General features: G+C 43.2%; 5 protein-coding genes across 7 annotated transcripts in view; 2 read left to right on the plus strand and 3 right to left on the minus strand.

Annotated features, from left to right (window-relative positions):
- The window catches only part of LOC107386787 (uncharacterized), a 203252-nt gene extending 193592 nt beyond the window's left edge, over positions 1-9660 (minus strand). Inside the window, exons 1-2 of the mRNA XM_054739797.2 lie at positions 9573-9660; positions 5700-5864 (exon numbers count right to left, since the gene is read on the minus strand). The gene's annotated coding sequence lies outside the window, so the exon portion shown is untranslated. The remainder of the gene's footprint in view (positions 1-5699; positions 5865-9572) is intronic.
- On the plus strand, positions 4062-9684 carry th2 (tyrosine hydroxylase 2). The gene is made up of 12 exons (XM_015961378.3): positions 4062-4452; positions 4971-5145; positions 5250-5338; positions 5422-5489; positions 5560-5610; positions 5687-5832; positions 7038-7173; positions 7251-7320; positions 7399-7455; positions 7575-7670; positions 7745-7878; positions 9519-9684. Exons 1-12 carry the CDS (start codon positions 4228-4230, stop codon positions 9682-9684), a joined length of 1413 nt encoding a protein of 470 aa, XP_015816864.1. The 5' UTR covers positions 4062-4227.
- A 7285-nt stretch (positions 9685-16969) lies between these two features.
- nup37 (nucleoporin 37) lies at positions 16970-37812 on the minus strand. Of its 3 annotated transcripts, none has more exons than XM_070547348.1 (10): positions 37692-37812; positions 36278-36475; positions 36076-36197; positions 26604-26676; positions 26326-26420; positions 20445-20535; positions 18557-18741; positions 18440-18490; positions 18310-18373; positions 16970-17155 (listed from the first exon to the last, which is right to left on the minus strand). In XM_070547348.1, the coding sequence occupies exons 1-10, from the start codon at positions 37749-37751 to the stop codon at positions 17042-17044; spliced, it is 1053 nt and encodes a 350-aa protein (XP_070403449.1). In that variant the 5' UTR covers positions 37752-37812; the 3' UTR covers positions 16970-17041. The 3 variants fall into 3 exon arrangements, with proteins under 3 accessions (XP_070403449.1, XP_015816853.1, XP_054595775.1); XM_015961367.2 differs by having other exon boundaries at positions 18280-18373; XM_054739800.2 differs by lacking the exon at positions 37692-37812 and adding an exon at positions 37450-37666 and having other exon boundaries at positions 18280-18373.
- Positions 37813-37999: 187 nt separating this feature from the next.
- parpbp (PARP1 binding protein) lies at positions 38000-59219 on the plus strand. The gene is made up of 11 exons (XM_015961355.3): positions 38000-38079; positions 38397-38552; positions 38840-39076; positions 39179-39283; positions 41098-41268; positions 41382-41536; positions 42732-42915; positions 43006-43187; positions 49962-50043; positions 57878-58064; positions 58511-59219. Exons 2-11 carry the CDS (start codon positions 38403-38405, stop codon positions 58816-58818), a joined length of 1761 nt encoding a protein of 586 aa, XP_015816841.3. The 5' UTR covers positions 38000-38079; positions 38397-38402; the 3' UTR covers positions 58819-59219.
- Positions 59220-63351: 4132 nt separating this feature from the next.
- pmch (pro-melanin-concentrating hormone) lies at positions 63352-65134 on the minus strand. The gene is made up of 3 exons (XM_070554050.1): positions 64817-65134; positions 63627-63756; positions 63352-63496 (listed from the first exon to the last, which is right to left on the minus strand). Exons 1-3 carry the CDS (start codon positions 65060-65062, stop codon positions 63453-63455), a joined length of 420 nt encoding a protein of 139 aa, XP_070410151.1. The 5' UTR covers positions 65063-65134; the 3' UTR covers positions 63352-63452.
- Positions 65135-70638: the final 5504 nt, after the last annotated feature.

The following is a 70638-nucleotide window of genomic DNA, read 5'->3' on the forward strand; positions in this document are numbered from 1 at the left end:
CCAGCAAAAGGAGACCCAAGTCGAAAGGTAACGTTTGAGAAGAAGCCCTCTGTGTTGGAGCGTCTCAGTAATGCGTGGAGAACTACATCGCATTAGTAGAGTTGTGGAGATAAAGTAAAACATGCTGCTTTAGCCACTGGCTAGCGCATGAGCGCTGGAGCGTGTTGGGCGAGACGGTAGGCTGCAGGAAGAGAGACTTGAGTAGAAGGACTTTAGAACGGACACGTTGGGACCGGGTCGGGAGTTCTGGTACTAACACGTTGGGACCGGGTCGGGAGCTCTGGTACAAGGAAAATATGAATGAACACCTTGAGGTGAGTTTGGGAGTCAGAGACTCTAATCGGAGGCTGGCGTCCAGCTACTAGCGTCCAGCTCAGTGGCCTAGTGGTAGAGTGTCCGCCCTGAGACTGGGAGATCAGGGTTCGACTCCTGGTCGGGTCATACCAAAGACTTTGAAAGAATGGAACCCAATGCCTCCCTGCTTGACACTCAGCATTAAGGGGTTGGATTGGGGGGTTAAACCACCAAATGGTTCCCGAGCGCGGCTGTGTCTGCAGCTCACCGCTCCCCCAGGGGATGGGTCAAATGCGGAGGACAAATTTCGCACACACATCAGTGTGTGTGACAACTAATGGGACTTTAGCGGGCGGGGGTCTGGACATATGCAGCTTCCTTGTGTTGGACATGATGAAGAACTGACAAAATTTATGTGTCTTTTGAGTTAGTTGTTTTTTATTCAAACTAACAAGTACAGCAACGTGTAGCTATTGTTTTCTATTTCTTAGTTGAATAATGGGCCATTCCCATCTGTACCGGGTCGGCCCGGGCCGGGTAGCCCCAGTCGGCCCCAGCCTGGCACGGTTGATTCCACACATCCTTGTCTTAAGCCCATGTGGGCTGATTCTACCCACCAATCAGAGGCTTGCTCTAATGGAAGGTGTGAATTTGCTGTCAGCAGTGGGTGTGTTGGCCCTGGTCGGCCTGAAGCAGACCCCCTCGAGAAGAGGGCTGAGAATGAGCCTTGGTTGGCCCGGAAAAATACCAGGCCACCCAGATATGTAAACAACCTAAGCTACCCGGCCTGGGCCGACCCGGTACAGATGGGAATGGCCCATTAGCAGACTCCATGCTTCCAGGATGCACTGCTGCCCTCTGCTGGTTCTTTCAGGTTACAGTCATAGTCCAAACGGGTAACGCGGAGCTCGTACGTCCCTAAACAGCTACTGTATTTTAAGATGGTGGATGACCATGGAGCGTCGAACACAGTTTATGTATATAAAAATGTATAATTTCAAGTAAAAACGGGTAAAAATATCACACACTGGGCCTTTAACGTAAAACCTTTAAAAAGTCTGAAGCAAAAGTCTATCATTATTAAAATGCTGTCAATAGCCAGCTAACCTAACCCGCTAGGACCACAAGAGGCCCACGGGTCGCACTTTAGACACCCCTGATTTGAAGGAAGTAAAAGTTGACATTAAAGTAAGTTTCTGAGATAACCCAAAGGGTTCAAATAAAGGCATCTGGACTTCTTTGGTTTCTTGAAGATGTTTCTCTTCTCATCCAAGAAGCTTTGTCAGTTCTGACTGGAACATGAGAGTAAAGCTTATAAGCTGTAGCTGTCTATTGTTTAACGTGCAGAAACTGCTCCGAGGACCCCTCTTCTCTACCCCCTGATGAGTTGTTAGCTTCTATTGAGAAGGAGTTGTGTTGATTAGATGCAGGAAGGTGTGACCTAGACTGAAACAGCTTAGGAATGAGATTCAAAGTTGCATTATAGGTACTGGAAAGGTGAAAATCTAAGCCCCCCACCCCTATTTAAAGTAAGTTTTTCACGTTTGATATAACGTATTTTCCGGACTATAAGTCGCACTTTTTTTCATAGTCTGGCTGGTCCTGCGACTTATATACCAAATTATGTATACCGCGCTGCTGCGGGCCGGCTCCAGACCAGGAATAAGCTCCTCTGCCCCGCCATCACCTGCTGGAGCCTGTGGCGAGCTGCTGCGGGCTGGCTGGTTCCAACCCAGGAATGAGCTCCCCTGTCCCGCTGGGATGGTTTCAAACACCGCCACCACCTGCTGCAGCCTGTGGCGGGGTGCTGCGGGCCGGCTCCGGCCCAGGAATGAGCTCTCCCCGCCTGCTGGGAGGGCTTGAAACACCGCCGTCCTCTGCTGGAGACCATGGTGCGCTGCTGCGTTGCGTTGTTTATTCTGTTATTGTTACCAGTACTTGTCTTGCAATGTGAAACGCTTGTTCTCAGATTTTGTAAGAAAAAGAATAAAATTCCCCCCCAAATTGCGACTTATAGCCCAGTGCAACTTATATATGTTTTTTCTTCTTCATTATACGTTTTATGGCTGGTGCGACTTATACTCCAGAGCAACTTTTACTCTGGAAAATACGGTAGTTAGCTTCCTTTACTCCTCTCTCAAACCATCTATCTTCTCTGTCCAGAATGTGTACTTTGTTTTCTTCAAAGGTGTGTCCCTTGTCCTTCAGGTGTAGGTGAACTGCAGAGTCTTGAGCTGAAGAGGTGGCTCTCCTGTAGAGATCTGGACAGTCCTCACTACACTGGACTGCATAAACAACGCCATTAAGCTTCTTTGTGTGTGTTTTGTCTTTTGGATGGACCAGTTTCTGTCTGAGGGTGTTGTTGGGTTTAAAGTTCACCGGGATGTTGTGTTTGGAGAAGATTCTTTTAAGTTTCTCTGAGACTCCTGCCACGTATGGGAGGATGGTGCCTTTCTACCTGTCGTCCTTTTCTTTGCTGCTTTGGATGCTTTTCCAGACTTCTTTATAGACTTCACAAAGGCCCAGTTAGGGTATCTGCAGTTTTCTTCCTTTTGCTTTCCTTCAGTCTTGAATGTGAGTCTAATGTAGCCAGAAGGCTGCTCTTGAGGCAGCAGAGAAGAAGATTTGAGGTTCTCTTTGAAAGAGACGAGGATCAGAAAGAGACCATCAGCTCATGCTGGTTGTTTTGAGTCAGACTGAGGTGGTTTGGACATGTCCAGATGAGACGTAGAAGGATGTGGAGTTTGGAGCCACCAGGGATAGGTTGGTTTAAACAACAGACCCATCCTCTGCTCCCAGCAGATGTTTGAGTGGCAGACCCAAACGGTACCATGGGTCATACGTACCACACAAGGCAGACCAGCACATTTATCTTATTTATACCAACGACTTTGTGAAAACACATTTTAGTATTTTTGCCATCTGTCCTGTAATTTGTGTTAATATGATGCTTTCATGGGATGTTGGGCCATCTGATGTTTAACTTGACCTTAAAGAGCAAGTCACCCCTTACAAGAAGCGTACTTCACTCCCACTTCATGTTTGAAAAATACAACAAATGCAGTTGCCTAGCAGACCGAGAGAGTGGAGCCACTAACAAATACACACACTCACAACATTGTGACATCATAATTTACCAGTTACATCATAGCGTACCTCTTAGCCAATAGCGGTGGCAGATTTAAATTCAAATGCAGTGAAGAGTTTTTACCTGACAACGGCACAACACTGACAGTTTCAGGCAGAAAATTTAAATTTGAACTAAAATGCACTGAGGTGCAAAACTATTGACTACACGTGTCTGCAGCACGATTAGACACGCATTTATATAGTATATCAGAAAAAAAATTGTTGGTTTGGGGGTGACTTGCTCTTTAAATGTTTTCACCTCTAATAAATTTAAAACCAGTTTTTTTTCTAAAGCACAAGACTTCATGTTTTTCCTCATTTACGCTGATCCTGCGCTTTGCCTTGCAAAATATCATTTTGTTTAGCTCTGACAACTTTTCTGAACACGAACACTGTTGGAGTCTAAATGACAAACCCAATTCAACAATGACTGGTCAACATCTGTGCACAAAGACAACCCTGATCTTTTCATTTAGGAGTTGATGGTAAACTCTATCATTCTTTAACATCTTCAGTCCCATAAACATGATATTTTCATGGCAGGATGATTTATTACGGTCGTGTTTGCAGCTTGATTTCGTTTCTCCTTTAATAACCGTGACCACGTAACATTTGTGTAACAGAACCATTTGGAGTCCCATAAATGGAAGAGAAACCGTGACGCACAACAGGTCCCCAAAAAAGCCCAACTCCTGTGCTGCACCTACGCAGCTCCTCTCCATTTAAACCCATCTGGAGGAGGGGGTGAAGGACCACAACCTGCCTGCTCCGGTCAGCGTTCAGCCTGCGGCAGCGAGCGGCCAGATGAAGACGGACGGAGCCACGCAGACGTTCAGCGGCAGGAAGCAGAGCCTGATAGAGGATGCTCGCAGGGAGCGAAGCGGCGGTCCGGCGTGCTCCTCGGGACCGACCAGGATTGGAGACGAGTGTGTGTTCCAGGAGAAGGATGGAAGAGTCACCATAAATGTTCTGTTTGCCCTCAGCAATGAGAAAAACTCTGGGTTCTTCCAAACAGGGAAAATATTTGAGGTGAGAAATAAAAAAGAAATTATCAAACAATATTTAGTTTTACATCTTTACAAACTAATGTATTAAATTCATTAGTAAACCGACCGTTTTGATAGCTTTATAGTGAAATTTGTGCTAATTTTAGATACATTTCATTAAAATCCCAAAAGGTTGTTAGAACATTCCATTTTTTTAATAGGAAAAATAAAAAGAATATTCCATCTTTTAGGAAATGATTAAACTATAATACAACCTTAAAATGTATGTAAAATTCTTTTAAACATTTTTAATCAAACGCTAAAAAATATTTTTTGATTATTTTAACCCAGCTTGGTGTATTAAGATCAAATCTCACACTATAAATGTCTAATATCATAAATATTATGATTTTGACTTCTAATAAAAGAAAAGACTCACCCAGCCGAAGTTTGGACCAAAACATCCGTAAAACCCTCAGAATGTAAAAAAGCACTGACTCTTAGCCTCGGCGAGAGATTTCATCAAATGTTGTAAATTTGTCTTTGATCTTGGTTTTTCAGACGTTTGAAGCGAAACTTCTTCACATAGAAAGCCGGATGAGGAAGAAGTCCAAAGATGACCTGCCTGAGCTGGAGTTCTTCATGAGGTGTGAAGTTCAGAGGGCTGATCTGGACGTGTTCATCAGCTCGCTGAAGCGGGTGGCTGGTGATGTTCGCTCCATGCCCGAGGAAAAGCGTACGGACCTGATTTTATTCCCGTCGTGTTAAATGGGATGGCAGCTTGTGTGTGAATGTGGTTTTCATCACAAAAGCACTAATTAGGCTCTGTCTGCATCACAGTTCCCTGGTTTCCCCGACGAATGAAAGACCTCGACAGATGCAACATGTTGATAACCAAATTTGATCCCGACTTGGACCACGATCATCCCGTGAGTCTTCAAAAAACTAAAAAAAACTGTATTTAAATGTAAAAATTAACCTTGTTTCTAGTAACTTAACATCTTTTCTCCAGGGATACGACGACTCTGAATACAGAAAAAGACGCGCTGAAATCTCTGAGCTTGCCTTCACATACAAACAGTGAGTTTCGGCTCAGAATAATCACATTTTTACTCAAATAATTTCTCCTAAACAGTTTCTTCTGCTGCAGAGGTGACCCACTGCCCACAGTGGAGTACACAGCAGAGGAGATTTCAACATGGTGAGAATAAGCTGCATGGGTGCAGGTGGTTTAAGAGGACAGAAGAGGTGATGTGTTGGTGTGATCCTGTGGACAGGAGGCAGATTTACCAGCAGCTGAGGAGCATTTATCCCACCTCGGCCTGCAGCCAGTTCCTGGACAGCCTGCAGCAGCTGGAGGACGAGTGTGGTTATGGAGAGGCTCGAATCCCCCAGCTCAGAGACGTCTCCGCCTTCCTAAAAGGTAACAAACCTTCCGTACCGTTCAGGCAACTCCTGCAACAAGAAATAAACAAAACAACAAGTCATTTTTATTTAGAAATGTAGGTACTGAAAAGTAAAACATGCTAATTCCTCTTTAAAAACATTAGTGTGGAGTTAAAGAGCAAGTCACCCCTACATCAACATTTTTTTCTGATATACTATATAAATGTGTGTCTAATCGTGCTGCAGGCACATTTAGTCAGTAGTTTTGCACTTTAGTTAAAATTTTAATTTTCTGCCTTAAACTGGCAGTGTTGTGCCGTTGTCAGGTAAAAACTCTGCACTGCATTTGAATTTAAATCTGCCATCGCTATTGGCTAAGAGCTACCCTAGAATGTTAGCTGGTACCATATGATGTCACAATGTCGTCGTGAGCCTGTGTGTGTGTGTGTGTGTGTATTTGTTATCAGCTTCACCCTCTCGGTCTGCTAGGCAACAGCATTTGTTGCATTTTTCAAACAGGAAGTGGGAGTGGAGTAAGACTCTGGTAGGGGGTGACTTGCTCTTTAAAATTTCAAATGAAGGCTGCATAAAACATCCAAAAAGAAAAAAAAATACAAAAATCCAGGAGTACTTTAATGACGACACTTAAAAGATGACATCTCTCGTGAAGTGTCTCGCTTGTGCTGTAACAGGTGCGTACTCGGGTCACATGACTTGAATCAGATGATTTTAGACAAACTGATGAGATGACACCAGAATTAACACGACTGACTCATGACTTCACTTGGACCTGAGCCTGGTGACGACGTGTGACCTGGTATCTCGGGATGAACACTAAAACATACAGCCTTTTTTCTGATGAAGTTCCACTGTGTCTGCAGCTTTTTAAACCTTTTAGGAAGTTTTCATCGTTCATGAGAACATTTTCATATTGATCTGTAACTGATTTGGTCAAAGGACTCATCCGTGAATTACGATTCAAAATGAACTCGACTCCAGACTTGCATGACGTGGGATTTGGCTTGACCTTTGCTCCTGGAATATTCCTTCATAAACTAGAAAAGGTTGAAAAAATAAATAAATAAATAAAAACAAGAAATGAAAAATTAAAGAAACTCAATTTTGCATCTTTCCTCAAAAACAAAAGCTCCTCAAAATAAATAAATATGAACTGATGAAGACAGAAGACGTCCGCAGGTTTAGTGTTTTACCCTAAACTGTTTCCATTTTCATGGTGTCCAGAGAAAACTGGTTTCCAGCTGCGTCCCGCCGCCGGCCTGCTGTCGGCCAGGGACTTCCTCGCCAGCTTGGCCTTCAGGGTGTTCCAGTGCACACAGTACATCCGTCACTCGTCGTCGCCCATGCACTCCCCCGAGCCGTGAGTCTGTTTTCATCCCAGCACCATCTCCTTTATTCCTACATTAGTTGTTCTGACACTTGGATCTGATCTGACAGCGACTGCTGCCACGAACTGCTCGGCCACATTCCCATGCTGGCAGATAAAGAGTTTGCACAGTTTTCTCAGGTGATAGTCACGCTTGGTTTTTCGTTTGGTGCCATTGTGATGAATCCCACTTAAACGTACCACTTTCTTTGCAACCAGGAGATTGGACTTGCCTCACTGGGTGCATCAGATGATGACATTGAGAAACTCTCAACGGTAAACAATTCATGGGCTCTCACTGCCACCTAGTGGCGAAAGTGAACAACAGCAGCTTGCCCTTGATTCCTGAAGTCTTCAGACTTTTTTTTTTTTTTTTTACTGTTTTTCTTCTGCAGCTATACTGGTTCACGGTGGAGTTTGGCCTCTGTAAGCAGAACGGAGAGGTGAAAGCTTACGGCGCCGGACTCCTCTCCTCCTACGGAGAACTGGTTGTGAGTGAGCTCTTTAACTTCACACAGAAATGTTTGTGTTTCATCGAGGCGCTGACAGACTGTCATCTCTCCAGTACGCCCTGTCCAACAAACCAGAGCACAAGCCTTTCAACCCTGAGGAGACGGCGGTGCAGCCGTACCAGGACCAGACCTACCAGCCGGTTTACTTTGTGTCTGAAAGCTTCGAGGAAGCAAAGCTGAAGCTGAGGTAATAAAGTGGCTTTAATCCCATCTGAAATAAAAATGGACTTTGAATCTAATGTTTAAAACGCATGAGAGATTTTTGGTTCATACCTGAATAGAAACACCCAACAGTGACATTTGCATAGAAAATACAGAATTTTCAACAACTTAAACTACAAAATGTCTTTAATTGTGTGCAAACCTAACTAAATATGTATCATTAAGCTAAAGTAGCATCTTTTGGCAGAAAAACAATTCATGCGCATTTTTAAATAAAATAAATTCTGGTTAAAATGTTGGATCACTCTAGCCTGGCAAGTCAGAATAAATAAATATAGCAAGAATTTGGTCTAGCTCACTAGGCTAGGATCCCTCAGTGTTTTCCTGCATGCAGCTAAACTTTTAAATCCCTCCACGTTGCAACAATGCTCTGACTTAATCATGTCAAAACTGCCCTTTTATATATCTGATTATTCTTATTTCATGTTTAACAACAACTAGCTGCTTTTTTCAGTCAGCAATGTGTTGGATTTTTGTTCATCTTTTTGACTTTTACATCTCTGCACCAACATTAACTAAATATGGAGATGTATGAACATATCTGTACACCACGATAATGTGATATTTCTTGTTCTAATACTGAACTGATCGTTAGAAGCACTGTATTTGGCTTTTGTTGAGAATTTCCACCAACATTTTAATGCATTTCTTTTCTGTGGTGCAATTCAAACTCCGCCCCATAGGTGGCAGCAGTTTTACGACCTTTATTCTGACAAAAAGACATCCTCTGAAGACACCGGGGGTGTTTCTCAATGTCAAGGCGCCTTGCGAGGCGATGTCTTGCGAGGCCAGGCGTCTAGCTTACGAGGACACGGTCCTTCCTTGGTCAAAGAAAACGTTTCAGTGGAACAGACTTGCATCACGTGACCGCGGCTTACACGGCGATCACGCGACACGGGAGATAACGTTATATTTTATATGTATAAGTTTCAATATAAATATATAGTGAGCCATTTACTTTTTAAATTGTGTATATGTTTATGAAATTAAATATATAAGTGAGTTACTACCCGCTAGCCACCGAAGCTGCAACTACTAAGCAGCTAACTAACCATAGCTAGCTTCTTTGGATCTAAAAATAACATTTTAATTAGTTGACTTACTTTTAAATATGAATTTGTCCCTGAAGTAGCTGCCGGCTTCTGATCCGCCGTCTTTTTGAAAATACCGCGCTGTATTCTGGGTAATTATGACCAAGGCTAGGCTACAAGACACCTCCCGTGTATCCTTACTCAGCTAGCTTAACGGCTAACAAACGGAGAACACACGCCTCGGTAGAACATGAACATTGGAACATGTCTTGGCGGTTCCTGATGACGTATCTCCTAGGCAACCGGGGCGGGGCCAAGACATCAAGACGAGGTTCCTCGGCATTGAGAAACACCCCGGATGTGTCTCGGAAGTGTTTGGCCTCAGTTTTCCAATTAAATTCAATCTTAAAAAATGCAAATAACAATAGGCTTTTAGTTTCACCATATATCGTATCGTCTCCCTTGTTTTGTGATATCTCTTAACACTTGTGAAAACTCCTGCCAATCTTTTTTTTTAATACTGGTACATCATTAAGAAGCAGTGATCCACATCATCATAACTTTCTTTCAACAGGAAATACTCTGCAAACATCAAGCGTCCCTTTGCAGTTCGCTACGACCCCTTTACCTGCAGCATGGAGGTTCTGGACCACCCCAGCAAGGTCCAGAGAGCTCTGAGTCAGATGAGACAGGACCTGAAGACTCTTCAAAACGCTTTGGAGAAGCTCAGCTCGTCCTAAAACCTGGACCGGAGCTTCTGCAGCAATCAGAGAAGAAGAGACCGACTGGCCTTAGAACAGATCCATCAACAGGAACTCTCACTGCTTCTACTTGTGTTTAAAGAGTGAAATAAAAGTTTATTTTCATGAAAATATGTCCTCAAAAATTGGATTATTTACTCGAAAGTGGAGTGGAAGGAAAAGTAGCTGAGAAAAAGGAGAGAACCACAACAATACACGACTTGTCGACCATTTACTAGCCTCTAATTCCAAACCAACTGTTTTCATTAGAAAAATTCTTGGAAGCCATTTGTCTTCGTGTGTTATTAAGCAGAGGGAAGGAGCTAATTATGAATGATTTAAGTATCACGTTGCCTTTCTGTTGGATAAGGTCAGAGCCAACAGTGAGGCCCAGAACATTAATGGGACCAGGTCACCGAGACCTCGCAGTCAACCACGGCGCGGCCCACAGGGCTGCACTGCTGACAGATGCTCTTTTGGCTTTCCTTTCTCCTCCTGCGTGCAAACAGAGAAGTTCTCAGGTTTTCCTTTTTCCAGAATTTTGATCTCCACACAGGCGACAATGCGTATCAGAACCATACATGTCAAAGCTTTCCCTCAAGAAGACAAATGGTCTCCATCTGCTGGATTCATGAAGCAACAGCATTATTGAGATGGTGGCTGGCAAAGCCTCCCTTCCCATAAATCCACAGCACAGTAAATCAAGCCTCCCTGGGAAAGCCCGAGTTTGATGGAAGAACACCTTGCCCTTTTGAATATGAATGCTCTTTAAAGCCACAGTTCTTCCACGAAACCATGTTTCTTGGATCCACAGCATTTTAAACAAAAGCCGGTTGCTGCAGCAACCGGACGACCGCAACAGGGATTCGGCTGGATTCTGGTGCCTTGCACGCTGGCTGCAAACCGTAAAACGTTGCATCCTCCCAGGAAAAGCGTCAGAACAGAAACATCTTTAATCTGGCCTGCTTGTCTCATCTGGACTGGAGACAAAGTCATGAGGTTCACTTTGACCTCAGACCTGTGAATGAATCTCGTCTTCGGTTTTTCCTTTAAATCAATCATGAAGGCAGAGTTTTAACGTGGCAAAGAAATGATGAAATTACAGCTTTTAAAAGAACATTTGTTCCGCTGCTCTGTTTTGTAAGAAAAAGACTGAAAAATGCTCCGTATGCACTGAATGCTCTTGGGTTTGCAAACAAAAAAAAACTTCAGGAATGAATTACATTTGTTTTTCAAACCAATGTGAGATTTTAACATTTTTTAAAACAAACGTTTTACCACAACAAATCTGGGTGTTGATTAGCTTTTAGACTCTCAAGCAGGCGTGTCCAAAGTGTGGCCCGGGGGCCATGTTGTGGCCCTTGAGTGACTTTGTGAGGCCTTCAATCTCATTTTAGAATGGTAGAATTTTGTCTCTCCAGCAGATTATTCATGTAAATCAACACTTGTTTCTAGTGTGAAGGTAATTTTGAGCAGTACAAATAACTCATTCGCTGCCAGCGTTTTTCACCGTTTGTACTGTTTTTTAAGTCACAGAACGTTGCACGGTAGGATGATGTTGACACCAAAACAACCAAAACAAAGCGGAGGCTCACCTCTTACATCAGGAAGAATCCGCGCGTTTCCAGCGTTATCCGTTCTTTCATAATCCGTTGTTGAAATGTGATCGGCAGAAGCTTTTCCGGTTCGCGCCTCACTGTTTTTTACAGCAGCGGCCCAAAACGATCTCCTAACACATGGATGCTCTGCTTCCTGATCACGTGACGTGTGACGTACGCGGATGAAGATCGGCTTTAGAGGTGAGATGATTGTTCTCACGGTGCGGGGGCTCGTCCGACGCCCACACTGTAAAAAAATGCTAATGACAACTTAAGTCATCATTGGTAGTGAACGAGTTAATGCCAGAATATTACAAGTTTTGCATTTTTAAATTAAACTTCTTGTTCACTGAGAAAACGTGTATCACTCGTTTTTATGGAAACACGATCAATCGGTCGCCATGAGTTACATGTGCGAGCTGAACACGTATTAGCGGAGAGGAAATAGATGGAGAAACAGTCGGGTCAGAAAAAGCTAGTCGCTAATACGTCTCATTTTTCGTGGCCCCGCCCACCTTCACTCATGACTACAGAAGGCTGTGTTAATTTTGCAGCTAGGGGAGAGCAGAGCTCGTCTCGGCTGGTAGAAGCTAACTATTAGCAACAGCAACTCCACAACATGGCAGAACTTGTTCAAGCAGCTGTTATTTGTTGAGATAAAACATCAATGTCACATTTTTACCGAAGAAAGAAGAGCAAATGAAGGCAGTGAAGGAGTTGTGTTGCTGTCCATTAGGCCATACTTTTGCTTATGTTTATGTATTTAGCAGACGCTTTTGTCCAAAGCGACTTACAAGGGATAATCGGCATGTTGCCCTTGAGGCTAACAACAACAACAACAACAACAACCAATTTCCAGTCAGTCGTAGGTGGCAGTGAGGCAGCATGAAGAATCATGGAGAGGAGGGAACAAGGAGTGGACAGTAGAGAGGGGGGACGGGTGCAGGGAGGGTGCTAGACTAGAAGATGCTCTCTGAAGAGCAGGGTCTTCAGGAGTTTCTTGAATGTCGAAAAGGAAGCCCCTGTTCTGGTAGTGCTTGGCAGGTCATTCCACATTTGCAACGATGCATGCCCCCCCAAAATAAAACTGCGTCCATGCTAGAGACCACAGCAGACTTACTGAAAAAACGAGTACCTGTGACCTTTAAGTAAATTACATTTTGTGGCCCGTGAGGACTTACTATGAAGATTTTGGCCCTTGACTTTGGACACCCCTCTTATTCATTTGTAGCCTAGTGAACTAGAACAAATTCTTGTTTTGAAAAGTTTGGTCTAGGAACGCTCCACTGGAACCTCTGCAGCCCCTAACAGCATTCTGGCTGGCCAATCACAGCTCTCTAGAGGGGTTTCAAACACAAAGAGCTGCGATTGGTCCATAATGGTGGGCCAATCATAGTGCTCTATCTGCTTAGTGAACAAATCACAGAGCTTTATCCGCTTTGTGGGCCAATCAGGGCACTCTATATGCCTGGTGGGTGGGATGATGCAACAGAGTGAAACAAGATGGCGACAGCTCGTTTGAAACGGCTTTTACATCCATGTTGGACTACTAGAACTTGGGCTTCATCAGAATCAGGAGCAGATAGATATATTTAAATGCTTTTATTTTTTTTTTAGATAAAATGATGCGTTTTCTCCTTCTTCAACTGCGGACCGCCTCATTTACCGATAGCTGTTGCGGTGAGTATGTCACATTCATTGTCCAGTAGCATGCGGAGATCCTTTGAAAGACAACGGTAGAACCCGCCCCACAACCGAGAGCCGTCAATGGAGCGTTGCCAGACTAAATAATACATTTATTTAGTCTGGCTTGCCAGGCTAATTAATTTTCTCTTTCCCTTACATAATGTTTTAATCATTTTTTTTTTCATTTTAAACATTTTTAACACCTTTTTTATACTTTAATTGTTTGTTTAGTGTGATTTGTATCTTCAGAGGCGCTATATAAAAAGATCTTTCTTTCTAAAGGTTATCAGGCGTTTTAGCAGCAAAGAGTCATTGGGTGCTAACAGATTTTGTTCAATCTTGCTATATTGCATGGAATAGTTATTTTCAGGACGACCACAATGACTCCAGCTGCATCTCAAAACATTCTAAATTAGTTTTGGTGTGAACAGCGGTCGGTAAGGTACAATTCCCAGCTCCTGTCATTATGCAGACACATCTGCAGCTAAAACTGAACTGTTAGACATTTTAAGCTAAGATGACCAAATGAATAAATAAATAAATAAAAAGAAAACTGAGTTCAGACTGAACAAGAACAATGGAAAGTAAAAACCCACAGAAAGGTCCGACTGTATAGACTCTGGGCAGCAGGCACAACAGGATCCAGGTCATAAATTGAAAAATACTTTTAAATAATAAAACAATTCTATTCAGAATAAATAAAAAATGTCACATCAAAGTGTACGACTGTTTCGATGATCAGCAAACTTGACCAAAAAGCTGCGATGCTGCACTTCTTCTTGGCTACTGTTTTCCTCTCTAGAGCAACATTAATCCCTTCATTCTGGGAACGCTTCGCTAACAAATCTGAGGTGAGATTAAATCAAAAGCCAGCTTCAAAGAGCCTAAGCTCTGCCTTTGTTTCCTTTAAAACGAGGCTCCTCGTTACTTTTGTTTGCCCTCTTATTGCTGAGCCTGGGATTAAAATTGGCAGGGCTGCAGAAAAATTATTTTATGGGGAAGAGATTAGCAGAAAGTTGATGTTCTAAGGCAGTCTGAGATCGCTTTCATCCATTTCACAGTTGATCAGCGCACACACCGACAAGAGGGATCACACTGCTTCACTGAGGTCAGATGATGTTCTTCCAGGAAAGAGGTGAGGTTGTTTGATCAAAAGGGATTAGACAGACACCGTTCTTACTGTTCACCAACAGATGGAGGCAGTGAGTCACAGGATTTAATCACCCACTTCTGACTCAAATTTCAACTGGTGATTCCCTCCAAGGCTGGTGTGACAGACCAACATGAACATGGCAACCTGCTGATCTGACACTGTAAAGGCACTAGTGGTGGATGGTGCTGACAAGAAATGAATGATGCTGAAGACCAGGTTCATGATCGTTACACTACTTTTCAGATGAGTGAAGCACAGAAGCAGCTCTTAAACTGAGCTGGTTTAGAAAGCTGATAGTGTGTGTTCTCAACACACGACGCTACCTTATTGTTTTACCGGAGGTCATTTAAATGGAGTGGATCACTAATATGTTGTACTAAAATACCACCAATTCAGCATTTTACCTCATTAGTCTATGCGGGGGGAAAAAGTTACGAATTTCTGTCGTGGAACTTTAAAAACTATCTTCTAAACCTCTAAAATATTAATTCCACAACATGGTTCTTTTCTAGGATTATTTACTGGGATTAACAGCTTTAGCAGCTAGCACGTGGGGCGCAACTGGAAATGATGTGTAGAAAACCAAAGTAGAAAATTTCGAAAGATTTAGTGAAAAGGTCATAGAGTTTTATCATGTCACCTAAAACCTTTTATTTACGATTAGCTTAAACTGCATTAGAAGCTAGCTATAGTACTCCCGGCGCAGCTTTAAATATGTTGTAGAAATGTTACAAACATGTTTTTAACACCTTACCTGTTGAAACCACCTCTGAACTTTGTTCCTGACAATTATTTGTTCTTCGCAGGGCTGCTAAAACCTTTGACTGTCTTCAAACGCTCTCATATCTACGCGACTGTACGCACTCCCCTAGCTACAGCGTTCCGTTTTAATGGGGGAGAGGGAGCGCTGACGCCCTCTAGTGGTGAAAAGCTTAAACTAAACTGACTGGTTCAGATATTTTACCCTCCTTTTCTCAGAAAAGTTGAAAAAATATCGTAATGTTTTTATGTCCTCTTGTGAATATCAACAAGGAATATAATGGGGAGAACGAGGAGAATACACCTATAAAGTTACCAAACTTAGAACACGTCCTGTAAATGGCCTGTATTTGGTATAGCGCCTTCTAGAGTCCTAGAACCCCCCAAGGTGCTTTACAACACAATCAGTCATTCACCCATTCACACACACATTCACACACTGGTGGGGATGAGCTACAATATAGCCACAGCTGCCCTGGGGCGCACGGACAGAGGCGAAGCTGCCGAGCACTGGCGCCACCGGTCCCTCCGACCACCACCAGCAGGCAACGTGTCTTGCCCAAGGACACAACAACAGCGACAGACTGAGCGGGATTCGAACCAGCAAAATTATAATTTTTAAATTAAAGGCCAAATGGTCTTCACTTTTACAAACTAATTAAACACAAACTAAAATATATTTCAATTATGTGTTTAATATGATTAAATCAACGAGCAGCTAGCTTGATGCTAATAACATCAGACCATACGCCCTCTGGCGGCCGCAGGTCGAAGCTACATCCACTGTAGACAAAGGGATTTCCCTCTACATTTAAGTAATTAACTGGCAATAAAAAATAAATATATTTAGTTACAGCATACGTTTGTTGTTTATAACCAAACAAGTCAGATATAAAACTATTAATTATCAGTTCAAAGACCTATAAATACTTTTACATTAAAACAATCACAGCTTTCCTTGAAGAGTAATTTTTGTTTTAAACAGGAAAAGCACTTATATGTATTTGGATTTCACAATTAATGTATAAACTACCCAAATTAATAAAATAAAAACCTAAAACAAATTTGATCCAAAAAAAATACTGAAAGTGATCAAATGTTTGATCAACAGCTGACTTAAATTGATTAACTTGTTTAATCAGATAAATGAGACATTCAAATTAAATGCAATGTATTATAATTATACGTTTTAGAGGGCAAAATTGAAGATAAGTAAACTGTAACAACTACAACTTAAAATAACAAATGAAGGTAAAAGAAAAACATTTCCAAATCATTCTTAATAATAAAGTTTTAGTAACCTCCAAATAGATAATGGATATTTGTTAGAGCAGTATAACGCAAAAACAGACAATATTTAACTCCAAATGTAGGATTAGCTAAATGTATTTCTGTACGATCATGTCACCTGTATGTTATAAACACACTAATTTAAAAGTCATTATGTGACATATCTGCACTACAGGGAAAATAAATGTTTTTTTACACGTTTTATCCATTTATTTAATATATTTTTTAGGATGTTAGATGATGACAGAAGCGCAAAATGACTAGCCTTTGTTAACCAACAGCAAACACGCTGCTTAGAACAATTCAAACGGCCAGAACTTTATTACGGTTTAGTGAAACGCTGTTTTATAAACTTTTAGTTTCACAAATCGTTTTTTTTTTAAGTTATTAGCAAGTTTACTTATCGGCGGCTAGTGGCACTTTTGGTGAAAGATGGCAACACCTCCCATAAAAGAATCGTGACAATCCTTGCAGATTAGGATGATAAGACGTTTCTTTTTTTTTTTTTTTGTTTAACATTTTTCATATCTGGACTCGTGTGATTCCTCTGTGGAGAAATAATTCACTACAGACCAGTAAATTTGAAGTGGAAGTTGGAACGACACTTGCACCCTGTAGCAGCGGACCCCAATACGTTTCAAATCTCTCTCACACACACACACACCCTGGTAAACAAATGGGACACTGTCCTGAGTAAAAATACAGTCACAGAGAGAGTTGTGGTTGGAATTGTCCATCTTGATCAGCAGGTGACAGAAATGTTCTAAAACAAGCTTCCATCAAAACCCAAACAAAGCTGTAAACATTCAGAAAAATACTTTTAATCGACAATTTCGGCAAAACACAAAGAGAACATGCATGCAGGACACAACTACATCTCAGTCATCCAGAAGCTAAGTTTCCTGTCACCCCCGACCACACAGAGCGGCAACGCCCGGTGCCAGCTGAGGCCCGATCCGATTGTGGACGATCCAATCACCACGGGCTGCAACGACACGAGACATGCTTGTGAGCTTCATGAAACTGAAACGGGTCAGGATCTGAACTGTGAGAAGACTAGGGTTGTCACGGTAACCGCTGTAGCGGTAAACCCCGGTAATAAAGTTGACAAGAATAATAACTGTCTTGTTTTTAAAAAAAAACTATATTATCTCGGTGGATTACCGTGGCTGCGGTGTAGGCGCGGTGACCCTTACCAGCCACCGTATCATCTGCTGAAGTTGCCGGCGGCACATGCGCACTTTGTTGTTTACAACCAAAACTTTCCTGAAGCTAAAGCTGAAATAATGACCAAAGGAGGAGACGGCAGCGCTCAGGACATTTATTATCCCTCAAAGAAGACAAAGTGGGAAGTACGGGCATTTTTGGGATATTTGAAGAATGCCGAGGGACAGCTGATAGAAGACGGCTATCCTGTTTGCAGCACGTGCAGAAAAAGTGTCTGTGAAAGGCAGCAACGCTTCAAATCTCATGACACATCTGCGTGACCATCACCCACAACTCTACAGTCAACGCAAGGCAAGCTAACGTTAGCGTTTTAGCTAAAATGCGTGATCCGAGGATTTGGGGTGAGGGAGAATGCAGCGAGTCGCTATATAAAGCAGCCGCAGCGCTGCTACCTGCATATAAACCGTGTCGCGGACACCCCCATGTTGAAATGACGCTATGCATTACGGGGCTCCCACGAGGGACACAAACCGAGGACAATATTTTCCTGATATAGGGTTTATTACTCAAGTAAGGGTAAAAAAGTATCTGATTAGAAGTCTACTTGAGTACTGAGTATCATCTGGTCTAATATTTTTAGAATGATGACATCAAACAGACATAAAATAAGAAGTTATGGGCAAATATTGGTATTTTAAAGACTAAAGCGGAAAAATGTAAACAAATAAACAACATAATTACAAAATAACACATTTTAGGCAAAAATTTAGACACAAACCGAGGACAATATTTCCTGACATACAGGGTTTATTTAGCTGTCTGAAAATGTAACACGTTTAACAAAAATACCACGATAATAACGAAAACCGTGATAATTTTGGTCACAATAACCGCGAGGTTAAATTTTCACACCGTGACAGCCCTAGAGAAGACTGCACCCACCTGAGGGTGGCCAAGATGGTGGATGAATACCTGCGTGTTGATTTTACCAGGAAGGCCGGTGGTTGCAAAGAGGTTCTCATTAGCAAGAGACCACCTTGAGAAAAGAGTGCATTTTTAACAACTGTTTAAGAAAACAGAAACAGAACGTTTATAGACTTACTTGAATAGTCGGGCTTTGTCTTTGTGGGCTGGCCGTTTCTCTTGAGGGTAACTGCAAACAACAACACATGAGGGGATGTATTCCACAACACGCATCAAGCAGCAAACCGCCTCTAACCTGGAGCGCGTTATGTCCCAGACGAGCCAGTCGGTGCCTGCCACGCCGCCGACTTTGATCGTGTTGGTGAGGCACCAGTCGGCAGACATCAGCGGTCCACAGTGTCCAGAGTCCAGTGACAGGATGGCCTGCTGGGTGACCAGGTCATAAAATCGAATCGTCCCCTTCTTCTCTGCCACCATTAACTGATGAAGATATGCCATCAGAACACAAAACTCTGGTGAATGGAAGCACTGAGTGGTGGAAACACATCAGGAACAACTTATAGAGAAGTAATGATCCGCTGGTCCTCTAAGAAGCGGTGCCATAATGAAAATAGATGAGTATGACAATGAGATGAAAACGAAAATAGAAACACAAATGAAAAAATAACGTTTGCGAAGAAGAAGAAAAGGGCTGGAGCACTCGCGTCTGCACCGTTTAAATATTCTTCTTTGACCCAAACGTTCCAGCCCTTTCCTTCTCAAACCGTTCTGCGTCCGTTTGTGGAAGCAGACCACGGCCGTTCCTTAGGTGAGATTTCGGTAACGCTTCCTTTTACAGTCCCCTAATTACTAAGTACTTACATGGTAATTACATAGTAAGTTTAAGTGTATTATTGTGTAATTCAAGTGTATAATTGTAAAAAAATGTAATTATTGTGTAAAGCAGTATTTACTGTATTTTACTGGTCTTGATTCGGAAAAGGGTAGAATGCCTTCTCCGGGTCAGGGATGAGGTCCTGCCCCAAGTGGAGGAGTTTAACTCATTCACTGCCATTGACGACTAAAGTCGTCATTTTAGATCCAACCGTTCACTGCCAATGACGACTAAAGTCGTCATTTGCATTTTTTTTACTGTTTGAGCATTGGAACGAGTCCCCGCGCTGATAGAACAAGCATCTCAGCCCTGAAGCCGATCTTCATCCGCATACGTCACAGATCACATGATCAGGAAGCAGACCATCCATGTGTTTGGAGATCGTTTTGGGCCGTTCCTGTAAAAAAAGTGAGGCGCGAACCGGAGAAGCATCTGCCGATCACAATTCAACAACGGATTATGAAAGAACGGATAACGCTCCAAACACGCGGCTTCTTCCTGATGTAAGAGGTGAGTCTCCTCTTTGTTTTGGTTGTTTTGGCATCGACATCATGCTAGCGCGCAACGTTCTGTGACTCTTAAAAAAACAGTAAAAACGGTGAGAAACGCTGGCAGCGAAGGCCGTTAGCGATCAGGAAACGGCTTGCAGTGAATGAGTTAAGTATCTCGGGGTCTTGTTCACGAGTGAGGGAAAACTGGAGCGTGAGATCGATAGGCGGATCGGTGCTGCATCTGCAGTGATTCGGGCGTTGTACCGGTCTGTCGTGGTGAAGAGAGAGCTGAGTCAGAAGGCGAAGCTCTCGATTTACCGGTCGATCTACGTTCCTACTCTCACCTATGGTCATGAGCTTTGGGTAGTGACCAAAAGAACGAGATCACGGATACAAGTGGCTGAAATGAGTTTTCTCAACAGAGTGGCTGGGCCCTCCCTTAGAGATAGGGTGAGAAGCTCGGTCATTCGGGAGGGGCTCAGAGTAGACCCGCTGCTCCTCCAAATCAAGAGGAGCCAGTTGAGGTGGTTCGGGCATCTGGTCAGGATGCCTCCTGGACACCTCCCTGGTGAGGTTTTCCAGGCACGTCCAACCGGGAGGAGACCTAAAGGTAGACCCAGGACACAGTGGAGGGACTATGTCTCCACCTGGCCAGGGAACGCCTTGGGATTGCCCCGGAGGGGCTGGCCCAAGTGGCTGGGGAGAGGGAAGTCTGGGCCTCTCGCCTTAGGCAACCGCCCCCGCGACCCGACTCCGGATAAGTAGATGGATGGATGGATGGAATGATAAGCAACAAGGACTGAATAAGTCCCTCCTACCTTACAGATTTCCTCTGGATGCCAGCACACACTGACGCCCGGAGAGCGAAGTCGCAGAACACACGTCTCATTCCCTTCCAGGTCCCACAACCTGCCGACATGGATTCAGACACACGAGAAGTAAATCAGCTCTGCTTCTTTTTATTTGGAAGCTTAGGAAGACAAAGATGCCATCTATTTTATATACGTCTCTGGAATTTAGTAAAGATAAGCACTTGTATGATACAAGACATGCCTTAGAAGATGAATTTACATGACCAAAAGATCTGATGCTTTAAAGCATACAGCAATGTATGGAGGGATGTACGAGTGGAACCATCTCCCAAAAGAAATCTCACATATTAGGGGTAAAAATGTATTTGGAGTTAGATTAGAAGAACATTTGTGTTGTGTGTAGAAAGAGAACTTATTATTTAGATATTATTTAATTAAAAAAATTTTTTTAAAGGGTTAATTGTGTTGTGATATGGTATGAAAAGTAAGTGTATAATATAATGGAAGCCTTGGGATGGTAAAATTATATCTGTTAAGGTCATCAATGTTGATTTGGTGGGGTGGACTTGCTTCTGTATTTTTAGTGTTTTTATTTATTTATTTATGTCTTTTTATCTATTTGATGTAAACATTGTTTTTGAAGTTGTATGAATAGGTCCACAGGAAGAATAGCAGCAGCTCGCTGCAGCTAACGGGGTTCCTAAAACAATGAACAACATGAAAACGCTTTAGTTTGCATGATGATTACAGATTCTAGAGGCTATACGCCACATGGGGCGTTATTATGAAAAAAGCAGGAAGCAGGACTCATAATCGGTCATCTGAAGGATCGATTCGAGTTGATGTGTGAACTGCTTTTGGCTGGAAAGCCCCCCAAAAAATTTTGCTTGCTTTTAATTAATAAGAAAGGCAGGAATTTGGAGCAAACTACTAAAAATAGCATCCAACTTTGAAAACAGTTATGGCTATAATCCTTGACCTTGACTGTTTGAAACCAAATAAATCCTCTAATTCAAACACCACAAGTTTAATTACTACTTATTCCAACTTTAACAGCCCAGTAGAAAACATAACGGGCTTTAGGTTTGCACGACGCTGCAGGCGTTTGTTTTGTGTGTGACGACGACGATGATGTACAAACTTTGCTTTTCCAGGGAAAATCGTTCTTTCTCAGGAACTGGGGCCCTCAGCGGTGAGGACAGACAGACTCACTGGACTCCTCTCGCAGAGGAAACGCCAGCCTCACATTACATTGAACTACGACAGCAGGGGCAGCGTCCCCCCCCACCCCCCCACCCCGGTTCTGCAGAGAATTCTTCACCGTGGGCGGCCCGCTTGTGTCCAGAGAGCAAAACAGACGTCAGCAGAGGACGAGCACTGGGGAGAAGCTGAACAGCTTCCTACTTTACTAGAAGTAAAACAGAAATCCTAGCCTGATTAAAACAGCAGTAACGCCGACTTTAAAGTGGGATGCGTGACAGCAGAAGCAGCTCTGAGACGCCGCAGATGTCAAATGAAATTGGCTGCAGACAGATGTTGTTCTTGTAACCTGGATCTATGGTTAGCCACATCTTAACGGCCTCTGTACGAGAAGAAAAGGTCGGGATGGAGGTCATGGGAGCCTGCAAGTGTTACTGGGAATATAAGGCAAGCAGCTGCAAACAAGGTGCTGACTAATGAGGCAGCAAAACTTCCTCTAAAGACGATTTAAATGTGTGTGTTGTTGGAGAAAAGCCTATTACCCTTTGTTGCCTTGGATTTCTAACCAGGACATTCCTGTCTAAAACTCCCGGCTTCTTCCTCAGCAAGGGTGAGATGAAAACCGCCGTCAGGAAAACATAAACCGAACCGGATTCTCTCAGACCGCTCGCCGAGCAGAGCTCAGCTGCACGCCACACCCCCAAACGGCCAAACTGTGGTCAACCGCTCTGACCTGCAAACGAAGAGCGCCGGCTCCTCAGCTGTCAGAGGTGAAAGGCACGCCACAAGCGTTCCACCACATCAAGCAACAACACAGAGGAGTTACGGTTTCTCGTAGGTAGAGGAAATGAGGGCGTCGGTTGGTGCCGCGTGGTTTCATCTCACCTGCAGGGGGCAAATCATCAAAGGTGGTGAAGGGGTCACATGGGTATAAACCCATTCATCACAGCTCTCTGGCTGGTCTTCATCAAACGCTTCAGGTTGCTGTGCAGACGTTAAAATACAGTTCTGCTCATTTTATTCACCCTTTTTGAAGAAAAGGGGGTGTTCCTCTTCTTAAAAGAGATGCAAACAGCTTCCTGGGTCCAAGCAGACAGGATACTTGATCAGAAACCGGGATGGATCCACAAAACATTTGAGCTTTTCTTTAAAAGGGACGTTATGGAAGTCTGACAGCCAAAACATGTATAGAAATAATAAATGTCTTCTTCATACATTCTCCTGCAATGCCCTGGTCCTGTAGAATGAGCCCTGGCAGTTTTACTGTGATTGCCTGTTTTTCTGTAAAATCACAGAAAAAGAGAGATGCTCGGGTCGAGCAGGCTGCTTCATGCGCGTTCACGCTCAGGCATCGCCCGTAGCATTTGCTATCAGTAGCTTTAACAGCAGAGAGAGAGGCAGTGCCACTTTGTCGCTGTTCCTAACGCCTAGTGACAAAGCTAGCTACATTTCTGAGGACCCTTAGCTACTCCAGTCCTCCTGCATGCTCAGATCATTCCCTTCCCTTGCTTGAAAAATTGTTCCAAAATGAAAGTTGAACCCACATCTTTTTTATCTGTGAATGCAATGCCGTTCGGCGAGTCTCAAATACAAATTTGGGCATCTTACTGTAAAAAAATATACTATTAATGTAAAAAATAAACTCTAAATGAACTATGTTCACATCCAGAATCGAACCCAGGACTTCTGCACAGGAGGCCGATGCCTTACTGGGTGAGCTAAAGCGCCAGTGATGTCCTTTGTATCTGTAACATTTATATCCTTGATGACAACTGAAACAACGTTCAAAGAATGGTTCGAAGCGAAAATGGCTATTTTGTTGCTAATTTGCAGAATATATCTAGAAGAAAGTTCTACAGAAAGTAGCTAAGGGTCCTCAGAAATGTAGCTAGCTTTGTCACTAGGCGTTAGGAACAGCGACAAAGTGGCACTGCCTCTCTCTCTGCTGCTAAAGCTACGGATAGCAAATGCTACGGGCGATGCCTGAGCGTGAACGTGCATGAAGCAGCCTGCTCGACCCGAGCATCTCTCTTTTTCTGTGATTTTACAGAAAAACAGGCAATCACAGTAAAACTGCCAGGGCTCATTCTACAGGACCAGGGCATTGCAGGATAATGTATGAAGAAGACATTTATTATTTCTATACATGTTTTGGCTGTCACACTTCCATAATGCCCCTTTAATGTGAACACCAAAAATAAATGTTGTTCAAATGAAACACAAATGTAAGTAGTTGATTTAATGGTCATAAGTAAGCCATGGGGTGAGGTACACGTGAGGTTTGGACCTCGTTATGAAAGAAATTTTAAGGACGGGACCTATTGGGTTTGAATTGATTACCACTGATCTATAGTGACCCACTGAGCTGTTTAGACTACAGCCTGAGGAAGTGGAGTCTGGTTCCCCGCCTAGATACTGCAGCATCAGGTTGCAGCAGAGGTCCCAACACTGCAGGGGACGGCGATGACAAAACTAAGCAAACTTATAGTGGAGGCCCTCCGGCCAAAGCCAACAGGCTGACGGAGAGGTCGTGAACCTACACATGCTGACATAACCCTCCCTCCTCTCAGATCAAGGCTCCGTTTGTGTGGGCTGACTCTCCTGTTAACCTGATCCATCCCTCGTTCCGCCCGTCTTCCTACCTCGTCCCGTATTTTCTCAGCATGACAGAATTTAAACCTTTCAGCAGATGGAGCGGGCTCCTGTTTTCTCTGGACAGTCGGCAGAGGGGCGGGAGGGGGTTCGGGAGCTGGGAGCGGAGGACGTTTATACGGCGTGATCACAGACGTGGACCGATCCTCGTGTCCGTCTAAATGTTTCATCATAACAGATTATTAGTATTTTACAGATAAATGTGGAATTTCCACAACAAAAATGCAACCAAGATGCTTGCGTTTGCATTTTTCTGGCTCTGCTCGTGTTTATTGTGACCATAAACCTCATCATCAGCTAACTGTGCGTATATATCCTGACAAGTAAGGCAGGATTACTCGTTTTTAATCAGATGCCAGAGTGAATATTTAAATATTATAATTCCTACAGACACGTGCTGACAAGCATTTCTAAAGGATGCAAAATACTCAAAACAGGAAAGATGTGCACCAAGTTAGAAATGTTGAAGCATTTTGAACTAAAGGGTTCAAACCACTTCAGTACTTCTCTTCTTTGCTTCTGCAGAGCCAGAGGTCATGCTAAGGAGATCATCCAACCACTGGATTCTGGGTTCGATTTTTACGAAACATGGATGTTCTTTTCATCTATATGCAGACGACACCCAGGTTTATATTCCCGTTTAACGTGGCCTACCCAATTCTTTAGATCCTCTTCTAAACTGCCTCGATGAGGTTAAAACCTGGATGTCTGCAAATTTTTTACATTTTAATAATGACAAGACTGAGGTCATGCTTTTTAGTCCTAGTGTGTCCAGTGGGCCATGTTCTGCTGACCTTGGTCCGCTAGCCTATTTTTGAAACCAGTCTGGGAGTCCAGCTTGACAGTGATCTGCTTCTGGAAAAGCAAATCAGACGGTTTTTATCAGTTAAGGAGGATCGCCAAGGTTAAGCGTCTGCTCTCAAGTCATGACTCTGAGACGGTGATTCACGCGTTCATTACATCAATGCACTGTACCTTGGTCTTCCTCAGTCTCACCTCTCCCGTCTTCAAATGGTGCAAAATGCAGCAGCACGCCTATTGACGGGCTCGAGAAAGAGGGAGCACTATACCCCAATTTTAGCTTCGCTGCACTGGCTGCCTGTGGATTTTAGGGTCCAGTACAAGGTTCTTTTATTGGCTTTTAAAGCTGTACAAGGCCTTGCTCCGCAGTATCTGTGTGAAGTTTTAGTTACTCACTCCCCGTCTCGGTCACTGAGGTCAGCCGACCAGTTTTTCCTGGAGGTGCCGAGAACAAAGAGCAAGCTCAGGGGTGATGGAGCTCCAAGGTTGTGGAATGCACCCCCAATTCAGATTAGGATGGTTTCGTCACTGTCGGGTTTTAAATCACTTTTAAAGACTCATCTGTTCTCAGTTGCTTTTAATTCAGTTTGAGAATGCATCTGATTTTAGTAGCTTTTATGTCAGTTTGATATGTTTGTTTTTATCATGTTTTTACTTTGTGATGAACTTTTTATCTTATTTTTAGAGTTTTTAGGGAACTTCTGTTCTTTTTGGCTTGTTAAGTACTTTGGTCAGTTTTTATGCTGTTGTAAAGTGCTTTATCAATAAAGTTGACTTGACTTGGATCTAACGTCTGGGAAGAGCAACACCTAACAAGGAGCCGGACTTGACACCACTAGTTCAAAGAAACAGCAAATATGAATAAATAAGCACTAATGAGCAGCTAAAACCAGCACTGACCCTCACTGGTGACGCCATGTTTCACCTTTTCCAGCCTTAATTGAAAAGGAAAATTTAGGAATCCTTGTTAAGAGGGGGGAAAAAAAATCTCACTGCAGCTAATTGGATTTCCATATTTAACCAATTAGCAAGAGGAAGCTACAAAGCAGCTCTGTGCTTATGCACGGTCACACTGGACCGTGTTGTGCTTAGCGTCAAGTTTCACGGTGGAAACGCAGTCAGGTCTTTCTGCACCATTAACCAAAAACAGGACTGAAAATTAGAAGCTGGGAATGAACACGAACACACACACGCACACACACACACACACAAAGAGAAATAAAATAGTTTGGACCTGCAAGTGTGATCATCACTGACGGAAGCGATTTGTTTCCCTTCTGTGGGCTCAAACACCAAATGGTTAATGTAGCTGGTGTGGCCCTCCATCGCCTAGGCAACAAACATGAGAAAACTACAGGTAAGGGAAAAAAAATTCCATTAAATTGGTAGATAAATGTTTTCTGCAAATGTTGCTTTGCTAAGTCTGCAGATCTGTTTCCTGCTAGACTTGATCGTGGAGACTCCTAATGACAAGCGAAGTTTCTGGCCAATGTGCTCCAGATGTTGCGCTACCTTGACTTCGTGCCGCTCCTGAAGATCAGAAGTCAGCAGGCGTAGTTTTCTGTCTGCTGCAGCGGTGCACAATCTGCAAAGAGAGGAAGAGGAAAAGAAAGGGGAGATTTAAAAATAAACAAAAGAGAGAACATAAAAACAGACTCGGTGACACACGACATCTTTCTGCACACACACCTGCAGCCGCCCGGGCTGACACCTCTGAGTCAGAGTCTGTGTGTGGCAGAAACTTGGACTGGGATCAGTGGAAACACTGCCAGGGATATTCTAATTGCAAGCAAAGATAAACACGGAGAAAAACAAGATCGCTCACGCCATGTACGCATGTCTTTGTTTGAAACCCTGTTCCGAGCCAGGGAGAGGACTTTCCCCTCTAATCAGTCCTCGTATACACCAGCGCCTGCAATTACTCACACAATTACACTAACTCACTTATGACAAGAAAAACACACACATATCACCAGAATAAACAGATAGCGGTTCACACATTTTCAGGCGCAGGCACAGATGGACTTGGCATGCTGTCACTACAAACACCCTCGACGTGGTTCAGGTTCTTGCTGCTGCAGCGGACTCGGTTTTACAGGGACCGGCTCGAAAACACTCCAACTCTATGGAGTTGTGTTTTATTTTTTTCTCTTTGTGAAGATGTCTCACTTCTCGCATAATAAAATAAATATACATATGAACCATACCATACCATACCATAGTTTATTTATATAGCACGTTTAAAACGCAGTGTGGGAGCTGCTCACGGTGCTGCACAGGTTAAACCAAAACACAACCAACCCAAGCAACTAAAGCAGAAGATAAAAATACCGATCAAAAGCAGATAAAACATGAGGAATACTAAGATCACATTAAAACATTAACACAATAAAACACTAAAACGAGTCACTGTCTAAAAGCCACATCATAAAAGTGGGTCTTTAAAGGGACATTATGGAAGTGTGACAGCCAAAACATGTACAGAAATAATACATTTCTTCTTCATACATTCTCCTGCAATGCCTGGTCCTGTAGAATGAGCCCTGGCATTTTTACTGTGATTGCCTGTTTTTCTGTAAAATCACAGAAAAAGAGAGATGCTCGGGTCGAGCAGGCTGCTTCATGCACGTTCACGCTCAGGCATAACCCGTAGCATTTGCTATCCGTAGCTTTAGCAGCAGAGAGAGAGGCAGTGCCACTTTGTCGCTGTTCCTAACGCCTAGTGACAAAGCTAGCTACATTTCTGAGGACCCTTAGCTACTTTCTGTAGAACTTTCTTCTAGATATTTCCTGCAAATTAGCAACAAAATAGCCATTTTCACTTTGAACCGTTCTTTGGTTTGACGTTGTTTCAGGTGTCATCAAGGATATAAAAGTTACAGATACTGTGAATTTCACGGGTGTGTAGCTCACCTTGTAAAACGTCTGACTCCCATTCAGAAGACCTGGGTTTGATTCTGGATGTGAACATAGTTCATTTTGAGTTTCTTTTTTACATTAATGGTATATTTTCTTACAGTAAGATGCCCACATTTTTATTTGAGACTCGCCGAACGGCATTGAATTCACAGATAAAAAAGATGTGGGCTCAACTTTCATTTTGGAACAATTTTTCAAGCAAGGGAAGGGAATGATCTGAGCATGCAGGAGGACTGACCCATCATAAACCTTTGTCGGCTGTGCTGAAGAGAAAGCTACAGAACCAAATTATTCCATTAATTAGCGTTCTCCTGTCCTCTGTCCTCTGGGCCACACACACACACACACACACACACACACACACACACACACACACACACACACACACACACACACACACACACACACACACACACACACACACACGGGACTGTCTCAGCTGTTATTTTCGTTAAGGAGTGTGCACGTACAGCATGCGCGCCTCGTGCACGAGCCTACTATTGAAGCTGCCGTTATGCTTTTGGCCTGAGGGGGCAATCGCGAGCATAAAAATTCAAAAGTCTGATAAGTCCCTTTAAATAAGATTTAAAAACAGCCAATGATAGAGCCTGCCAAACTCCAATGCACAACGAGTTCCACAGCTTTGGGGCAGCAGAGAACAAAGAACAATAACATAAACTCTTGCATTAGTAAATACAAGCTTTTTAGACCTAAAACGCGCCTTTCTAACAATGTATTTTTATTTGTTGTAGGAGCCAAAATTGTTTTGGTTTACATTATATTATGGTCTAAGTTCGTTGTGATAATGTCTCATATATATTTCAGTTTATTGCACTATGGTTTGTATTTCTTTTGACCACTGCTGGCACTGCGGAGCCTATATAGGTGTCAGGGTGGCAGTACTCTGGCGTTTTTGGGTGACGGGGGGAGATCACACGATTTTTACCGCTTCATTTGATTTCATTCCATAACTAATTTTCTGTTGTAATTTTCATCATTTTCATAACCTTGACAAGATATCGCTATTCTGGAACCTGCATAAATGTGATCGTCAACATCTTCAATAAACGGGATAGTAAACCCAAGCCCGCTTGCTGCCTGGACAATAGTGTTGAAGCGAGTCGTTGCCTCCACCCGCACCCAAGGGTGACTAAAAGTGGGAATGGATAGTCACTACATTTGAAACTGCAGAATTTGTGAAGTTTAAAACTGGATTTCTTTTGTACTGGTGTCCATCCCAAAGCTACTCGGGGCGCCGTGCCAGCCAAGGACATCACACTACGGCAACGCCACTCAGACAAACTACCGTGTGCCCCAACTGTTACCCAGCTGAAAACTAAAATCCATATCAGTTTCAACCAACACAAAGGCTCTAAAGCCCTAAGCAAACTGCAGAAGGTTCAAAATGCCGCGGCCAGATTTTTAACCAGCACCGACAGACGCATGCACATCACACCCATCCTTGCAGATTTACACTGGCACCAACATCCCACCCAACTGACTGATACAGTGCAGTGATTGAGCCACTACTGATCTTAGTCAACGGGGCAGTTTGCCATACTTTGAGGAGGAAGCGGGGAGGAAAACAAAATACATCGTTTTTGATTGGCCAGGAGCTGTGGAGATTCCAATCGAGTGTTGCTAGACCATCATGCAAAGCTATTTTTGCTTTGGCAAATGACGGTCTACATTCTAGGCTAGAAGAAACTGTCTTTGTCTGGCCTGACCTGGGTGTTGAAGAAAATGTCTCAGCATGAATCTGCAACTCAGAGTGACCGATTTTATTTACGAAATCAGTAATACAATCTTCTAATACAAGGGAAAATGCACAGTTTGGCTGGTTTTGTTAAAGGCTCCGTATCATGAAAACTCTACTTTTTTGAGCTTTTTACCATGTAATACCTTTTACTGAACTACTACAAATTACTGCTCTAACACACCTGATTTTATTCAGCAGGGGATAGTAAAGCTAGTTGGTGAAGTAAAGCTAGTTGGTGTAGTAAAGCTAGTGTCAACAGGCTTCTGCAGGACTTAAATGAGCTGCTGAACAGCTAATTCAGGCATTGAATCAGTTGTTTTGGAACTTAAACATGCTGGATAGAGACCATCCAGGACCAGGATTGGGCGACCCTGCCCTAGAAAGAATTGTGAGTCTGGGACTTAAGGTGTCGGCTCATCATGATAAATGATAAATGACCCGCACTTGTATAGCGCCTCTCAGAGTAGGACTCCAAAGCGCTTTACACTACGGTGTATCATTCATCCATTCACACACTGATGGTGATGAGCAGAATTCTCTGTGCGGAGCTGGGATCGAACCTGCAACCTTAAGATTACTGCTGCCCCAAGATGAAAAGCAGACGCCTTAACCGCTGGACTACTGAGGCCAATACAGCAATGACTCGCCTAGACGCTGTTGTTTGTGCGTTTTGTTGGAGCAGATGTGGGCGGAGCTTCCCTGATGAAACGACTCTCTCAATTGTGCTAAAGGTAATTTTTTATATTGCACCTACCTTTGCTCTCAAAGGTTTAAAATAGCACGATCTGGCTCCTTTAAAGGAATGTCACTTGAAATATTTTGGTTTATAATTAATTGTGATGCAAGCACATCTTTGTGGTAGCAGAAGAACGCACAGATTTGGCTGATAATGGAATTTCTGCGCTATATTACGTATTTATAGGTTTGATGGGAACAGGTAGCTAAAAATGACGTAAAGTTGTGATTCTGAGGACACAGCTCAACATCTTTAAAAACCGTGTAATTGGCTGATCAGCGTCGATTCCGAGTTTCCTGAAAGTCATATCTGTGGCCAAGCTGAGATACAATCCTCAGACCATGAGCTGTACCCTGCATGGTTCGAGTCTAGCCTCAGGCCACTCATCCATGTCATCTTCACCTCTCTCCTCCTCATTTACTCTGCTCTTCAGTGTCAGCTCTCTAATAAAAGCCTGTTGTTTAGCATGTTGGCTTCCGTATTTAACAGATGACAGCCAAAGCTGAAAAATGAGTGTGTGTGTGGTGGAAGTCTGTGGTTTTAATAGTCTTCAGGCTTGTTTTCAATACAAGCTGCTGCGGTGGCAGCCAGAGCCCCCTCTCCTCTCATCAAGCCCGTGAGAACGTTGTACTTTTCCTGGAAGGAACAGCTACGTGCCGACTGAAAGGAGAGCTTGAACCTGAGTGGGTTCTCATCAGCGCAATAACATGTGCACACGTCACAAGTGTTGGCTTGAGTGTCCTGCGGAGTAAACCACAAAAGGCCAGGAATTATCGCTGCCTTTTCTTTTCAATTGCAGAAAGCCAAAACACCTCCAGAGCGAATGCAGATCCTTCCCATCTACTGCTCCAATTAGGCAGAAACTCTTTGCTTTCTAATAATCTCAAGTTGGGCTTATTCCCTTCTGTCTGAAGCCACCTGGCACAGCTTGGCTCAGATCCTGGAAGTGTGACAGCGAGAGATGCTGACGGTTCCTTCTACACAGCAGGATTGTGAGCTCTGTCAGGAAAATGATGCTGTTTTATTAAAAGTCAAAGATGTCAGGTTTCTGAGGCGGATGTGACGCCCTCTAATCCTACAACAACAGTCTGAAGACTCATTACATAATAAGAGGCTCCAGACAGATCATCACACACAACATTTATTTAAATAAAAGGAATCAGATAAGCCATGAAATATGTGAGGAGAGAAATTTAATCTTCTGCGCAAACAAGTCAAGGTTAGGTTAACATTTGTGAAGGGTTCCTCGGACACAGGTCTCTGTGGATCTCTTTACAGTTTAGTTTGCTTCTCTGGGTTCAGATCGCAGGGGTAGCAGTCTGAACAGAGGAGCCTAGACTGTTCCCTCCTTTGCTGAGATCTCAAAGATGTTTCCTAACCAGCCTGGTCATGCATACTTTCAGAATGACCTGAGATGGCCTCAGGGTCACCTCCAAGCAGGCCCAAAACACCTCCTTTAGGAGGTTTTCAGGAGGCATCCTGGGCATACGCATGAACCATCTCAGCTGGTTCTTCTCCGACATGGAGCAGTGGCTCTACTGAGTTTCCTCTGAATGTCAGAGCTCTTCATCGCATCTCCAAGGCTGAGCTCAGCCACCCTGAGGAGTAAATTCATTTGTGTGCCTGGTCTTGTTCTTTTGGTCATTACTATGGGTCTAGCAGCACTTTTTCTTGTATTTTTCAGCATGTACAGTACGAGAGCTACTGCTTCAACTGAACCATGTTCAGCGCTTTGGGCTTCCTGACAGGGTTGCGGAAGGCGCTTTATAAATAAAGCTTTGATTGATTGATTGATTGATTGTTTGATTGATTGATTGATTGATTGATTGATTGATGGAGTGAGGCATACCTAGTTCCCATACGGAAGTGTAACTTTAGCCAGCAACACATGAGGCTACGTCCAAATTCAGGGGCTGCATCCTGAAAGACGGGGCCTACCCAGTCTTCGTAGGCTGGTGTTAAGACCAGATACCAGGTCATTTGTTGACCCGGAAGACCGGAAGTGAACGGCTGTGAAATTGGGCAGTCTAGCCTGCAACCATGTTGACATCGCTAAACAGAAGTTGAAGCAGCAATGCAGAGCAGGGGTGGTATTCAGACCCCATCAATTTTTCACTCTTTGTTATATTGCAGCCGTCGTCGTCATCTTCCTCCTCTTATCCGGGTCCGGGTCGCGGGGGCAGCATCCCAACTAGGGAGCTCCAGATCGTCCTCTCCCCGGCCACCTCCACCAGCTCCTCCGGCAGGACCCCAAGGCGTTCCCGGACCAGATTGGAGATGTAACCTCTCCAGCGTGTCCTGGGTCGACCCGGGGGCCTCCAGCCGGCAGGACATGCCCGAAACACCTCCCCAGGGAGGCGCCAGGAGACATCCTGACCAGATGCCCAAACCACCTCAACTGACTCCTTTCGATCCGGAGGAGCAGCGGTTCTACTCCGAGTCCCTCCCAAATGCCTGAGCTCCTCACCCTATCTCTAAGGCTGAGCCCGGCCACCCTACGGAGGAAACTCATTTCGGCCGCTTGTATCCGCGATCTCGTTCTTTCAGTCGTTACCCAAAGCTCATGACCATAGGTGAGGATTGGGACGTAGATCGACCGGTAAATCGAGAGCCTGGCTTTCTGGCTCAGCTCCCTCTTCACCACGACAGATCGGTTCAGCGTCCGCATCACTGCAGAGAGAGAGAGAGAAAAGATAGATAGATAGATAGATAGATAGATAGATAGATAGATAGATAGATAGATAGATAGATAGATAGATAGATAGATAGATAGATAGATAGATAGATAGATAGAATCTATTTTGAACACCGACTACAGCGGTATCTGTATATCTACCTATCTATATGTACCTATCTACATATACCTAGATATATATTGATAGGTACACACACACACACACATATATATATATATATATATATATACATATATATATATATATATATATATATATACATATATATATATATATATATATATATATATATATATATATATATATATATATATATATATATATATATATATATTAGGGCTGGGCGATATGGCCTAAAATCAGTATCACGATAAATTGAGGATTTCACCTCGATAACGATACATGGACGATAACTACAGGTATGTGCAGAAACAAATGTTGTCCACTAGATGGGGCTGTCACATGTACTACGCTGAGTCACATTTTTACGTGACTCAAGGTGGTCCAGCTTCTTAAAGGGACATGAACAATGCCAACCTACAAACATCTTTTCATTTTTTATTATCAAATTCATTGACATGGGAAAAATTATCTCGATAAGAGTCAGAAATTTCGATAACGATAAATTTTCTATTTATTGCTCAGCCCTAATTATTTATATATATATATATATATATATATATATATATATATATATATATATATATATATATATATATATTAAACTACTCTAGGGGGATCTGAGGCATGTCAGGTATAGCCCGTCTGGGGCAATTTGAGAAAAAAAAGGTTGGTAAGTTACAGGTTGGTGAGAACGTATGATAAAGTATCTATACATGTTCACAGCATTATAATATTATATTTGAATGATTATATATCCTATCCTGTCTTTAATCTATATGAACACTGACTACAGCGAAATCCTCTGATGCATCCATGCTGCTCAGTAGCAGAACTGTACTGATGTCACTAGTTACTAAAGAACCAGTCAGCTGGCAGAGCTGCTGTTGAACATGTGAGCGTACAGAACTTGCAAAACTACGTGATTAAATTTAAGAAACAAAGTAGAATCCAACTGCTGTTATTTATTTGTTGTTGTTTATAGAAACTAAATCTATCGGCAGGGCTTTAGACCCAGGGCAGAGTTTTATACCTCAGACCAAACCACATCCAGACCTGTTATTAAAGGGACAATATGGAAGTTTGACAGCCAAAACATGTATAGAAATAATAAATGTATTCTTCATACATTCTCCTGCAATGCCCTGGTCCTGTAGAATGAGCCCTGGCATTTTTACTGTGATTGCCTGTTTTTCTGCAAAATCACAGAAAAAGAGAGATGCTCGGGTCGAGCAGGCTGCTTCATGCACGTTCACGCTCAGGCATCGCCCGTAACATTTGCTATCAGTAGCTTTAACAGCAGAGAGAGAGGCAGTGCCAACTCAGCGACTTTGTCGCTGTTCCTAACGCCTAGTGATGAACCTAGCTTCATTTCTGAGGACCCTTAGCTACTTTCTTCTAGATATTTCCTACAAATTAGCAACAAAATTGCCATTTTCTCTACGAACCGTTCTTTGAACGTTGTTTCAGCTGTCATCAAGGATATAAATGTTACAGATACAAAAGATGTCACTGATGCTATAGCTCACCCAGTAAGACGGCGGACTCCTGTGCAGAAGACCCGGGTTCGATTCTGGATGTAAATATAGTTCATTTTGAGTTTCTTTTTTACATTAATGGTATATTTTTTTACAGTAAGATGCCCAAATTTTTATTTGAGACTCGCCGAACGGCATTGAATTCACAGATAAAAAAGATGTGGGTTCAACTTTCATTTTGGAACAATTTTTCAAGCAAGGGAAGGGAATGATCTGAGCATGCAGGAGGACTGACCCATCATAAACCTTTGTCGGCTGTGCTGAAGAGAAAAGTACAGAACCAAATTATTTATTTAATTAGCTGTGCGTTCTCCTGTCCTCCGGGCCACACACACACACACGGGACTGTCAGCTGCTATTTTCGTTAAGGAGTGTGCACGTACAGCATGTGCGCCTCGTGCACGAGCCTACTATTGAAGCTGCCGTTACGCTTTTGGCCTGAGGGGGCAATCGCAAGCATCAAAATTCAAAACTCCGTAAAGTCCCTTTAATAATAGTGTGTATTATTTACACTAATCAAAAATTCTGTAATGTTCGCAGACATCTAAACCTTAGAAATGAAATAAAATCAATATTAAATTTAAAAATAATTAATATTGTTTCTTCATTAAGAGAACAGTTATCTGTGAGCACTTTTTATACTTGATATTGTCCAGCTGAAGCAGACATCTGCTTATTTCTAACAGAGCTGAGCTGTGGGAGAAAATATACAGGCTTATTTAATTTTATTTTCCCATCACCTGTGAGTTTTGAGCATTCACTTAATATTAATTATAAAATCATAAATAACAGGTCACTCTGGGCTAGAACGTGTTTCTAGGAACAGAAGCTTGTTGGGTTAGGTTGGCAGCAGCTCACCTGTTCCTGACAGGAGAAATCCTCTCATCAGCAGCAGGTGATCTACAGAGTAACACCGGCCCGAAAAAATAAATAAATAAATAAAAACCCAAAAAACACCGAACTCAAATAGGGCCACCGGGAATTTCCCCAGCTGGGTCCTGGTTCCGCCCACCGTCGGATATATAAACACACAACTTAGATCTGAAAAACGGAACTATGAAAATATAGTTGACTTGCAAAAAAAGGTATTAGGGTTGACACTGCTAAGATTACACGTGTGATCCACCGAACAAGCAAGGCAATTGACACATAATAACACAGTATTCTGTTACCAGTCAGCAAAGATTTACAAAATAATTATGGTAAAATGTTATACCTGATGGTAGGTATCCTGTTCAGCTGAGACTCTGGACTCCAAGCCAAAACTTCGACTTGCAACTCGTGATGAAAAGCTCGAAGTATGTTGAATTCAACTCCCTCCACCTCCATATCCTCCTCCTGTTGATGCAAATTCACATGAAAGACAAAAATAATCGATGTGAAGGGTAAACCTGGCTGTGTGGAGCTGCATCTCTAACCTGGAAGAGGCAGGTGGCCACCACCACATACTGGTTCCCACCGTAAGCCAGGAGAGAGACGGGGGTACCCGAGCTGAAGGGACTGAACTCCACCACATGGACGTAGTCGTCACATGGCACAGTGTAGCTGGGACTGTGGATAGCGCCCTCCTGCATGACGTGTATGCTGGGAAAGCTGGCTCTGAACCGGGACTTCCACTGTTATTTATATCAAAACAAAGAGGGGCAAATTAGCACATTAAACAGGATCATTTCTGCACAGATCCGGTAAAACTGTTCTAGTAATGAGTTGTTTCAGTTTGTCTCAGTTGTATTCAGGTAATAATGTAATTGGTTACTTTACTCACAACTGTTAAACGTGTTACTCGGTCTATCATTTTGATGACTTCTCACTTTTCACAGAATGTGCTTGAAAAAATATGTCTTCATTATTTCTTAGTTCATCCAATGGCTAGTTTTAAGTTATTAATATTAATATAATGCACAAATGCAGGGGCTCCACATTGACATAGCTGGTAGCCTTGCAGCAAGAAGGTTGCAGGTTAAAGTCCTGGCTATGGCACTGACCTAAGAGATGCATTTCAGGTTAATTGTCTCAAGTTTTGAGTGTGAGTGACTGGTTATCTGTGCGTTCCTGTGATGGATTGGAGAACTATCTAGGCTGTTCTCTGCTTCTCGCCTGATGATCGCTGGAGTTACCAGCTACCCATGACCCTGCTGAGGGTAAAGCAGTTAGGAGTGAACTGCTTATGCTCTTGTATTTGTTTATTTAGGCAGAAACCCTTCTCGACTTGGAAACCCGGATTACTGATTAACTTTTATTTAAAATGACACAAAAATAAATCTGAAAGATGTTCAGACTAATTAAAAATTATATAACTTAAATCATAAAATCTAAAAGGCACAGGCTGGTTTTGGCTGAGGATAACGGAGAGGGCTTGATCACCTGGTTTCCTTAAATTGTACTTTTCTTTTACAAATTTTGGAAGGTAGTCCTGGTAAAATCAGTGAGAAACATTGCGAATGATGCTACAAAGCTATTTAGGTCACTGTTTAATTCGGCAAATTGTAAACACAAATCAAACTTGAATAAATCATAAATAGAAAAATTACACAGGAAAGATACTTGAGTTACATTAAACTACAGTTTTTGTAAACGGCTTTACAGTTACCAGTTACAACAGTGGGGTATCCCGAACATTTGGGAACAAAAACTGCCTCTTTTGTCGCGTATAAATGTATTTCCAGTAAACTCTGTCCACTCCACGCGTGCACATAACAGTGAGCTAAAACCTGGGGCTCCAATTATTACTGGTTTTTAGCAGTAAATGCTCAAACCGACAACTTATGATCCAATTATTTCTATATATTGTATATTTCCATTTCAAACCCTGTAATAGCTTCAATACTTTACCAAACTACTGGCAGTGAAATTGCTGCATAAACAACGCCGCGCGCTCGATGGTTTTCTCATCTACTTCCGGATACGATTTGTGGAACGTACCATCATTTGAAAATATCAGGGGGTTAAGGGGTACAACGAACCTAAATAAATCATACATATTTTTTTAAATACATGAAAATACAATCGTACTTAATCATAATTTATGCTAACTTCAACTTCAGTAAACTGTTAACAGTTCGTAAAATGTGATTGATCTAAAAGTACATTTGTACAAAGCCCCCCTGTGTGCTTGCTTCAATTTAATTGGCCAGAAGGCACATGGCGTCACAGTCGATTTAAAATTTCAAAACAGCTGCTGCCTTTGTCGTGGACTTGGAAGGCTGCAACGAGAAAACAGGTTAGAACTGTTTAAACGGTTTAAACCCACTTTTTGGGGTCAAATTTTAATATAAATGTGTCGAGTGTGTGGGGGTACATACAGGTGATGAAAATAAAAATAAATATAATGGAACACGTTAGTTGTGTTATTTCAGCAGTTGCTGGCCACAACATCTGACTGAAGATGTTAGGCTTTACATTTATGTTCAACATATTTTATTTGCCTTTCAAACACAAACTAAAGCTCTTCTAGTAAATGTTACTTAACCCTTTTCTAAATCTTGAAACCAACACAAAAACAGTCTTAAAGAGCTCTTTCTGCTATTTTTGTTATAGGATATAATGACAGCTTTAGGGGACCGCCTCAAGGTGATGGTGAAAACCTTCAGGAGAGAGTGTCACAGGATGTTGGAGTCTGAAAGGACCACCATTCATGGAGCTGACGGCATGCTGCTGGTGCTGCAGGTGGCCATGGCAGAAGTGAACAAACAGGTGAGCGTTAGTTCATCCTGTTTGTGATGCAGATTAATTTTAAAAATCAAATCTTCCAATAACCTAGGTTTTAGTTTTGTTAACATATATTTAAAATTTTTCATATTTATTTCACAGAGGCATGCACTCTGTAATAAAACATAATAATAGAACGTCCATACCTGATGACAATACCCGAATGAGACTTCTGATTGCTAATTTTTTGGACCTCTGCAGGTCTTTCTCCTTTTGGACTGGTTGGTTCCAACCCATCAGTAATTGTGACTTCTTCTCTCCTCCTCTGACAGCTGAATGGAGAGTTCAGAGTGGCTCTGAGTGACGTCCTGATGGCCTGGAAACACTTATTGTTAGACAGACTTCACCTGCCGCCCCCCAGCTCTGCACGTTTGGAGAACTATGATCTCATCCTGGAGGCGTATGAATCTTTCCTGCAACGCTCCAACACGCTGGATCTGATTGATGTCCTGTCCATGTACAAACAGCTCAAGGTGGTGGACTCTGACCCAGAGGAGCCCGTAGGCTCGGTGAGCAGTAAATAGTTAGTGGAGACTTGATTTGGTTATTGAATTATAGATAAAACTGATGAAAAATCTAATGTGCTCTTAACTTTTTTGTTTTTCACCAAGATCCAGCTGTTTGAGGTTTTATCAGGTAACATGGAGGTCCCAGAGGGGCCAAACTCACCAGTCCCTTCAACACCATCCAGCAGAAGCAGACCTTGCAGCTCACAGGTGGGCCCACTTGGTGCTGTAATGATAATAGAGGGTAACTTGGGTTAAGTAAATTGCTTGAAAAGCTATTTATATTAATACCACTACTTGTGACCAATAGCTGCGATACTCTATATAAATAGAATATCCCCTGCTTGGTCTTAGGATGATTAATTAGAAGATCCTAGGATTCTTTTAATTATCAGGGGATTGTACACACTTTGCTTTGATTCAAGAAACAGTCAGGTTTATATACAAAGTAAGAATTGATTTACAAACACTTAAGACTTGACAAATTGTTTAAACTATTATTTGCTGTGAGTGGATGCGAACTAAAGGATGGTGTCTGGAACCTATGTGTGAATATAATGTGTTCAGAATCTCCGTTCTCAGAGCTGAGTTCTGGATGGAAAGAATTTGGTTTGCAAATAAACTATAAAGATGTTATCATCAGAACCACATTCAGATGCTATCTCGCTGTGTCTAGCTCACTCGTTCTGGAAGACCCCCGTTGGATCCAAGATGTCCCGGGACCGACGACCCCACTGCACCTGGCTCGTAGATAAACCTCGACGCGCCCAAATCAGCCCTGGGATGTCTCCCGGGTCACAACGATAGATGAAACCGAGCGTCTTAAAAATAACTGTGAAGGAGTTTTGTGTCAGCTTTGTTCTGCAGCAAACTATCTTGTTGTTTCAGCTTCGCAGGTGCGAAAAAGGTTTTGACGACGTGTCAAAATCCTTCTGGTTAGAGAGGTGCTAAAGATGGCCGGTCTGAAGCTCGCTCTAGAACTGACTAATTACCCAAAGCCATCTGGTTTTAAAGAATTGATATTATGGTTTTGCCAGCCAATCAGGGGCTGACAAGTTTGAGAGATGTTACCAAGCATCTCAGACACACCCTCTGTGATGGAGACTCCGAATGTGGGCACAAGGTTAACTCTTGTGTCATGCATTAGCATAACTTTACTTGTGAGTGCAAATGTTGTGACCTCGCCAAGTAAACATACTAAACAATCATTGAACACAGATTATTGAAACATACCATTATTTATAACTATAAATGGCAATATTTCATGATTATCTTTAATTATAAAATCTTCTTTTCTTCTTCATCTGGGAATAAAGGAGTTTGTTTTAAATAGTTCCACGGTGATGGACCTTGGAGGAGAAAATGTTTATTGTTCATTATTTATTATCTCTGCAGTCCAGCTGGTGTGAGGAAGTAGGCTCTGATTAAAGGGGCTACATGCAGACTTCGAGTCTCCTGTGAGGGGAAAAGATTGTAGGATGTGTCATAGCCAGGGTAAGTTGACCTGGCTGTGCATTTGACCCGTGGGATCTCAAAATCAGGCCGTTCGTGACGTTGCAGTGCGTAAAGTAACCTCTTTTCTTCACTTCTGCCATCATTAAAACATAATAATAAAATATTTTCACCTGCAGGCGATAATCCGTGGTTTTACTTTTCCAGTCCCATCTGGAATTCATCCTGCTCTTAATGCCAGGATCTCTACATCAAATCACTCAGATTTAAGAGCTCAGTGTGAACCCAATTACGGTGCAGATGTTTAAAACACAGCATGGCGTGGAGCTTCTGTAACATGGCCTCCTTCCCTTTCTGTCACGTGTGAATTTACGAGTTTCCACCAAAGTCTTGCTGCTGTGATATCGATCACGTTCCTTTTTTCAGGAATTAAATCAGGGTTAGAGCTGCTGAGCTGTGGATGTTTTGAGCCAGAGGATTCTAAAGTAAACTGACGTACTGGTCTTAAACGTGGTGTCTTTCCCTTTTCTGGTGCATTCAGACTTAAATTAGATGTTTTCTGTTTATTAAAGGTGAAAACGGCTGTGAGACGGGTTTTCTGCTCTTATCTGAGTTTGCTGGTGAACTCTAAAAACGACATGGCCTTGGCGCTCACCCTCGACGTTCCATGTCGCTCTCTTGGACAACAGGCCTTTACGGACATCAAGCATGCTGCAAGAAGCAACAAAACCTCTCTCTTCCTGGTGAGAAACTTATGTTCTCGGCTTCTTGCAACGTGTGCCACAAGAAAGCCAAAGACGAACGTTGAGTTATCACTTCAACATCAGCATTTTAGGCTCTTTCATTCTTTTTGCAGGCTGTGACGTCTTTCGTCAGGGCCATCCAGCTCGGAGGGAAGGGCTACGCTCCAGCAGAGTCCGATCCGCTTAGGAAGCACGTCAAAGGCCTGTCTGATTACGTCCAGTTTCTAGACATCCTGGAAGAGATTTTGGGGGAGACTCCTGACCCGAGGTACTCAACACTGAGCACTACAACATTTTCCTCCTGTTGCGTTCAAGTTGAGTCCGTTTTTTAACCAGCTGGGTGTGCGACTTAAAGGAGAGCTCAGACGTATTTTTATTTGGAAACAAACTCAAACTCTGAACCTTGCAAAGCTGTGAGGGGATGGGAGATTTGTGGATTTTGGGTTCGATTTGTGATTCTCTCAGGAATGCGAGAGAAGGGCTCGTTGCTGAATCCAGTGGGAACGCCTGTGCTCTGAAAGTCCACATGCGATCACAACATCCACCTGCACTGCCGCAGCTCCTCGTTATTTCCTAGAAACCCCAATAATGGCTCCCGTCTAAGCTTCTCGTGATAACATTTGGATTGCTGAAGCATGTTCAGCTCTGCCACATCAAAGCCTGCCCGCGTGCGGCTCCCTCACTTTGATGATCAAACGCAGAGCTCTGCAGATCCTACCTCTGCAGATTACGTTTGCACGTCCAGGCTTTTGGCTCTGCAACAAAAGCGATGATCAAAAATGATTTGGATGTTCGATCGTGAGGGGAAGCTGTATGAGCAGCTTTTTTTTGCAGCTGTAACCGTCGTGCTCTTGAGGGTGTGTGTTGAGCTCTCACTGCTTTTTCAAAGAGCTCTGTCAGTTAAAGCTGATGAGACGCTGACCGCTTCGGCCAACGAGCGTCTTTCAACACGCAGACCCTTTATGTTCTCGGTGGAGTTCTGCGTTTCCTCATGCAAACGCCTTCTGTGCTGAGTTCAGGGCTCCTTGTTCGGCGAACGTCCGTTTTCCCAAACGTTACTGAGCCCGGCTCAGTCCTGGACCGGGGTGGGACCACCGGCTCTTCTTACTGCGATCTTTTCCTTCAGGTTTTAGTGCACTTGACTATAAAATGCTGCAGCGCCTTTTAAACATCCAAAGAAAACAAATGTAGGAGAGGTGTGTTTTAATAACGGATGCACCCAGCAAGACCCAGAACGTGCTAAAGGGACTATGTCTCTCAGCTGGGCTGGCCAGGGAGCGCCTTAGGATTCCCCCGGAGGAGCAGGCCCAAGTGGCTGGATGGAGGGAAGATTGGGCTTTCCTGCTGAGGCTACTGCCCCGGCGACCCGACCCCCGGATAAGGGGATGATAATGGATAGATGGATGCACCTTTTTCCCGTGCTTCACAGCTCATGTGGTGTTAAATCTGTGTTGAATTGTCAGCGAGTGTGGAGCCAGGCTGCTGACAGCCATCAGGGCCGCGCTGGTGAAAGGGCGAAGCAGTGGAGATGCTGTTCATGCTGCAGCAGAGGAGACGACAAAGGAGCTAAAGGAGAGGATCCTCCAGCTCCACCAGATCCAGAAACGGGCTACTAACGACTACGGGACGGGGATAAGTCCTGCTAGGGTAACGTTTAACCTAAGTTCTCTAATCGAACAGCTCCGATGAGGTCTGAGGGTCTTAATCATGGGTGTGTGTTTTTTTAATAATCTCCAGCCCAAAGCTTATGCAGTCAATCACGCCACAGCCTACGGAGGTCGAGACACTGTGAAGGTGCTGCTGGCACTGCTGGATGAGGAGGCGCTTGCTCCTCCGTGTCCAAACAAGGCGGACCTGCTGTCTGAAGACCAGCCTGCCCTCAGTGGAGCTGAAGGAACCTGTGTCCTCATGCTCTTTAGGTTGGTGACACTGACTCCTGTGGTGGAAAATCTGATCGTACCCACAGCCACGGTGAAAGAACTGGTCAGATTATAATTCAGTAGGTAAAGTTAGAGATATGAGGTCCTAGAAAACCCTCTTTCTGTATACACATGTTAAGAAGTAAAATAAAATTCTGTTTATTTAGAGTGAATGGAAGCTTGAGTTGAAGAGAAGAGGCAGAGTTGCAAGTAAATGTTTTCCTGATTCTGATATTTAAAGGGACTATAAGGAAGTCTGACAGCCAAAACATGTATAGAAATAATAAATGTCTTCTTCATACATTCTCCTGCAATGCCCTGGTCCTGTAGAATGAGCCCTGGCATTTTTACTGTGATTGCCCGTTTTTGTGTAAAATCACAGAAAAAGAGAGATGCTCGGGTCGAGCAGGCTGCTTCATGCGCGTTCACGCTCAGGCATCGCCCGTAGCGTTTGCTATCCGTAGCTTTAGCAGCAGAGAGAGAGGCAGTGCCACTTTGTCGCTGTTCCTAACGCCTAGTGACAAACCTAGCTACATTTCTGAGGACCCTTAGCTACTTTCTGTAGAACTTTCTTCTAGATATTTCCTGCAAATTAGCAACAAAATAGACATTTTCACTTTGAACTGTTCTTTGGTTTGACGTTGTTTCAGCTGAAGACCTGAGTTTGATTCTGGATGTGAACATAGTTCATTTAGAGTTTATTTTTTACATTAATGGTATATTTTTTTACAGTAAGATGGCCAAATTTTTATTTGAGACTTGCCGAACGGCATTGAATTCACAGATAAAAAAAGATGTGGGTTCAACTTTCATTTTGGAACAATTTTTCAAGCAAGGGAAGGGAATAATCTGAGCATGAAGGAGGACTGACCCATCATAAACCTTTGTCGGCTGTGCTGAAGAGAAAGGTACAGAACCAAATTATTTAATTAATTAGCTGTGCGTTCTCCTGTCCTCTGTCCTCCGGGCCACACACAGACACACACACACACACACACACACACACACACAAGGGACTGTCTCAGCAGAGGTGGAAAGAGTACTAAAATCTCCTACTTAAGTACGAGTACCAATACTTTGATAATTTTTTTACTCAATTACAAGTAAAAGTACTTGCCTAAATTTTTACTCAAGTAAAAGTAAAAAGTATCGTAAACAAAATGTACTCAAAGTAAAAGTTACTTAGTTACATTTTTGTCAGCGTAAGGATGGCTACATCTAAGTAGTGCTAAATCACAACGCCAGTTCACAATTCGCTCGTGTGTGCGCGCGCACACACACACACACACACACACACACACACACACACACACACACACTCTCTCAAACACGCACAGCTTGAAGGAGGGATTTCTATCCAATCAGTGAGAACAGGACGTGCACATTGATTGGACGAGGTTTTTCTACGATTGTAGGTTTCATTTGTGATTAAAATTATTTTTTATATTGAGAAAAAATAATATTTTTTAGATGCCATCAGTGTGTGAGGTATCTCAATGTTTTCATGACAAAACTCTAACATGAGACTGTGCTCTAACCTGTCACATAACAAGCCTAATGCAGTCAAACATTTCAGATGGAGCGTATGACAGCTGCTAACGTTGGCCCTGCCCTACTTTACCTCTACATTACAGTTCCTTTATTCATGTCCATCCTAGAGCTCCTCTCTGACCTTCATGCTTATTTAGAGCAGCTGATTTTTAAAGTTAGCAGAGTTCATCCTAGGTGGTGGGTTCACTCACTCATTTAACCCTTCACCACTGAAATCAGTTTGTTCATTCCAATCCTCCTAAATAATCCTCCAATCATCCAACTGGAATCCTTAAGGGTCCCGTAACGTCCATCCTATCAGAAGAGGCCTTGGGAGCCCAGGTGTTACTAGAACTAATGGTGTCTCCTCACCACGTGAGCCAGTCTGTGAAGGTTGGTCTCCAAACATGAACTTTAAATTCATGCATTTATCTCCTCTTGTAACACTTTAACATGCTTTAAAAGGCTAGTATCATGATAAGTTACACCTCCCAGACCAAAGATAGATTCAATATAAGATAAAACATTATCGTAGACACTGACGTCATTATTTATGAAATAGAGGTTATTTTCCTGAGCCGTTACTTCAGTCAAGATATAGGATACATGGATTTGATGAAACCTTGCTGTCTCATGCAGTTCTATACGCGTAACACACACACACATGCACGCACGCACATGCACACGCAAGCGCGTGTGCACACACACACACTGCAGCATGTTCGAATCATTTGAATGACTAATTTAACTACACTGGACTGCTTTTGTAATAATTTAATCTCTTATTCTGGACTAAAATAAAGAAACAAGCTAAATCATCACATATGTGTGGCATCAAGGAGCATCTTCTGAGTTCAAACACAGGGATGGAGCTCAATGTTTACACCTGAACAGCATCAGGATGTTTTAACTCACAGAGGCCTGCAGGTCTTCTGTTTTATGAGCAGAGCGCTGAGAATCCGCTTGTTATGAGCGCTAAACGTTATTTTGCTGCTTCCGTGCGGAGCGGTAGGGAAACACAATTCAAACACGGAACCGAGTCCGGCTACCGAACCGAGCAGAATTCTGATGACGTAACACCGGTGCGCGAAGGTGCGGGATCCAACACACAGGAGAGGAGGGAGAGAGGAGGTAAAAAGCGAGTTGAGGAACTGAACTGATGTCTTTGAGCAAAAGTGTACACCCACACACCCCCAACGGTTTAGACGTGGCGCTCATGCAGGTGTCTATTTCTGTTCCGACGCTGCTACACGTAATATTTTTAGTTTATTAAGCCTACAATTTATTTTTACTCAGTAACGGATATGATTTAAAACGTAGCGAATTACAATTCTTTTTAAAAAACTTACTCAAGTAAAAGTAAAAGTACAGCTTTTAAAAACGACTTAAAAAGTATAAATATACAAAAAAGCTACTCAATTACAGTAAAGTGAGTAAATGTAATTCGTTACTTTCCACCTCTGTGTCTCAGCTGTTATTTTCGTTGAGTGTGCACGTACAGCATTCGCGCCTCGTGCACGAGCCTCCTATTGAAGCTGCCGTTACGCTTTTGGCCTGAGGGGGCAATTGCGAGCATAAAAATTCAAAAGTCCATAAAGTCCCTTTAATTAATACAAAGTTGGAAACAAAAATGGAGCTAATTACTTATTAGTTTTTATGAGAGCTCAGATGTTTTTGTCCTCTAAGGGCTCAAGAGCAAGTTATAGTGAAGCCTGAGGGATAAACACGTTCTATTGAAATACATAATAAAATGCATTAATGAAAAAGCTTTAGATTGTGCAGTCAACATTATCTTGTAGATTTATAACGGATATCCCAAAAAGGATAGGAATCGGCTAATTTTCAAGATTTGGTCATCAGTCTGTCTTAAATTCAACTGTTTGATTTTAATTTGTTTTTTTTTTTTTGTTTTTTTTTCTGGGATGTGAACATAGGATTCCTGAGCAGCAGGATTAAATAACCCCATTTTTTGTTCTTAGTCTGAGAACTCACCATCAGTAGTAAAAATTATTATTTCTAGAATCATCTTTAAAGTGGGCTGCGCAGTGGAGCAGTGGTTAGAGCTGTTGCCTTGTAGCAAGAAGGTCCTGGGTTCGCTTCCCAGCCTGGGATCTTTCTGCATGGAGTTTGCATGTTCTCCCTGTGCATGCGTGGGTTCTCTCCGGGTTCTCCGGCTTTCTCCCACAGTCCAAAAACATGGCTGTTAGGTTGATTGGTCTGTCCAAATTGTGTGTGTGTGTGTGTGTGTGTGTGTGTGTGTGTGTGTGTGTGTGTGTGTGTGTGTGTGTGTGTGTGTGTGTGTGTGTGTGTGTGTGTGTGTGTGTGTGTGTGTGTGTGTGTGTGTGTGTGTGTGTTTGTTTGTCCTGTGTATCTCTGTGTTGCCCTGCGATGGACTGGCTCTCTGTCCAGGGTGTACCCCGCCTGATTGCCTGTTGACCGCTGGAGATGGGCACCCTATGGTTACATTGTGATTTCATAGTAAATATTCTATTTGGCGAGAGATAAACGTTATTGTATTTATCCTAGTGAATCTATAATTAAACGGGTAAACTAGTAGTAGCACATTCAACGTCAAAGAAAGTAAAATGTTATTATCAGGAGAGGGAGAATGTTTAAGTGTTTAGCATATCAGATTTACCAATATTGACAGTCTATTAATTTCTGATATCGATATAAAACGATATCAATAAATGCTGTCTCCCTCTCATACAAAACAAAAACTATAATTTTAGGTTACTAATATCTCGTATCTCCTATCTTGCTTAAATGTAAAACATTTTCTGTGCAAAATTACGTCTACTTAGCAGTAACAGGAAAAAGGCCATATTCTCTTAGTCTCCAGCAGCATCTAAATCTCATTCTTAAGCGTGATGCTAAGATTTGTGAATTGGTTTTGTATTTTTTCTTTTGCAGTTATGGTGATAAACATTTATAAAGATCTTTAGATGAGAAAAGCAAGCCTTAGTTGAAGCTTCTTGTTTTTGTTTGTCGTTTGTTAGCGGGCTAGCTACACATAGCTACATGCTGTGAGGACGGCATACGTTCACCTTGCAGAACAAATTTCTACTCGCAGGTTGTGCCGATTACACTAAAACAACTCAAAAAGTTTACCTCAGATCTGTCACTGAAGAGTCTGATATATGTGTATTAGTGATGCACCAATATGAAATTTTTGGTCCGATATCCGATATTAAGATCGCTGTTATGGCCGATAACCGATATTTGCCGATACCGATATACTAACATTAATGCTTCTAAAATCAGCAAATTTTGCATAGAATGAACATTATTAAAGCTGAATTTACGTTATTATGTACACACACCACACACACTTATGGTTCTGAGATTATTCATTCACTGTTCACATGACTAAACAAATACACATCACCCTCCTCACCCTCTGAAACAGGCAAACAAATGGAGACGAGATGGGAAAAGTAGCGGTTGTTAATAGCGGCCCGGTTTTATTCATAGAACCGATACAATATGTTAAAAAATGACTAACATCGGCCGATATTGATGCTATATATTGCCCATCGCTAATCTGCTATGCAGACGACACCCAGCTCTATCTGTCATTTCCACCGGACGACCACACTGTCTCTGCTCGAATATCAAACTGTCTCTCTGACATATCAAAATGGATGAAATCCCACCATCTCCAACTCAACCTCTCTAAAACTGAACTACTTGTCATCCCAGCAAAACCATCCATACAGCACATTATCTCAATCCAAAATGACTTCCTATCTCTGGCTCCTTCAAAGGCAGTTCGAAATCTGGGTGTTGTGATTGATGAACACCTGACCTTTAAAGATCATGTTGCCTCTGTTGCTCATTCATGCCGCTTTGCGCTGTATAACATACGAAAGATCAGACCATACCTAACATGCCACCCAGCTCCTGGTGCAATCTACTGTCATCTCCCGCCTCGATTTCTGCAACGCCCTTCTAACTGGTCTTCCAGACTGTACTGTGAGACCTCTTCAAATGGTCCAGAATGCAGCGGCGCGTCTGGTCTTCAATCAGCCAAAAAGAGCACACGTCACCCCTCTGTTCATTGAGCTCCACTGGCTACCGCTAGCAGCACGCATCAAATTCAAATTGCTAACACTAGCATACAAAGTCCGAGATGGTACGGCTCCCATCTACCTGAATCCTCTTGCAAAGGCTTACGTCTGGCCCGGCCGCTCCGGTCATCACAGGATCGTCGGCTAGCAGTGCCTACACCACGCTCAGGACAATCCAGACTCTTCTCATGCATCGTTCCACAAATGTGGAATGACTTACCAAGCACTACCAGAACAGGGGCTTCCTTTTCAATTTTCAAGAAACTCCTGAAGACCCTGCTCTTCAGAGAGCATCTTCTAAACTAGCACCCTCCCTGCACCCGTCCCCCCTCTCTACCGTCCCCTCCTTGTTCCCTCCTCTCATGATTGATGTCAAGTTGTTGTTGTTAGCCTCAATGGCAACATGCTGATTATCACTTGTAAGTCACTTAGGACAAAAGCGTCTGCTAAATACATAAACATAAACAAATATAACGGTTGTGTCATCAAAAGACTGAAGGTCGATGATATTCTTCAATATAAATTTTAATGCCAATATAATAACAATAATATCAGACATCTCTAATCTTTGGTCATTTATTTGTGTATGATGAATGTATCATTATTAGTCAAGGAACATTTAAAAATGTTTGGTGCTTTTGAATGACTAAAAATTTTTTATTTTTTTTAAAGAACAAATAGATTTTCTTCCTGGACTACAGTTTGCCCTCAGAAAAGTCTAGAGTAATTTTTTTTTTTAATATCTTGGAGTCCATTCTGGAAAAAGGACAGAAATCTAAATTTTGTGCTTCACAATGAAAAAGTCGTCCTGTGGAGTTTGAATTAAGTTAGACTATATTTATACTCTGAGAACGGGAAACCCCCTGAAGCAAGTCAGACCAACGTGAGACTCGCGATGAAACCGCACAGAGGAAAATCCTCCCACGTGACACTGGAACAGTTTATCTGCTGAAACATCTGTAATAAAAATGCTATAAATTAGTAGCTACGGGCTGTGTTTGTATCTGCTGCATGATATCGATGCTCGTGAAGATTATTTTTACATGTTTTAAACGTGAAGCTGCTGAAGCGGTGTTTTTTTAGACGAGGTGGGACGATTTCTTGATTAGTGCGAGCATGTCGAAGCTTTTAGCTTCTCTAATTTATAAACCCCTCATTGTGGCGTTCTTCACAGATCCCCAGAAGTGCCGACTGGATGTTCTCCAGAACCCCTGAGGAACAGAGTCCAGAGCCGGCTGAACCTTCTCAAACCCAAGGTAACACACACCCCTGAATCCAAACCATCGGTTACCTCAAATTGAATCCAAAGTGCAAACAGTGAAACTAATATCTTTACGTCCTGTGATTTCTCCCTGGTATTGTATTATTTATTTGCTTAGCTGAAGCTCACAACTGACTTCCACTGTTCTCGTTTGCACAGCTGCGTTTTAGCTCCTAGTGTCGGTTTAAGTGTGTATTTTGAATCCAGGGCATAAAATGAATTATTTGTGGGGGACTCGAACCATTAACCGTTCCTGATAGGTTATTCTAGGTTATTATATGGGCGACGGTGACGCAGGAGTTAAGTGTTTGCCCCGTAATCGGAAGGTTGCAGGTTCGAGCCCCGCTCAGTCTGTCGCTGTCGTTGTGTCCTTGGGCAAGACACTTAACCCACGTTTCCTGCTGATGGTGGTCAGAGGGACCGGTGGCGCCAGTGCTCGGCAGCCTCGCCTCTGTCAGTGCTCCCCAGGGCAGCTGTGGCTACATCGTAGCTCATCACCATCAGTGTGTGAATGACTGATTGTGTTGTAAAGGGCCTTGGGGGGTCCCAGGACTCTAGAAGGTGCTATATCAAATACAGGCCATTTACCATATTCTGTTGTCAGGCCCTGTTTGTGTACTACATAGTTTTACCAACATGGCTCCGTTTCTTTCTGTTTTACTTGGCGGCAGCTTTTGTTTACATTTTTTTCCAGTTTGATGTTTTCTGTCGTTGGACTTAAATAAGTCTGTGTGCCGCTGATAATTATTTTTATTTTCCATCACAATTTTGGTAAATTGTCCAAACAAAAACAAAAAAAAAAAACACCTGATGAAACATTGGCTGTGTTCGAGATGAGCCAGTTCTGCGCAGATTAGATCACCGGTGATCGGCGAGCAGTGCATGCCGGTTAGATTTGTGTCCGACTTGACGCCGACTTGCTCTGACGTGATGCATACGTAGGCAACGATAACCTCGTGAGATCAAGGCGGCCACAGATTTTGGAGCAAGGCGCTGCAGTTGCTCTCCACCGGCTGCTAAACCTAGATGACGGGGAAACGCCTGGCTCTCACCTGATCTAAGATCTGATTGGTTCAAATTTTGATCCAAACATCCGGTGGTAGAACATGAAATGTTAGTTGGTCACGTGTATTCTGTAAATCATGTTACGTTGATGATGACAACTATAGAGGCCATAAAGAGAAATGTGTTTTGTGTTATTTTGTCACGTTTTCTATGAGCACACTGAACCTACAGCTGATAACCTTTACTTACTATTACAGTCATGTCTCCATATACATTATATGATATCCACAAGCACGTGAGGATGTGTTTCAGCTGCTGACAGGCACCAGAATTAAAATTGAAAATTAAACAAGTGTGAACGCTAACGCGATATCTCCAGCCATCGTCGCCCGCGAGCTACACATGCAGGAAATTGTGTCCGACTTAAACGCCGGCTTTCAGCCACTCCCCCTGCTGCTTCCGTCTGCTCTCGTCTGGTTTCCAGGCGAGGTGCTGCTCAACTCGAACGAGGCCATAGTAACTATGATAGTTACAGCTGTTGCTGTTTTGTCCCAGAAAGCTGACTCTGCAGAGGACAATCAGTGCTTTGCCTCCTCCTCCTCCTACCTGCACAGCTGCACACACTTGGGCTGATCACCTCCTGAGTAGCACAAAAGGCAGAGCTGCCAGGAGGAAGGGAGAGACGGGATCTGTGCCACTTCTCTCATGTGCTTCATTTGTTTGTGTTTTAATGGCTTTTAAATGGGTTTTAGTTGTTTTAAGCATGGTGAAGCTTAACAACTTTTAGAGGTTTTTAACAGACGAGGGACCAGAGTGCTGGTTTCCTCTTGGCTCCCGAACTTGTGTGTAGTCAGTGGACTTTGTGTGTGAATGTTTGGGAGCATTTGGATGTCTGTTTTAAACATAAACCCATGGCCATTTTGACACTGTGTTTGAAGTACTTTTAGATTTGGAGCTTTTTGTCGTTTTAAAATCCTTTTAATGAAATCATTGTTTACAATTTTAACACCTGAAACACACGCCTCTGTGTTACTCCCCGTCCTTCTCCTTATCCACCAATAGAGGACGTAACAAACGGCTTAAGGTTTTGCACAACAACAGTCCGTTTGAACTCCACCAATTAACCCCCAGAGACCAGTTTAACCTTTTATGGTAGTTTTAATTTATTATTTTATTTACTTTTTTGCACACATGTTTACCAGGAAACCACGAAATGAAAACTTCCCAGTGACATTGTGGTGCTCTGCAAAAACACTTTCCTGGTTATTATTCAGTGCCCTGACTCGGGAACGGAGGCAGACATGGATGTAAACTGAAACTGGTCCGGCTGACGGAGGCAAATAACCGCAGGGCGGTAATTCTAAATTCAGCTGTGAAATGTTCCACTCGCTATGCGTCTTCGTCACAATAGTGGTAGCGAGTATCCCAACTGGTTTTCACACGTGAAACACACAAGTGTCTGGCAGATTCTGGAACATACATGCGTGTGAAGTCTGATGGAAACGATCACAGAATGAAGTTGGACTTTAGTGGCTGTTTTCACTCCAGTGTAAAATGTTTGTCCCGTGTTGCATCGTGGGTAATGTAGGAACTATTTATGGCCAGTAAATTCTGTTTATGTAAAACCAAATCATGACGAGTCGTCTCAAGGCGCTTCACAAAGTCACTATTCCAAGTCGGTTCATTAAGCCAGTTATTTAACACTTTCCTAAATAAGGAACCATGCAGTTAGCATCAAGGTACTGACTTGTTGTGTTAGAAGCTTTACAGTAATCCTCATACTAAACAAGCATGTAGCGACAGTGGAGAGGAAAAATCTTTTAACAGGAAGAAACCTCCAGAGGATCCTGGCTCCAAATACCCCCCCACCCCCGCCATCGTCCCCAATACACCAAGTAGTATTTAAAGAGCAATTCACCCCCTGCCAGATTCTTTCTCAACTCCCACTTCCTGCTTGAAAAATGCAACAAAGGCTGTAGCCTAGCAGACTGAGAGGGCGGAGCCGCTAACAAATACACACACTCACAACGTTGTGACATCATAATGTATCATCTAACATCATAGTGTACCACTTGGCCAATAGCGATGTCAGATTCAAATTTAAATGAAGTGCTAGGTTTTTGCCTGACGACAGCGCAACACTGACAGTTTTAGGCAGAATATTTCAATTTTAACTAAGATGCACTAAAGTGCCGAATTATTGACTGCACATGTTCCCCCTCACATCAAGAACATGAACTCATTCACAGAATAAAAAAAACCAACTCAAAAGTCACCTCTTCATAACCACATATTAACTTAGAATTTTAGAGTGCCTTGTTTGTTATCTTTGTTTTGCTTATGTTGTACTTATGTCTACTTTTGTTTTATTGAATGATTTGGGGTTTTATTCAGTACAGTGTCCTTGAGTGACCAGAAAGGCGTCTCCTATATAAAATGTATTATTTTTATTATTACATGTCTACAACACAATCAGACACTCATTTATATAGTTAACCAGCAAAAAAAAGGTTGGTTTGGAGTGACTTGCTCTTTAAGTGTATCTACTTTAGGCGTTCGTTGTGGAGTTCACAGAAATTAAAATGCAAAATTTGTTCTGATTAGTCTGAAATTCTATGTTTTCAGCCTCTTTAAGACCCAAATTACAGCTGATTTGCTGTTGTCTGTTTGACTTAAAGCTGTTATAGCAAATCTGCAAACAAGCTAGGTCACGGGAATACTCACCCCTCCCGTCAAGTATGTTCCCAGAGATGCTTTTGCCGGAACCAGAAACCCGTGATGCTGGAGGAGACGAGAGAACGCTAAACACCAGTCACCTTTTTCTAGTTCCGAGCCTCTTTTGTTGTCCGTGACTTCAAATGGTGTTTTTCTTTTTAGGAGTCTGGTAGTTTGTAAATAGGTTGAGAAAAAGAGCTTTCTTGGTATCAAGATGCATGTTTAAAAATCATGGACATCATGTGTGAAATGCATGGCGCATAAAACTTGGTTTATGCTTGACGCATTTACTTTCCGCTTGGTGACGCGGCTCGCGGATGGAATGCGATTCACAACTTGCAGCGTTTATGGTTCATGCGGCTTGTCTCTGCGGTGAGCCAATATTCTCCCAAACTGTAGGGGGCAGCATGGAGCTCTACGGCATGCACCCAACACTACACCATAGTAGAAGTAAAAATGACTGCTGTTTACAACATGGCATTCCAGCATTTTTAACAGCGTCCTCGTCTTTTCCGACAGTGCGAGCTATTTCTCTCCAAGAATTATTAACAACATGTTGATCACGGTGATCTTTGAGAGCTGAATCATACAAATGTCTGTATTTACGAACCTCTGCCATACTAGTTCTTGCCGGTCCACCATGTTTTTCCGCGTCCGACCGTCTGCGTGGTTAGAAAATTTCCTAGGTGCGCGGTGCGGAAAGTTTGGGCCGTACGGAGGCGCGGTGGAGGGGCGTAGTTGTTAAAATGACGCAATTTTGCCTCGTGGAGCCGCGCTTACCTCGCGGGCGCGTCAAGCATAAACCAAGCTTTACAAGCAGAGTTAGAAAATAGCGTTTTTAGCCCCGTTGACTTGCATTCATTTTTCTGTTCTTCCAAGGACCCGTAGAAGTAGATGGGTGTGACTTGGGCTCACTTGGGCCACTGTAGAGAACAGTTCATCTTGTCTTCCAGTAACCCCTCCCCCTCCGTGGACATTTGCAGGATGCTGTTGTTTGTTATACACCCCGTGGAGAACTGTGCAATTGCTCACCATTGTTGTCACGATTGCCATAATGGTAAATGGTAAATGGCCTGTATTTGATATAGCGCCTTCTAGAGTCCTGGAACCCCCCAAGGCGCTTTACAACACAATCAGTCATTCACCCATTCACACACACATTCACACACTGGTGGGGATGAGCTACAATGTAGCCACAGCTGCCCTGGGGCACACTGACAGAGGCGAGGCTGCCGAGCACTGGCGCCACCGGTCCCTCCGACCACCACCAGCAGGCAACGTGGGTTAAGTGTCTTGCCCAAGGACACAACGACAGCGACAGACTGAGCGGAACTCGAACCAGCAACCTTCCGATTACGGGGCGAGCACTTAACTCCTGTGCCACCGTCGCACGATGTTTCAGCTTTCATGGTGATCGTAGTTGGTGAAACACGCATTGTTTAGGGGAATTTCTCCTGAAGGTGTCATGGCAAAGAAAGTATTACACGGGCGTTATTTTTGTCACACGTGTACGCCTGCGTATTGGTTATGTGTGTACTTGCGTAGAACAGTTTGTACTTTGGGGGTGTTCCAGCCTCTGTTTGGCTGCCATTAGGGTAAAATGGTTTTAGAGCTTTGAGAATAAAAAAAATCAGTGTTGTAATATTTATAAAATCTAATTAAGTTTGGTTTCAAAACGTTTTCATGAGTGCATCGTTCACTATTCTTGGGTCACACAAACAGTTTTTTAGCTCAGACCTGATCTAATCACCTGGTGAACCCCCTTTCTTCTCTTTATGTGTTGAACTTGTTTAGCGAACGGTTTCTTTTCTTTGATTGCACTACCAGATGTCATTTTAGCTCCCCACCATCTGGCCACCTTCCTGTTTGAGTGTGCCGTAATGCTCCCTGGGCAGCTCACCGCTTCCTGAACTCTGGGAGCGGAAGCTCTCTGCATCAGCTCCACTTTGAAGATGTCATGTCAGTCTAGCGAGGGGAAACGCAAAAAGTTATCGTTTCCCGTCGTCTAGGTGACTTTGATTCAGGAGTTCTCCGGCGATTTCATCATCGTGCACTGACGTCAAACGGGCACGTGCGTGGAGATGGATCAGCTTTAGTTTCTATTTCTGGAGCATTTCCAGATCCGTTTCCTCGTTGCAGACAGATGATCTGAGCACGGAAAGGCTGCACTGGAATTTAATTTCAGTGTGGAGGAGGAAAACGCATTAAAATCCCAACTGCGTAAGCATTTCATTCCTCCAAAGAACTGGATTCGTTTCTGTTGGCGATGCTGCATCTCCTACTTGTTCTACCTGTGTGTGGGAGCCAACATCAGAGGCTGCAGAATCGGCCGGCACCTGTTTTTCCTTAATACTCCCAGGAATGTGTCGGGTCAGGTGTCTCTGGTGCTGGGTCAGGTGCATCGTCGGACCACATGGCTACGCTGCATTTCACTCTTCAATCCATGACTTTAGATGTTTCCTTTAATATATTTATGATTCAATCCAGGAGTTTTCTTATTTTTTCTTGAAGAGCATCAAGTCTCTACACCTCTGCTCAGTAAGATCTCACGCAACTTTTATTTGAGGACTTTTTGTTTTCTTTCCACCTTCAGATTTCTTCTCACTACTCTGACCCATTGGCCTGAAGGGTGAAATCCCGGGATTGGGATAATCCCGAGCAGATGTAGATCAAACACTGGATGAAAAGCTGAGGATTTGTGTTCTGGGGTGGGGGATCAACGCCTCAGATTTTATTCACTTCCTTATAGCCATAGCTATTCTTTTCGATTAAAGACCATTTTAATGAGCAAAAGCCTGAACAACTATAAATTATCAACATATTTTAGCAAAAGGGTTAGCTAAATATATAAGAATTCATTCATTTGGATCTAATCCAGAGATTTTCCTTTTAAAAAGTTGAGGTAAAAACTCAAAACCTTCATATAAAGACCGTGAAACAGATGTTCACACACATCTGCAGCTTATAAATGATTTAACAACAAAGAAGCTTTTCTATAGGGTTAATAAAGGCCAAGCTTTTAAATGGTATTTAAAGGTGTGACTAATAAAATAGTAGATACAAGAGCTCAAATACTTAAAAAGAACATCCAAAACTATAACAATTCCCAACCAAGCAAGTACACGAGGTACATTTTGGGGATTTTCCTACTTAAAGTCATCCGTTCACAAACTGCGAGGGTGGAAAGACATCAACAGGTCTGTGTGGGATAATGGTTGATTAATTAGGAACATTTTAATTACCTGTCACTCCTCTTTCCCTCTTATCTGTTGTTGTGTTAAAAGGTTTGGCTCCTTTTTGTTGTTAGAAAACATCCAGGTAAAACCCCCGCCATCGGTGACTCACTGATGCCGATCGGAATCGGCGTGTTTTTACTTTTGCTTGGGTAACTCGCTGTGATGAATCAGATTCCTGTCACAATAGCTGAATACGCAGTAAATCATGCTAATTACTCTGGAGATTCCCATTTCCTTCGCGCTCGACGTCGTTCCACCTTCATTTGATGTTTGTGGACTTTGAAATGTTTCGAAATCTCGGGTTTTGAATGGTGAGGCGTTTGGCAGAAACGGCCGTGTCCCCTCGAGGAAAAATTCCAGGGACTTTTAACCTTTTGCTTCACAACTTCCAGGTTTGCCTGGTGCTGTATGTTTAGCCAGCTAGCCTGACGCAGTCGTTGGATTTGAGATGTTTTCTTGTGCTGTGCAGTGGTTAGAGCTGTTGCCTTGCAGCAAGAAGGTCTTGGGTTCGCTTCCCAGCCTGGGATCTGTCTGCATGGAGTTTGCATGTTCTCCCTGTGCATGCGTGGGTTCTCTCCGGGTGCTCCGGCTTCCTCCCACAGTCCAAAATCATGACTGTTAGGTTGATTGGTCTGTCTAAATTGTCCTTAGGTGTGTGTGTGTGTGTGTGCATGATTGTCCTGTGTGTCTCTGTGTTGCCCTGCGAAAGACTGGCTCTCTGTCCAGGGTGTACCCCACCTAATTGCCATTGACCGCCGGAGATGGGCACCAGCCCCCCCCCCCCCCCCCCCCATCCCCCCCCCCCCCCCCGACCCTAAGTGGACAAAGCGGGTTCAGAAAATGGATGGATGGATGTTTTCTTGTTCGTTTCAGGCCCGAGACAGGCTCATTCGATCCCAGTTTGCCTGCACATACAAAGATGAAGAGCCACCGCTGAACCGGACGCTGGACTTCCTGAGTACCAGCCAGGCGCCTACTTGTGTACACCCAGCCCCTAAGCCAAAAATGACCCCAAGTGTGGATGATGAGCTCAGCCTTGATGTGGAAGATGCGACCACAGGTACGAATTTAGATGCTGAAAATGCTTCAAAGATTCCTTTAGCTCTGCACAGCTGGACAACGGCCCTGGCACACCTTCCCAACTCAGGCCGCAAACCTTTCCTATTCCCTACTCTGGGACTGGTGCTTACCATCAGCCATTAAATTAATCTCAGTACTATAAAACCTGATAACCCCCTCTTCTGTAGTAAAATGTACAAGGCACACACACGCATGTTGCCCGGTTTTCCTCTGTCTCGTTCTGCGGGACTTTGTCATGCAAATTTGCAGGAGCTTGAATCCAAACGTTTAACTTCACCTTCTCAGAAAGAAACACAAAGCCTGCCTGGACTAGCTGCAAGCGTCAGCCATGTTGTCACAGTGTGTGCGTTTATTTTATTTTTTTATTTTATTTTTGTTTTTATTCCTACTCCTTAAACTTGGTCTTGCTTTTTTTCAACTGTGCAGCCAAGCCGTCCCGTGGATGCTGGACAAAAGAGCCCGGTGAGGCACGGCGGGAGGCTGCTCTCGAGCAAAGAAGTGGAAATGCTCAAAATGCGGGTGCAGGGCCAAGGAATAAGAAGAAAGCTGGCATTCAGATGCAGAACAAGAGGAAGCAGCTGGACTGTGACCAGCGTAGCGGGTCTGAGAATCAACCTCCAGAGAAGAAACAGCATTCGTGTGTCAAAGTGCCCAGCAAAAACGTCTGCAAGGCCTCAAATAAAAAGAAGCTAATAGCTGGACAGGCGAAGCTAACCAACTTCTTTAGAGTTTAGGCACGACTTTCACCAACCAGTGACGGTACGATTGTAAAAATGTAGTATGTTAAACTCTTGAAGATTGGTCCTTGTTGTGTTTTTCCTATTGTGGTTCCTCCTTTATTTAATTATTTTACATTTTTTAATATTTTTCTTTTCTGCAAAGACTTTAATGAAAAGTTCATCACCAACTTTCATTGCTATTAACTGATCAAAGTTAACAGCTGATCAGCATTAATACATAGCAAGGAGACCGCTAGCTAGCTGCTAGGTAACTAGCAGACAAACTAGTTTTGCACTAATAAACTTGTGAAGTACAATGTCGGTTGTGCTGTAATTTAGAGTCTTTTTATGATAGAGTTGTGTCAAAATCAATATTTGTCTTTGTCTTTCAATAAACTGACACGTGTTTGCAGAAATCCCTACAGCAGAGTGATGGTGCTAGCTAGCAGCTATGTAGCCCATAGATTATTACTCATTCAATTCAATTCAAGTTTATTTATATAGCGCCAAATCACGACAAGAGTCGTCTCAAGGCACTTCACATAATAAACATTCCAATTCAGGTCAGTTCATTAAGCCAATCAGAAATAATGTTTCCTATATAAGGAACCCAGCAAATTGCATCAAGTCACTGACTAGTGTCAGTGACTATACAGCAATCCTCATACTAAGCAAGCATAAAGCGACAGTGGAGAGGAAAACTCCCTTTTAACAGGAAGAAACCTCCAGAGAATCCTGGCTCAGTATAAACAGCCATCCTCCACGACTCACTGGGGATGGAGAAGACAGAGCAGACACACACGCACACACACTCACAAAGACTAGTAATGTGTCTATAGTTATATTGTGATGTCTTAGTAAATATTCTATTTGGTGAAAGATAAACTTTTGTATTTATCCTAGTGAATCTATAATTAAACTGATAAACTAGTATTAGCACATCCAACGTCATTCACATTTGGGTTGGCCCGGTCTAGCTCTGGTAGATTAATTGTGTTCACAAATGGGTAATACGTGCACGTTCCGTGCTCAACCGACTTGTTTTCGTAGACCTGCTCTCCGACGGCCAGCTTGAAGAAGAAGAAAGTATCACTTCTGTAGCGCCTCTCAAGATAAAAATCACGAGGTGCTTCACAAAAACAAAAAATGTAAAAATATAAAAAAGCATTTAGAAAATGTTTTAAAATATATTTAAAATGAGCAAAAATAGGCAATTGTGATTAAAAAAAATGTTAAGAAAGAGAGAAAGTGAACAGGAAAGAGGGAAATCAGTGGATCCTGAGGAAGGTGGAATAGGTGGGGAGAGCAGAATAAAGAGAGAGTGGTGAAGGTCATACAAAAGCCAGCTTGAACAGGTGAGTCTTCACGTGCTTTTTAAAGGAGACCACTGAGTCCACTGATCTCAGCTTGGTGTGGATCTGACCCAGCACACCCACTACAGACTGATTGGCTGGCTGAAGTTCGTCCCCACCTACTAGACTTTCTGACTGGCGGGTAGAAACAGCCAGCGGCGGCTTCCTGCATTATCAGTTTTGATGCTGTGGGGTAAACATCTTCTCGGACTGCAGCTCAGACTTGCCGCTCCAGCCACTGGAGCTCAAGGACAGACTGCTGTGAGAGGAAGTAGGAAGCTGTGTGCTTCATTTAGGGGTGGGAACCGGTTCCCAAAGTTAAAATTCCTAGGAATCGTTCTTCCCTTTTGCAAATGATTACCCTTATCAATTCCAGTCTGTGCGAATGACATCACCGTGCACGTTGCATAGCTCACGCAAGCAAGAGATATGTGCGCTCGAGGGCTTGGCTGTATTTTACAAGCAAGGATGACAACAGGACAACTTGCAAAGTTCAAGGGGAGGAAACACAACAAATGTGAAAAAGCATTTGTGCACAAAATATGCCATAACTTAAAGTTGATGATATATTTTGACCCGCTCTGGACTAGTGAATTTCAACGCAGCAGCGATGACGTTTGCACGTCCTCTTCTGTTAATACTGTCGTCGTCTTCCTCCGCTTATCGGGGTCGCGGGGGCAGCATCCCAACTAGGGAGCTCCAGACCGTCCTCTCCCCGGCCACCTCCACCAGCTCCTCCAGCAGGACCCCAAGGCGTTCCCGGACCAGATTGGAGATGTAACCTCTCCAACGTGTCCTGGGTCGACCCGGGGGCCTCCTGCCGGCAGGACATGCCCGAATCACCTCCCCAGGGAGGCGTCCAGGAGGCATCCTGACCAGATGCCCAAACCACCTCAACTGACTCCTTTCAATCCGGAGGAGCAGCGGTTCTACTCCGAGTCCCACCCGAATGTCCGAGCTCCTCACCCTATCCCTAAGGCTGAGCCCGGCCACCCTACGGAGGAAACTCATTTCGGCCGCTTGTATCCGCAATCTTGTTCTTTCGGTCATTACCCAAAGTTCATGACCATAGGTGAGGTAGATCGACCGGTAAATCGGTAACTAATCAAGTAATACTGTTTATCACGTTAACATCATTTGTCTCGTACACCTCCACACTAGCAGGCTCCAGCGACAGAGGTCCGACCTGTGGTGAGATTTTTCCCATTTTGCAAAAGCTACAGCAAGAAGATGACTCTTCCTTCACAAGGAGCATAAAGAACATTTGGAAGGATTTTTCCAACCGATACATGCAATTGATAATAAATAAACTGACAGTCATAATGCAGGAGACCGTGTGCAAATAGTTTTTTGCCACCTATTTACTCTGGAATTGATATGGATCGATAGAATCGACAATTGCATCGATATTGGTAAAAACGTATCAATTCCCACTCCTGTTAATATCAAAGTATCCAAAAGCAACAGTAGTCACGGCCATCTTTGTTTATTAATATAAGGAGGACACCAGACTTCATTGCTCCGCCCACATGCTCAGAGACGTGGCATATCTCTTTAACTCTGCAGACAGAAGTGTAAACTAGGTTTTACGCTATTGGCTGAGGCTGATCGGCGCTCAATTTATGGGGCTCTATAGGATGAGGGGCAAGCGCAACAAAAACAAAAGTGACACTGTTTCCTACATTATTCCACTTTTTTGGAATTCTAAAACAGTCATAATTCCGAGGAAGCTCCGGATTGCAGCTTTAACGTCTCTTTTCATGAACTGCATATAAAAGATGGAAATTAAGCAGAAATACAAGAGAATGAAAAGTGCCGTCTAGGTCACTAATGTTTTGCTTTGGCTTAATATTTAGACCTACAACATTATTAGTTGGTATTTAGTCTTCTTTGAGCCAACTTTACATACTGAAATACATTATCCCAATCACCAGTTCTGTTATATAAGATAGAAGTTAGTTAAAAGGACTTCATGGACTTTTTAATTTTTATGCTCGTGATTGCCCCCTCAGGCCAAAAGCGTAACAGCAGCTTCAATAGTAGGCTCGTGCACGAGGCGCACATGCTGTACGTGCACACTCTTTAACAAAAATAACAGCTGACAGTCCCGTGTGTGTGTGTGGGTGTGTGTGGCCCGGAGGACAGAGGACAGGAGAACGCGCAGCTAATTAATTAAATAATTTGGTTCTGTACCTTTCTCTTCAGCACAGCCGACAAAGGTTTATGATGGGTCAGTCCTCCTGCATGCTCAGATCATTCCCTTCCCTTGCTTGAAAAATGGTTCCAAAATGAAAGTTGAACCCGCATTTTTTTATCTGTGAATTCAATGCCATTCGGCGAGTCTCCAATAAAAATGTGGGCATCTTACTGTAAAAAAATATACCATTAATGTAAAAAAGAAACTATGTTCACACCCAGAATCAAACCCAGGTCCTCTGCATGGGAGTCAGCCATCTTACAAGGTGAGCAACACTCTAGCAACATTCATAGTATCTAACTTTTATATCCTTGATGACACGTGAAACGTCAAACCAAAGAACGGTTCAAAGTGAAAATGTCTATTTTGTTGCTAATTTGCAGGAAATATCTAGAAGAAAGTTCTACAGAAAGTAGCTAAGGGTCCTCAGAAATGTAGCTAGCTTTGTCACTAGGCGTTAGGAACAGCGACAAAGTGGCACTACCTCTCTCTCTGCTGCTAAAGCTACGGATAGCAAATGCTACGGGCGATGCCTGAGCGTGAACGCGCATGAAGCAGCCTGCTCGACCCGAGCATCTCTCTTTTTCTGTGATTTTACAGAAAAACAGGCAATCACAGTAAAAATGCCAGGGCTCATTCTACAGGACCAGGGCATTGCAGGAGAATGTATGAAGAAGACATTTATTATTTCTATACATGTTTTGGCTGTCAAATTTCCATAATGCCTCTTTAATTAGTAAATTTCAATGTCAATTCTTTAGCTTATTTTTGGGCAAGATGGGAAAAAAAAGTCTCATCTTTTGGATATAAACTTTGACTTTTCTCTAACTCGTCAATCCTGACTCATACATTTAATTTTCCTACATCATAGTGAGTCTTACGTCTAGTAGCAGGGAGGATGTGAGGAAGCTGAACAAACCAAGAGTCCATATTTCATCACTGCACTTTATTCCTACATTATACCAGGTGGTGAAGTTTTTATTGAATTATAATGTAGGCTTCATGTTTAATAAACCTTTATTTGTTTAAGTTTTTGCACAAGGAGACGCTTTTCAGAGAAACAGATCATCGATGTCTTCGAGAAGGAGAAGCTCCCGTGCCTACCAGCATGGTCTGTACACTCGTCCGATCATACACCGCAGCACTGCAGAAATAATGGAAGGAATTGGTGCAAACAGTGAATTTATAAACACCTGGAAATCTGAAATGATGGACACAGAAAAGTGAAAAGTTTTAAAACAATTTATTAGAAGCAGGACTTTTATAATACTTACTGTCAAGGTCTTTATCTCGCTGATCTATCTTCAGTGGGAGCTCTCCAGGAGGGTGGCTCAAGCCTCTCTCTGAGAGCCGAGGTACGCTGCGGGTGAAGGCCGAGTTCAGCTCACGAACACCGTGTCCTCTCTGAAACGTATTAACCAGTCATCACATTTTCAGATCACATTCATTCTTATTTCTGCACCACGTGAAATTTGGGTTGTTAACTTCCAGAAACAGCTTTTAAAGTTGGAACTTTAGGTGCAGGTGTCGTGTCCGACTTCACTGGCTGAGCCAAGACACAGGAACTCCCCGCGGGACAAACGTGTTCATTCATAGCTCTGGTTCACCCAGGTGTCTTCGTTGTCTCCCGTCTTTGTTCCCAGTCACCGTTAGAGACATCCGCCATGTTAATGACACACTGGAGACACGCTCGAAAGGTACATTGCAGCCAGAACTTTGGTGGGAACACTGATGCATCATAATTCCTCCCACCGTGACTTAAAAAATCTTAATAGACTTGTGATCGTTTGACTTTTTTAGGTAATGGCATTCCCCAGTTTTCCAGCGCTGCTGTAAAATCATTTTATAGAAGTGTGTGTAAAACACTGGCTTCACAGTAGATGAGAGAATTGAAACGGGTCACAGAGCTGAGATAATGTGCTCTGTGTTGCTGAACGATGGACAGAGTTGCATGAAATGTCACAATGAATGGTTAAGATGCACTGCTGTCTTTAAATGGTGGCGACGGTGGCACAGGAGTTAAGTGCTCGCCCCGTAATCGGAAGGCTGCAGGTTCGAGTCCCACTCAGTCTGTCGCTGTCGTGTCCTTGGGCAAGACACTTAACCCACGTTGCCTGCTGGTGGTGGTCGGAGGGACCGGTGGCGCCAGTGCTCGGCAGCCTCGCCTCTGTCAGTGCGCCCCAGGGCAGCTGTGGCTACATCGTAGCTCATCCCCACCGGCAAGTGAATGTGTGTGTGAATGGGTGAATGACTGATTGTGTTGTAAAGTGCCTTGGGGGGTCCCAGGACTCTAGAAAGCGCTATATAAAATAAAGGCCATTTACCATTTTACCATTTAAAAATGTCCATACAGAGTTTCTCTAACCTGACAAACGAGGGCGAAGAGCTAGAACTGTTGAAAACCTACGGTAGACCAAAAGAAGTTACATTTGCAGCTCAAACATTAGAAAGTTGTAAGACTTACTGGTATAATGATGACTTTTGGAATCCCATCATCCTTCATGCTGTTGTCCAGCATCAGACTCCGTCTGTACATGGAGGGGCCCACAGCAGGCTCAGTCAGGGTCTCGTCACCAAGAATCTGGTCCATAACCTCCTGTTCTGGAGCGCCGTCTTCAACTTTAGCGGAAGGCACGGCCATGATTACCGAGAGCCTGTTCAGCTCTGAGAACACTGCTACGGCGAGCAGTATTGAGCAGACGGACATCATCGTAACCCAGAGTTGGCTCTAAATCATCGGATCTCGTCTCACCCTGACTGCTGCGTTTCAGCTGCTTTATAAGCTGAAACGAAATAACTCATCGACCTCTTAATGTTAAAGGTCACAGGAAGTTTAAAGGTGACTCGAAATGCGCTTCGATGTTATTAACGTGGAGTGGTTTAAGAAGGGGAAATATGGCGGGGTGCTAATCCATTCCCATCAGATTGGGGTCATGAAGGTCACAGGGCACAAATTAATATTATATTTATCATCTTTTTTAAGCTCTGCTGGCTGAAATGAATTCAGCAGGAGGTGAGAGGGAGAGGCTCACTGAGCCGTCATCACACCTCCAGCTGAGGGTACCAAACATGATGGAAGAGCATTTATTTACCAAGGCAGACGGCTTCCTGAACAGCCTCTGATCTGAGAAACAATGCTTCAGGATTGATGAGTTAACAGCTAGTCTGATTGCAACCCTAAGTGTAATGCTCCAAATCCAACTTTCGCTTTTTCTCAAGAGTAAAATGGATTTACAGAATAGCAACAACGTCTTGTCACGATGTTTTGGCGGAGGTAGATACTAAACTCTCAGCCCTTTTAACGCATGATCAATACCAATCTGTAGTTTATGAACCCACTTTATTTAATTACATTTGACTGAAACTCCATTCTTTTAAAGAGCAAGTCACCCCCTACCAGAGTCTTACTCAACTCCCACTTCCTGTTTGAAAAATGCAACAAATGCTGTTGCCTAGCAGACCGAGAGGGCGGAGCCGCTAACAAATACACACACAGACTCACAACGACATTGTGACATCATATGGTACCAGCTAACGTTCTAGGGTACCCCTTAGCCAATAGCGATGGCAGATTTAAATTCAAATGCAGTGCAGAGTTTTTACCTGACAACGGCACAACACTGACAGTTTTAGGCAGAATATTTCAATTTTAACAAAAATGCACTAAAGTGGTAAACTATTGACGACACGTGTCTCTGCAGCACGATTAGACACGTATTTATATAGTTTATCAGGAGAAAAAAGGCTGATTTGGAGGTGACTTGCTCTTGAAGTATTTGTCAGATATGACTAATTACGCAGTATTTTAATTAAGTCCATTAATCCCAGGGATGATAATGTCTCCCTGGCAACAGAGCACAAATATTCTGATACAATGACACAGAAAGAAGAGCAGAGCTAAAGCTCGACACTGATTCATTCTCTCACAACACTTTGGATTTTTTTATATTAAAATGTTTAAAACATATTTTTTAATAAATCAGGCCACTACTATAATCATACAGGTATTTATAGGCATTAATATCCTCATCACTAGCTAAATGTTGCACTTAAAGGTTGAATATGGAACAATTTAATAAGAAGCTACATTTACAAAATAATGCCTGCACAGGGCGTTTAGAGGTGAGCAGGATGAAGGTACAGTTTTCCTTTAAAAGCTACATTTGAATTTTTAAAAACATCTATTTATTTTGATGGGCACAACACTGGGTTTATGTTTACACCTACCAGCCAATAAAGGTCACCGTTGTGGGTTGCCAAATATGGGAAACAGTATGCTCAGCACAGCGAGGCTGGTCCTGTGGAAAATGGTTGACTCGGCAAGTCACGGAGCTGCTTCTGAGCCCAGAAGATGTTCTAATGTTAAACTTATTATTAGAAATTAGTCCTTACTCTGTATGATTGGTCACTGGACATGGTGCTGGCTGGTCACTTCATCCATTGGCAGCAAACCTGGTATCCCGGCGGCTGGAAATCTTGTTTTCTTGTTGCAACTACAACCTCCACACACTAGGTGTCGCTGTGGTGTTCATGGTCCATATTCAACATTTACGTTTCATGATGGCGGTGTTTATTTATTTTTTATGAAATAGTGTTGCGCTGTGTATTTCTAAAATCTGAGTTGTCTTTTAGATTGCTGCAACACTTTGGCCAGCCTAGCCGTTAGCTCATCAGTCTGGACAAATGTAAACTTCATTCCTACAGAGGCCATTCAGGAAGCAGGTGCGATGGTTGTTATTTACAATCAAAACGGCCAAATTAGCCACCTAAATTTGAATTTTAATGCTCTAAACTTGTTAGTTTCTACAATCAAGTGTTTAGATTTTTTTTATTGCAAAGCAAAAAAGACAAAAGTGCCGACCGTCAGCTGATGGTGGAAAGGCAGAGGCAAGAGAAAACGTTGACACAGCTCCTCGTGGGCTTGTTCCCAGCTCAAAGGGCTTACCTTATTAACATCAGAGAAGCCGTCGGAGGAATGGAGAAGCAGGGCATGAATAATAACTCTGGATCTCAGCTGAAGTGATTTTACTTGGAGCGGTCAGCCCTTTATTTTGTAAGTATTATTGTTGGAGGGTGAGAACTTGTACCGAGGAGCTGAACTTGTCCGCGGGGCCACAGCCGTTCCAGCAGCAGCACAACTCAACCTCAGCCCGAGCTCCTCTCTCTTTCTCTGTTGTTTTAATCTTCACTGCTCCTTCTTTCTCTTAGATAAAGCTGCCCTCATTTTAACCAGATTTATTTTTCAAACAGGCTGAATTTATGAACTTCAAATGGAACGCAAAAGCAGGAAATGGACCAAAAGATCCTGTGAACTTTGCTCTGATGGGAAAGTCTTTATCTGGTGTTGGTCAGATCCTGATTTCCAGGAAGTCATCACCGTACGTTTCACAAAACTGTTGACGAATCGCAGTAGTTGGAACCGCAACAAGAACAGCCTCAGGTACAGCTGCTTGCATCACTGGTCATCGCTGGCGTTTCCATCACTCTGGCTATGGCGTACAGAGGCCTGAGACGTCTGAGCTTGATGACATCAGCAGCGGCGGCGTTTCGCGATTGTTTTAGGTCCAACGTGTCGTTTCCTAGTCCCGTATTAACACGCTGCCTTTCATCACAGGCTCTCATCCTCTGATGAAAAACAGAACCAGAGAGAAGACAAACAGTGAGAAGCTCCAGGGCCAAGGAAATGTGATGCTCCACGCAGGACGCTTCACATGTGTGTGTTTGTGTGTCGGGAGCTGAGCCAGAGGTTGGCGTTCCGAGTCCAGCTAAGATGCGGGCGCAAGGATGGATTTTTTTTTTAATCTTTTGGGTTTTTTTTCTCACTAAGTGAACAGACCATGGTTTCCTGGAACAATGCAGCTGATGAGAGTCTCTCCAAGGAAAATAAGGCTCTGACATCATGGGTTCTTAAAGCGCACAGCTGAGCCAACACTCTCCCGCTATAATCAAGTCCCAGTGAATTTCCACTGTCGACTGAAACTGAGAAAGAGGGAGAATCTCCAAACTTTCATCTAGCTGCCGATATTCTGGTAGCGCCGTGCACTTGCTTCACATCTGGCCTCGTTTCACCGCTTGTAAATTGGTCACGTTCGGCTCGTTAAAAGACCAGATCGATTGAGGGATGTTCGCGGGATTAGAGACAACAAAACGCTGAGCTGACAAGAGCAAAAAAAAAAAAAAGTTCCAAGTCAGCAAAAGTGTCGGCCACTGGAAAAGAAACGAATGGCTGAAGACTGATGAGGCCTTACAAGTTCTTTTTTCTTCTTCCCCTGAAACAACCAGCAGTAAGTAGTGAAATTGGTGAGTGTAGTAAAACAGACCACAAGGTCACTGAAAAGACAATTGTGTGCTTAAGATGAGGAGTTGAAGAGTGTGGAGGGATCGTGTTTCGGAACTCAGGCCAGAGTCCGTGTCCTCAGATGCACTGGATCCCAGATCAATGGGAAGGAAGGGAAAACGTTCTTTCCAGAACCATCCTGGTTCTTGAGGTTATTCAAACATTTTCTGTGGTTCGCTCTCTGGTCTCGCTAGGCTACACGAAATGAGCACATTCAAATGGGATAAACAAATATTCTCTGCAGCATATAAGTAATTGCAGATCTGTGCACGTTACTTATTGGCTTACTGTAATAATTTTGGCACGGATTTACTTCAACTCCGAGTCGTGCAAGCTTGCATCTTGCTACTGGATCATTAGGGTGAGAAAATTGATTCCGTATTAGCGCCCCGGAGGGATGAAATAACATCCAGGATGGCCTCGGTGACCCGGACCTCGCCGACCTCCTCTGTGCTCCACATTCTGATCTCTGCCGTCTGCTGGGCGTCAGCCAGAGAACCAATTTGTCAGCCTGTCCTTGTGCATGCATCCGCTCTGAAAAGTGCTGACGGCGACCAGGGCGGAGATAGACTCCGTCACTGTGAGCATCTTCCAAAGAGCTGAACGTGCAGCTCTGTCCTGAAGGAGAACCACACCCCTTTGTGTTTGCGTTGGCGGACCCCACCGCCTCTTAGGAAGTATCACGTTGTTTTCCAGTGCAGCGAGTGCGGTCAGCTTCGCCGCGGCTAGAGTTACAGCGTTAGCCAACATGTCTTAAAGGATTTAAGGGGGACAAACTTCTACTTTGTAATTATCTGCTGTTTATGTGTCTGAATCCACAGGGTTCCTAACAAAGTCTGTTAAGTTTAGCGTGTGCATGCACTCGCTGAATAAAAGCACTCTCCAGACATTTCTGTGATGTTGTCAAGTGGTTTATTTCAGCAGGAATGGTGAACAGGTTGTCAGTATGTTTTCTTTTCCTACAGAAGGCAATCAAGCACCATAAACAACAGCGCTGTAATCAAACGGTTTCTTGGACAGTGATTTTAAAGGAAATATATTTACTCATTAAACACTGCAGGGAGTTGTGGATGAGTCGCACTCCCACATCCTGCACACTTCATTGATTATTTCATACAACTGACAAGCTGAAATGCTCGAGTGTGTCCAAGGCAGATGATTTTTTCGTGTATTTTTTTTAGCATCACCTTCTTAAAATATACCCCGAGAGGCTTCCGTCTGGTTCACTTTCCACTGAGACAAGCTGTAATTCTAGTTGTAGAGGGTGCATGGAAGATGCAGTGCAGCTGAGACAAGAATGGAATCATGCAATATTTTATGAATGGGTGTTTGACAAGAGGCTAATGCTGGGTGATAATTAAAAAGTCTTTGGTTTGTACTGGATATCCAACACATTCTCACTCCCAGCGCGTCAAAAACAGACGCTTGGTCAGCCACCCTCCGTCTCAGACCCCTGATGCCAAATGTGCCCTTTTTCGTTACTTATGTACGAAAAGGGGTTTTTCCCTTTTGTAACTGCAGATCCCAATGCAGCGTAAAACTGACGTGATGGCATATCCGCTGATGCGGCACCGAACCAGCTCATTTAACCGCACCTAAACCTTAACGTTTCGCTATTTATAACCTTCCCCTCTCCCTCATCCTAACCTTAACCCTCTTGCTACCTAAAACGTTACTCTCACTGTGATCAAGCGTTTGGTTCCCATGCATTCTGACTGTGAATTTCCGTATTTGCCGCCCAAGGGGAACGTTAGAACATACCATCTGGCGAGGGGGAGGTTACAAATACCCTCTACTTTTAACCTCCACCTTGGTAGTTGAAACCTCCCCCTCGCGTTGGCTCGGTCCAAACCCGACCAATGACGAGGCGGCTCCCGCCATTCGCTTCATAGAGCCGACTTTTACAGCGACCGACACATCACTAATGTGTTCGCTAGCAAGATGGTTAA

The sequence above is a fragment of the Nothobranchius furzeri genome, chromosome 1, assembly GCF_043380555.1.
Source record: "Nothobranchius furzeri strain GRZ-AD chromosome 1, NfurGRZ-RIMD1, whole genome shotgun sequence".
NCBI lineage: Eukaryota > Metazoa > Chordata > Actinopteri > Cyprinodontiformes > Nothobranchiidae > Nothobranchius > Nothobranchius furzeri.

What these genes read in the sequence shown, in the direction of transcription:
- th2 (XM_015961378.3), top strand. Translation starts at nt 4,228, where the DNA reads ATGAAGACGGACGGAGCCACGCAGACGTTCAGCGGCAGGAAGCAGAGC. An exon ending in ACTTGGACCACGATCATCCC is followed by an intron (nt 5,339 to 5,421) that starts GTGAGTCTTCAA and finishes TCTTTTCTCCAG; the next exon opens with GGATACGACGACTCTGAATA. An exon ending in CCTCCTACGGAGAACTGGTT is followed by an intron (nt 7,671 to 7,744) that starts GTGAGTGAGCTC and finishes TCATCTCTCCAG; the next exon opens with TACGCCCTGTCCAACAAACC.
- nup37 (XM_015961367.2), bottom strand. Translation starts at nt 37,751, where the DNA reads ATGAGAAAACCATCGAGCGCGCGGCGTTGTTTATGCAGCAATTTCACT. An exon ending in TGGCCACCTGCCTCTTCCAG is followed by an intron (nt 36,198 to 36,277) that starts GTTAGAGATGCA and finishes TTGCATCAACAG; the next exon opens with GAGGAGGATATGGAGGTGGA. An exon ending in AACAGGATACCTACCATCAG is followed by an intron (nt 26,677 to 36,075) that starts GTATAACATTTT and finishes CTCTCTTTGCAG; the next exon opens with ATTGTGCACCGCTGCAGCAG.
- parpbp (XM_015961355.3), top strand. Translation starts at nt 38,403, where the DNA reads ATGACAGCTTTAGGGGACCGCCTCAAGGTGATGGTGAAAACCTTCAGG. An exon ending in TGGCAGAAGTGAACAAACAG is followed by an intron (nt 38,553 to 38,839) that starts GTGAGCGTTAGT and finishes CTCCTCTGACAG; the next exon opens with CTGAATGGAGAGTTCAGAGT. An exon ending in GCAGACCTTGCAGCTCACAG is followed by an intron (nt 39,284 to 41,097) that starts GTGGGCCCACTT and finishes TGTTTATTAAAG; the next exon opens with GTGAAAACGGCTGTGAGACG.
- pmch (XM_070554050.1), bottom strand. Translation starts at nt 65,062, where the DNA reads ATGATGTCCGTCTGCTCAATACTGCTCGCCGTAGCAGTGTTCTCAGAG. An exon ending in CAAAAGTCATCATTATACCA is followed by an intron (nt 63,757 to 64,816) that starts GTAAGTCTTACA and finishes AATACGTTTCAG; the next exon opens with AGAGGACACGGTGTTCGTGA. An exon ending in GCGAGATAAAGACCTTGACA is followed by an intron (nt 63,497 to 63,626) that starts GTAAGTATTATA and finishes TTATTTCTGCAG; the next exon opens with TGCTGCGGTGTATGATCGGA.